Source organism: Lissotriton vulgaris, chromosome 1_1 (assembly GCF_964263255.1).
Source record: "Lissotriton vulgaris chromosome 1_1, aLisVul1.2, whole genome shotgun sequence".
Taxonomy (NCBI): domain Eukaryota; kingdom Metazoa; phylum Chordata; class Amphibia; order Caudata; family Salamandridae; genus Lissotriton; species Lissotriton vulgaris.
The window spans coordinates 1,855,334,742-1,855,406,830 of record NC_141685.1 but is presented as its reverse complement, the minus strand read 5'-3'; positions in this window follow the sequence as shown (position 1 = coordinate 1,855,406,830).

The window sequence follows — 72,089 nt, the reverse complement described above, 5'->3', positions numbered from 1 at the left end:
CTACTGGCGCTCGCCAGTAGGTAGTTATAGTTAGGATTTTTTTCAATGTTAAATCTCAAAATTCTATTTGAAATAACTTTGGCGCCGGTTGACGAATCTGCCTGAAAATTTCCTGAAAATGGCCTCGCGGGGTTCCGGTCCTTCCCTGAAAGTTTGGGGGGGATACGTTAAGCGGGGGCCGAGATAAAAGGGGGGTCCCAAAACGCGTTTTCCCCATGTTAATTTCCATAGGGCGGTCGATTTCACTTTTAGCCCGAACGGCTGAATGGATTTCCACCAAACTTCGCAAAATTGTAGGGACTGGTAGCCCGATGTGCCTTTGCTATGTCTCAAGATATGTGCTTCAGTGGATTTTGAGAAATTAACGTTCAAAAAAATATATATATCTGTAGCCGCGCTCCGGTACGCGCACCAGTGAGCGCTCCAGGCGCGACACGCGACTTGCGCGCAGAAAGCTGATTGGCTCTCAGTTGTCTGTAAACATTCTAAACAGTCCGGAGCGGCCGCCATCTTGTCTATCGGTAAAATCTAGTCATAAGAGGTGGCAAAAACAAAGGGGGGAATTGACCATAAGGGGGTAGGGTAGACCCCCCCTGACCCCCTAGGTTTGATATGGGGGCCATTAAAGGGCCCCGTGGGGCCTTCAAAAAATTTTTTTTTTTTGCGTTTTTCGCGGGGGAAGCGCCCGGTACGCGCACCGGGGGGCGCACCGGGGAGCGCTCCAAGGAGGGTACTTTGGAAAAATAATCACTTTAAAAAATTGTATGTTTATTAATTGTTTTTTTATTTTTTGTAAGTACCTACATGTAGGTACCAATGCAGAGACTTTAATTTAATGTACACCATCTCCTCTGTAGATATCTTGCATGTTGTTATTGTATTTTTTGTGGTATATGGAATTCATAACATAGTCTGTCTGGAAAGGAGAAACAGATCTTATAAGCACTCCCTGCGAATTTCTAGGGGATCATGAGTAGTCTATCCTGCTCCCTTATGAAAAAGAGGTGTAAAATATACATAGGAGATAATATAGTGTGAGAAAGGTAGTAACTATGAGTAAACTTACTATGTAACAGAAAAATAGTTGAACAGTATACTATAAGTCTCACTTTATATTTTAAACATTTTTGGTAATACTTTATGAATTACATATAAAAATGAATATTGTCTCAAACAATTTGAAATTATTAAATATAAATTTATTCCTCTGATTCTTTTTCATAATTTAATAAAATTTCTAACATAATATTGTCCGGAATTTCCTCATAATTATTAGTACATGATTCCATTTGTTCCAAACATTCTATAAACTGTTCATCCAAAGAGTCATCCATGAAATCAACTTCTTTTTTTTGATCTTCTGGTTTTTCCACCTTTACTTTGATAGAAGTATCATTTGCTTGATTTTCTCCTTCCATTTTCTTTCTGAAAATTGCATACAAATTAACTATATTAGTAGAGCTAGGGTACTGTATACCAGAGAAGCCTAACTCAATCCATAACTATTACAGAGAAGTCTATCTCTATCTCTAACTATTAAAGAGGGATAGCATATAACTAACAGAATATTTTTTAAGAAATTAACTTAAAGTGTACAATATACTTCCATAATTAGAACTTACCTTAGAGAAATCAGTAGTTGAAGTTGTCAGTGATATTTGTTTTCAAATGTACTTCTGGAAGCAGTAGTCAAAATGGCTGTGTTTCCCTCTCTTCTTTTATATATATTCTTGTACTTAACCAATCAAACGTCAGGAAATAATCGTAGAAAATGAAATGAAAGATACTTTTTAATTGGTTGTAAATTCTAACATTACAAGTGTGTTTTTGTCATGTAATTTACCTCAGGATATTTAGTCAGGCCTACAGCATAATTTTCAAATTTGGGTAAATGGTAGGGACTGCTATGTAGTAGGGCCTATTCTATATTTGATGAAAGTGTCTCTAGTGGTTTTTTTGTAAATTGCTTTCCCACCTTTTTTTATCGAGCGCTTACTGGTGCGGGCTCCTTTAACTTTATAAAAATATGTATTGTGCTACATTGGGCTTAATATATGTTAGAGCCAAAATGTAGCCCAAATGTAGCCCAAAGTAGCCCAATGTAGCCCAAAGATGGCCACCAGAGACCAAAAATTGTAAATGTAGCCCAAATTTCAACTAGATGTAGCCCAACTGTAGCCCAATGACAGAATGTACCAGAGTGTTAAAAAGAACAACTAGAGTGCTAACAGTCTTATTTATAAAGTGAAACTTATAGTTAGGAATTAGCATTAACAAAACCTATGAAATTCACTGAAAAAACCATAGGTTTCACACCAGTTATAGTTAGGAATTAGCATTTAAAAAACCTATGAAATTCACTGAAAAAACCATAGTTTTCACACCAGTTATAGTTAGGAATTAGAATTTAAAAAACCTATTAAATTCACTGAAAAAACCATAGGTTTCACACCAGTTATAGTTAGCTGGACATTTTACTGACATAAAACCATTGAAATTCCCACGTTATAGTTAGTTGGACTCACTATAACTTGCGCGTGCAATGCACTGCTGATGACATCACATATTACATCACTCATGACATGGTCAGTGACATCACTCATGACATCACTGATGACACCATCCAATGAATATGTGCCTTTCTGAAAAATAAATATGTTTTATATATGTATATGTTAAGGTCGATGGAAGAATAAATGTTTAAATAAGTGTCTGAATGGATGATTTTTTTAAAGAAATTGATTGGTTAACTGGCTTATTTAGTGTATCTTAGTGAATACATATATTAGCGAGTAATGTTTAAATATTTAAATATATGTATCAGTGTTTTACTTTGTGTATAAGTGGCTGCATGGGTTGGTGAGTAGCTACATGTGTGTGTATATGGGTTATTAGATTTTTTTTAGTATCAGTATGAGTGTCTGTATGGTTTGGTGGGGCTGTTACTTAGCACATAGATGCATCAATGACTGACTCACTGTTTGTATGTGTTATGAAGACAGCATTTGTGTAGGATTGTATGGGTGGATGAGTGTGTATATGTGTGTGTTAGAGAGTGAATGCCTCTCTCACTAGTGTCTTTATGAGTAACTACATATGTTTTAATCTTGTATATATTGATGTATATAAGTAAGTATATGTGAGAGTGAGAGATTGAAAGAGTTCCTGTTTAAATAAGTATGTGTTTCTATAAGTGATTGTTTAAGAGAGTAAGTATGTGTAAGTTTCCTTAGAAGTAATGTGCTAATGTGTGTATAGTTGTATATGCAAATAAATGGATGTTTATTAGTTTATTTGTATGTGTGAGTATATGTATGAGTAAGTTTTTGATGACTGTCAGTGTGTAACAGAATAAATATGGGTTATCACTACATATGATGAGTGAGTATATGTATGAGTGAATACATAAAACTGTTGGTGAATGTGTGAATTTGTATATAGATGGTGAAATTACTGAATTGGTTGTTGTAACTGGTATGGGTATATCCACTTTTTTGTTAATGTTAGTTTCTATTTTTGAATATGTGTTTCAAAGGTTACTTTACAGTGAAAGGAGGTCTGTCACTCTGTCACAAGGATGGTGTCATCAGTGATGTCATGAGTGATGTCACTGACCATGTCATGAGTGATGTAATATGTGATGTCATCAGCAGTGCATTGCACGCGCAAGTTATAGTGAGTCCAACTAACTATAACGTGGGAATTTCAATGGTTTTATGTCAGTAAAATGTCCAGCTAACTATAACTGGTGTGAAACCTATGGTTTTTTCAGTGAATATATATATATATATATTACCTACTGGCGGTCGCCAGTAGGTATATATAGTTAGTTAGGAATTTTTTCCTATGGGATTTCTGAAAATTCTATGTCGAATAACTTTGGCGTTTGTGGACGGAATTTTCAGGAAAATGGCACATTTTGTTTCTGAGCAGCCCCTGAAAATTTGGGGGGGTTTCGTCAAGGGGGGGCCGAGAAAAAAGGGGGGTCCCAAAACTTGGCAAAATTGTAGATATGGTTTGCCCGACGTGCCTTTGCTATGTCTCAATATAGGTGCTCCAGTGGATTTTGAGAAATTAACGGTTTAAAAAACAGATATATCTGTGACAGCGCTCCAGTTAGCGCCCCGGTTCGCGTACCTGACGCGTAACGGAACTTCGCGAAGCGAAGCTGATTGGCTCTCCGGTGTCTGTCAACGTTCTAAACAGTCCAGAACGGCCGCCAGGGGGAAATGAAGGAAAGGGGGCAAGGTAGACCCCTCCTGACCCCCTAGGGTTGATGAGGGGGATATTAAAGTGCCCCGCGGGGCAAAAAAAAAATGTTGCAATTTTTCGCCGTAGAGGCGCGTCCCGGTACGCGAACCGGGCAGCTAACCGGGCAGCTAACTGGCAGCATAACGGGAGTCTGAGGAGAAGCTGATTGGCTGTCAACATTGTAAACAGTCCGGATCGGCCGCCATCTTGTCTCTCGGTAGGATCGAGAGACAAGAGGTGGAAAAAAGGTGTAAATGAAAGAAAGGGGGTAAGGTAGACCCCTCCTGACCCCCTAGGATTGATGAGGGGGCTATTAAAGTGCCCCGCGGGGCAAAAAAAAAAATTTCGATTTTTCGCGGTAGAGGCGTAGAGGCTCTTCCCGGTACGCGAACCGGGCAGCTAACCGGCAGCATAACAGGAGTCCGCCATCTTGTGTTTTTGGAGCGTCCAGTTCGCGTACCGGGTAGCGTTCCGGTAAGCGTAACAAGGGGAAAACCAAGAGAAATAGTAAAATAAAATTTAAGGGAATAGATTTCCACCAAACTTGGCAAAATTGTAGGGACTGTTTGTTTGATGTGCCATTGCAAGGCCTCAAAATATGTGCACATGTGGATTTTGTCTAATTAAGGTTAAAAAAAATATATATATCTGTAGGCATGCTCCGGCGCGCTTACGTTACGGGTTTTGTTTGCGCTGCAGAGCCGATACGTCACGGTTATGCGACGCGTCATGAGGCGTGTCACATGGCTACGTGATACGTCACGTAATAAAGAATATATTTTACAGCTATAGATATTAGCTTTTAAAAAACCAATGAAATTCACTGAAAAAACCATAGGTTATAGACCATATATACTTAGGAATTTGATGACATCTCATTTAACATCAATGATCACACCACTGATGATATACTTCATGTGATAATACAATGCACCTCCTTACACTCTAATATAACCTCTGTTACACCTAGTGTAAAATACAGAGTATCATTTTTGAAATCATTGAAACACGAATAACATTTACTACATACGCACTCACTGATTCCTACGTCTACCCACACATTTACTCATTCACCCATACAGTCGTACATACAGTCACTCATCATTACAACACTATCATATGTACTCATACACCTATGCAGATACTCACACACTGCCACTCATCCATGGAGTTACTAACACACCTAGTCAGTCCTGTAAAGAATCAATCACACTTTGATTTCTTCATCTATACAGTTAAACACAGAACACATTAAATTTTTACACATATACTAACACATACTTACTCACTAATACAATCAAATCCTTCATCCATACTCTTATACATCCACTCATTCTTCAATATGTAAAACATATTTAAAATTTAAAAAACACACAGTCACTGGATGATGTCATCAGTGATGTCATTTGAGATGTCATCAGTGATGTCATCAGTGATGTCACTGACCATGTCATGAATGATGTAATATGTGACATCATCAGCATTGGATTGCGGATGCGCGAAATATATAGTTAGTGCAACTAACTATATATGGAATTTCATTAGTTTTATATCAATAAAATGTCCAGCTAACTATATATGGTCTCTAACCTATGGTTTTTTCAGTGAATTTTCAAGGTTTTGTAAATGCAAATTCCTAACTATATATGATCTATAACCTATGGTTTTTTCAGTGAATATATATATATATATATATATATATATATATATATATATATATATATATATATATATATATATATATATATATATATATATAAAAAAAATATATATATATATATATATATATATATATTATTTTTATACAATTTTAACATTAAATAAAGATAATATTTAAATATATATGTATAAAATATTATGTTTCTGGGTTTAATATTTTTTAATTAAGTTTATTTGTAAATTTAATGCATGTGTAATTTATTTAGTTTGTTAAAAATAGTAATACTATTTAATATTTTGACTATATTTTATTTTATTTTATATATATTTATTTATATTTTTTTATTCAATATTTTTTAAATCTATATTTTTGAATTGATATTTTTGTACTTACCTGTTTAAGTAAAGAGAAACAATATTTTTGCATTCTATAAATTTACTTTGTTATTTAGAACATCAATGTTTGTTCCATCGATATTCTATCACTGAACCAAATGCATATCAGTTCTGCCAGACTGTTTGAGTGAATGTTTAGGTGCTTCTGTAAGAGTCTGTATGGGTGTTTTAGTGTCTCTCTGCTTTTCTACTATGGTATATCAGATTAAAGTCTGATATACCATAGTAGAAATGTATAATTGGGCACATGCATATCTAGGAGTGCATATACCTTACTGACACTTCACAGTACATGTGTTACCTTTTAAGCACATAACACCATGCGCTATGGCCTAGCCGCAGCCTACTCAGTGGTGAGTTATACCTTGTAAAATAACAATTTAAGCATTCTCTGGGACTTTTAAATGTGTAGGAGTTTTAAGTAAGAAGACAGTCCTACCTCCAAACCTGCATACATAGTCTCAAGTGTAGCAGGTCAAGACATGATGCAAGGCCTACTTCTCTTCAAGGTAGCCCTAAAAGTGTCAGTTCTTTAGGAGATATCTGAATTGGTATCTGTGTTCATTTCTTGATCTGTGATTGCATCCGTATGTAAGTTTGTTAGTAAATAATTGCCTCTCTTTGTGTCTCTAAACATGTCTGTTAGGGGCTAAATTGATTGCCTCCTGGGTGTGTTAGTGAGTATTAGGTTATTTAAGTGTAGCCCAACATACATTAGGAATATTGAATAAACACTGCCTTTTTATGAACTCTGCATAATTTGTGTTCTTACAATGAGGTCCGGATGGGCACTGTTTGAGTATTAGAAACTTGGAAAATGGGACAGAAATAGGCGTGTGGATTATAACATAAGAAGGAAAATGCAGAAGATGAGTGAAAGCGATGAAATAGGTGGATTACAGTGATTATTTTGGAGGAAAAGGATGATAGTCGAACAAAGGCGCATTAGAGCAGTGCGATTGGTTGGGTCGAAATGAAGCCCCACTTTACATAGTGGTATATATCTCAGTGTCGTTTGGGCATGGCACTACACTGGTCTGCCCGAGTGGGAGTAGTAATGTTTTTCTCTAAGCTATTCAACACTTTCCCTATTGTTTTTCTTACTGGAGCGGGAATAGTAATCTTTAGCCCTCTCCTATCCATCATTTTCCCTCCTGTTGCACTCATTGAAGTGGGATTAGTAATTTTTACCCCTCTGCTATCCAGCACTTTCCCTACAGTTGCACTCACTGGAGTGGGAATAGTAATTTTTACCCCTCCGCTATCCAGCACTTTCCCTACTGTTGCCCTTATTGGAGTGGGGATAGTAATTTTTGCCTCTCCGCTATCCAACTTCTTCACTACTGTTTCTCTTACAGGAGTGGGAATAGTCATTTTCCCCCTCCGCTGTACAGCACTTTTCCTACTGTTGTACTCATTGAAGTGGGATTAGTAATTTTTAACCCTCTGCTATCCAGCAATTTTCCTACTGTTGCACTCACTGGAGAGGGAATAGTAATTTTTACCCCTCCGCTAACCAGCACTTTCCATACTGTTGCACCTATTGAAGTGGAAATAGTATTTTTTTTCTCTCCGCTATTCAACACTTTCCCTACTGTTTCTATTACTGGAGTGGGAATAGTAATTTTTACTCCACCACTATCCAGCACTTTCCCTACTGTTGCACTCATTGGAGTGGGAATAGTTATTTGTTACCTTTTAAGCACATAACACCCTGCGCTATGGCCCAGCTCCAGCCTACTCAGTGGTGAGTTATACCTTGTAAAATACAATTTAAGCATTCTCTGGGACTTTTAAATGTGTAGGAGTTTTAAGTAAGGGGACAGTCCTACCTCCAAACCTGCATGCATAGTCTCAAGTGTAGCAGGTCAAGACATGATGCAAGGCCTACTTCTCTTCAAGGTAGCCCTAAAAGTGTCAGTTATTTAGGAGATATCCGAATTGGTATCTGAGTTCATTTCTGGGTCTGTGATTACATGCGTATATAAGTTTGTTAGTATATAATTGCCTCTCTTTGTGTCTCTAAACGTGTCTGTTAGGGGCTAAATTGATTGCCTCCTGGGTGTGTTAGTGAGTATTAGGTTATTTAAGTGTGTGTGCCACTAGCTCCCTTAGTGCTACATATATATATATCAGTTTGGAATGAGCTGAGGACTGATGGTTTTAAAAACTTGCAGGAGTGACCCCTGACAAAGGGCACCTGTAGCCCAACATACATACTTAAACACTGCCTTTTTATGAACTCTGCATTATTTGTGTCCTTACAATGAGGTCCGCATGGGCACTGTTTGAGTATTAGAAACTTGGAAAATGGGACAGAAATCGTCGTGTGGATTATAACATAAGATAGAAAATGCAGAAGATGAATGAAAGCGATGTAATAAGTGGATTACAGTGATTATTTTGGAGGGAAAGGATGATAGTCGAACAAAGGCGCATTAGAGCAGTGCGATTGGTTGGGGCAAGATGAAGCCCCACTTCACATAGTGGTATATATCTCGGTGTCGTTTGGGCATGGCACTACACCAGTTTGCACGCATTCTGGGAAAAACTGATGGATAAACGTGGTGAAATAAGGACAAAAAGGTGTGCATCCTATCTTTATGACAGAACAAGGAGAGAACTTATAGGCCACGTAACACTGATACCATACAGCCTTCGTGCATGCATCGCTGACATGAAGCTGGTACTTCTATCTGTGGGGAACACCACTTGAACAAATATTCTCACCAGTTCCCTGGCCACAATGGCTGCATTCACTGTTGTCAGGGATATGCTTCAGGGTACTGAGTAGCGTGACTTACCAACACTAAAATAAACCTGTTCCTTGGGCTGGCATTGGGGTGTAGAGGTCACACAAAGTCTACACTTAACTTCTCAAAGAGGGTTCCCACCACAGGAACGTTCTGGAGGGTAGACACCTGGCAAGTCATGCAGGCCTGCAGTATGCATCTGACTTGGTCCACATCAGGGGACAGTAAAACCATGGGAATTTACCAAGCTGCTATTCTAGGCCCCTGACCCTTTTGATGCAGGCTCCAGATACGTCTAACTCCTCTGATATGCTGCTATAGACTGTGTGATTGGGAACACTTACTCAGCAAATTCCCACATTTCAACATTCAAAAATAGTTCTACCTCCTTTCCTCTAGATTATTTGTCTAGGTCATTCCCTGGCAGAGAGTCTACATACAAAGCTGGACTCACAGCTACATTCAGAAACCCAGAGACCTCACCCTACTCAAGGGCAACCATTGCCATGGTGTGGTAGTTCACCTAGTTGTCAGCTCTCACTATTTGGTGGAATACATTAAGGGCAACCTGCTCTGCAGACACCAGATGACACCTGACAGTTGTCATACTAGCTCCTGTGTCTTATAAAGCCTCCTGCCTCTGCCCAATGATGGTAATCTACTGCCTGTACCTTTTAGTGTTAGGTGGTATTTGGCTCACAGTAGCATGTCTTTGTTACCAGGGACAATTGGCTTACTTCTGCACTATTCTCAATGCTAGCTAGGACAATCTCCTTCCCCAGCACTACAAAGGCAATGCCTTCTATATGCCCACAAGTGGGCAAATTCTTCTTGGGAAAGATGGTATCCCTCTCTTGTGTCCTAACTGGAGGCAGTTATAGCACCTAGTCTGGTAAGGCCCAATGGGTCTCCTTGCACACAAACCTCCCCATCCATGGTCCCAAATGGAATGGAACTCCTTTGCCTGAGAATCCTGATAGGAGTCTTTTGAGAACTCCCTATGGTTATTGTTATGATGGTGGGGACTCAATCTTCCTTTATTGTGGTCCCCAAGGAACCTTCATAAACACACTGGTGCTGATCCAGAGGCCAGATTCCTTCCCAAGCTCTCTGGGCAATGTGAGGCTGGTGCCTGCCTGGCAATGGTATAATTCTTCAGAGCATATGCAATGGTATAATTCTTCAGAACATTTACTTATAATGTCCTCCCTCATAATCCAGTTGAACAGCTTACACTATTTCCATGCTATTCTCACACACACATAAACACACATTAACTATATGCTGCATGTGACTGCGGTTCTATCAATAATGTAAACTGTGATGTCATCAGTGATATTTTTTGAGATTTCTTCAGTGATATCATCAAGTATGTGTATGTGTGCAATGTGAGTTATGTTGAGCATTGTGTGTGTTCCATGCCATATTTTCAGTAATCTATTGCCACCTCCCACATCTTTTTGCACAGTGTCAATACTATAGTAATTAGGCAGATCGCTATTACTACTGTGTGATATTTCAAAATATCTTTCCACTGGATAACTGGTGTCTTTATTGACTATTTCTAACTTGTGTTACAAATTCTTTTTTTACTGCACAGCTGGCAATACCTACACATCTATTCAGGCATAAGTGATCCAAATTATATAGAGGAAAGTCCATCTTACAAGAAATGCAACACTTAGGGCCCCATTAGGATGGCTCACGGATCGCCCCCGCCAGCCCGGCGGTAGCCACCGCCAGCCCGGCTGGGGCGATCCACCCTCCATTCTCCCATTAAAGACCCCCGCCATATTACCATGGCGGGGGGTCCGCAGCAGACAGAAAGACTTCTCGACCGGGCGGAAAAGGGTTTATTATGGTGGCGGTGTCTGAAAGACACCGCCAGCCATATTACAATGTGGCTTCATATGCCTTTCCGTGGTGGCATTGCTGCCACGGAAAGGCATGCAGAGTCGGCTTGGGGGGGCCCGTTGCAGGCCCCCATGAACTCTGGAGGTTGGGGGTGCACATGGGGGTTACCTATTGTACCCCCCTGCCTTTCAATGCACAACATGGCAGGCACCTGGGTGCCTGACACGTTGTGCATTGAAAAGCACAACATGCATTTTTAGCATTGCGGCGGGCGGTGCTTTCAGCACTGCCCGCCACAATGTCAAAAATGCAGAATACGCCCACCAGTGTGGCGGGTGCATCCTAATGGGATGTGCAGGACCGCCGCTAGCATTGCGGGCGGTCCCATTTCCCATTGGTATGCGCCCGCCATACTAATGTGCCCCTTAATTTCTAACTCATTGGTAAGATATGCAGCTGCATATGTAGCTCTTTCTCTGTAGGTTTTATCTGCTTTATATTTGTACATGAGAATAACTCCCATTTTTGCTTAAACCAGTTTGTGTTTTTTTTCATAGTGCACAAACCAGTTCATGATTTAGAGCTTCTATTTTTATTGTCAGTAATCTCTCTATTTTACTTCTAATGACTGTCTTAGTTTGCAACATGTTCCAATATTTTCTATAATTATTCAAACAGTAGTTGCTTCTTTACAATAAGTGGTGATCAAAAATATCTGCCCAGAAAATAAGTTTTCATCCCTTCTGGCTTAATTTTCAGAAGGTCAGTTCTGTTTTCATTATCATCTCTATTTTCTAAATTACACAAAACCTTCTCTGGGTAACATTCAGCTCTCAATCTCTCTGGTACCATCAACCTCTAGTTTTGGTGATCTTCTCTGAACTGCAATTGTGTTTAGTTCTAAGTAGTCACCAATATTAAACAATCATCTTGAGCGTATTGGGATGTGAGCTAGGGCCATGCAGTTTAGTCAAGATGAATGTGTTCTACCAATATAACGTTTGTGATGTATCATAGGTAAATATTATTTTCAAATCAAAAAATGTTACATCTTGAATGCTTATAGTACATGTACAGTGCAGATTCACTTTATTCTCACTAAATGTTTAATTAATCCTCTTGTCAAACACTATCTCTATTCCAAAACAAGAAAAGATCATCTATATATTGGTACCAGCCATGACATACTCATTGTGGCTTTCTCTTTCTGTTACCCCCCACATGTTTCTCATTTTCTAATCAATAAATACATTCAATTAATTTGGCCCGAAACATGTACCCATTACTACCCCACAAATTTGGCAGAAGAGAAATTTCTTGAAAATGCAAGTAATGGTACGAAACCTCAATATTATAATAAGTACAATTTTATTATGCTTTAGCGGGCATATAAATCACGTTTTCAAGAAATGTCTCTATGAAAACCATAACCTACATTCACAACATTTAATGTATATGATCTATTGATGTAACAGATGACTTCAAAAATTACATAATTGATCTCATTTGTGACATTACACATTACTTTGTAATGAACATTATAAATTACAGGACTTTGGATACAGCATACTCTCTTTGTCTATGTGCTGTAATTTAGAGATGTGGTATTAAATCCTCCTACTTATTGTCCTATAGTCATGCCAAGGCAAAGTCCATACTATTATCACCACCACTACTTGGAAACTTGACCATATCACAAACACTAATACAGGTAGAAGGTTTGGAACTATGGTTCTCAGATGTTGTAGCACTTTAACATGTACCATGTGAATTGTGCTCCCTACATACACTTTCGGGCAAGAACATTGTAGGACATAAACAACAAAATCACTCCTGCAGTTACATGCGCTTCAAATATGAAGTGGGGGTTAAGTAGGGGTGAAGTGAGTTCTTCAGTATTCTGGCTATATTTGCAAGCTTTGCATCTTTGATACCCTTGGAACCTCGGACTCCCCCTCAACCTGGGTTTTTACTCGGTCATTTCTGGACTGCTGACTACCAATTCTTGTTGCAAAGATTACGCCCATCTGAAAGTAAGTAGAGGGTTCCTTGGAACAGTCTTGTTTAATATTGGGTCACTTCTAATGAGATTCTAGTGTGTGGATAGGATTCCCCTTATTATATGATGGTATACATTATATCCTGTGATCATTATCAATTGCCCAAAGTTGGTTGACTACTTACTTCCTTTTGTAAACATTGTGTCTCTTTGTTTCAGATTGGCTTTCTGCTTGGCTGTATCTAGCACTGCATTTTTATATCCTCTGGCCAAGAATCTGTCATTAAATTCTTACTGTACTTCCTCTAGCTAGATCCCTGCAATTCCTTATCATGCGGAGATTCTCAGCATACAGAATGCTGTTCTTGAGTTTTGTGGGATGAAAGCTACCAGCGTGGAGGATTGAGTTGCCCGCCGTAGGCTTTCTAAATGTTTTGGCATGTATTTGGTTACCTTTCCCAAATATGACCAGGTCTAAAAAACTGCACTATTGTTGTTCTGATATTGGTAGTGAAAGAGAGGTTTAGGTTGTTGTTGTTGAATGTATCTGCAAACAATCTGGCTGACTCAGGCATTACCTTCCATAGTATAACATTGTAATCTATAAAACTCCTCCCACCTGCCCACAGGAAAATTAGCATAACTGGGGGTAAAGCAGGTGCCCATTGCTGTGCATCTGATTTGCTTGAATGTCTCCTTACCAAATAAGAAAAAATATTCTGGAGGCACCACTGTGTAATTTGAAGGAGCATCTGTGTGTCTTGGTGTGGGTGGATATGCCTTTTATTGAAGAAGGGTTTCATCGCTCTTATACCATCCTGATGTGAATTGCTGTTCTACAAAGAGGGAAATATCCATAATCATAAAGACAAAGGAGTGGTCTCATGAAATGTCATAAATTCTTTGTAAGAAATCACCTGTATTCATTAGAAAAGAGGGGATGTTAAGGAGATGCCCCTCCAGAAAATGGTTGATGTAATGGGATGTGTTCTCAAATAAACCCAACTAAAGACTGAGACCTACATAAAAGCCACAACGGACCTACTGGTCCATATCAGAAACATTGAATTCAATAACCAACTAGACATCCTAATGATTTTAGATGTAGAGAGTCTGTACACTAGCCTCCCTCAAGAAGAACAGTAGAAGTTATTAATGGGGTATTTGAGAGTGCAGAATGCTCCTTTTCGACCCCCAGAATGTTTGTGATGTACTGCATGTGACTAGCTCTGACAAGAAAATATTTGAGTTTGAAGGTACCCTTTTTCTAAAACCCATGGTACTTCGATCAGGAGTACCTTTGCCCCTAGTGTCGCAGAGTTATAGGTAGAACACTTCAAAAAGAAAAACATCCTACATGAGACTAACCCATACCAGACTAACATCTCTAATTAGAAACAATATATAGATGGAATTCTGGTGATAGAGAGGGGACATATAGACCGCATTTGACTTCATTACTTGGCTCAACAACCAGGATAGGAACCTTAAATTCATGCATACTGTCAGTAGAAAATCACTTACACTCCTGGATATGGATGGCTTCCCATAGAGAGGGACTCTACAGACAGATACCCATCACACATCCACTGCTAAGACAGTTTATTATGCTTGGACAGCTTTCACCCACGTCTATTGTGAGAAAATCTTTCTTATGGACAATTCCTCCACCTGCGGTGGAACTGCAGCCATATAAATGGCTTTTAACAACAAGCAGACACACTGTCAGACAAACTGAGGGCATGTACTTATCATGGGAAAGTCATTCAGAAAACAAAACAAAAGTGTGATGAATCTCGAGATGCACTACTAGAAACACCAGCAAAGGAAAGAAACAGAACCGCCTCTGGTATGTGTCACCACATATAGCATTGCTGCCTCAGACTGCATCAAAGGGATAATTAAAGGTAATTGGCTCATTCTAAACACAGAACGCAAACAGTGGGACTATCCGCTCTTTTCTAACAAAAGAGCAAAATACTTGTGGGATACACTTGTCCGTACCAGAACCAGAGCCAAATTAAAATCAGAGAATACAATTCACAGTGCACTAGGCCTTCTAAAAGTAACATGCCACTCACTACCCATTTGGTCAATGCAGCATCTGCCACCTGACCTAATCAATGAAAGAAATTGACCTAGGGTTACACACTGCTTGACAATTATGAAGACATACTAACTGTAACACTATACAGGTACCCTGTCCCTGGAAACTCAGATATGTAGGCATGATGACTCAAAAAATAAGCACAAGAATCTGTGAACACAGAAGTAACATGAGATGTAGATGCAATACCCCCACAATGGCAGAACATTACATCACCGCTGGACACTCTGTAAAGGTCCTCAATAGGGGTAATTCTGGATCATGTTATAGCAGAGACAAGGAATATGGAAAGAATTTTATTTCACAAGGAACAGCATTAGATTTATACATTATCCACACAGAAAAAAGGAATAAATGATGACATCCCGGGTGGAATGTGCTACAATAATATTTATTGCAGCTCACCATTCAGTAGATTACACTAATGAATACGGACTGCTGTCTGATACTGGGTCGGTCCAAAGGTGTATATTTCCACGATATTATTCAGATCAATGCATCGTAAAAACATTTTTATCTTTCCCCTTACTATGGTGTTTTCTCCTTTTCTCTTGCCCCTATTTTGCCGTCGACTTGCAGTGTTCTGCATAGATCAACAAGATCACATATACAGGGAAAGGGGACTACATTTCCCATCTCCCCTCCACAAACACACACATGTGACCCCTTCTCCACCGATAGGAGAGCTACTGCTCGAACAGCCAGGTCTTGAGCTGCTTTCTGAAGGAGAGATGGTCCTGGGTTCGCCGAAGGTGGGTGGGGAGGGTGTTCCAGGTCTTGGCTGGCAGGTAGGAGAAGGATCTTCTTCCGGCAGTGGCTTTGCGGATGCGTGGTACGGTGGCCAGGGCGTGGCTGGGCGAACGTAGCTGGCGGGTGGGCATGTAGAAGGTCATGCGGTTGTTGAGGTACTTGGGGCCCAGGTCGTGGAGAGCCTTGTGTGCGTGGGTGAGAAGTCTGAACGTGATTCTCTTGCTGACGGGGAGCCTGTGCAGGTCTTTCAGGTGTCCGGTGATGTGGCTGTGTCGGGGGATGTCCAGGATGAGTCGTGCGGAGGCGTTCTGGATGCGCTTGAGTCTTTTTTGAAGTTTGGCCGTGGTTCCGGTGTAGAGGGTGTTCCCGTAGTCCAGGCGGCTGGTGACGAGTGCCTGGGTGACGGTCTTCCTGGTTTCAGTGGGGATCCATCTGAAGGTCTTGCGGAGCATGCGCAGGGTGTTGAAGCATGAAGATGAGACGACGTTGACTTGTCTGGTCATTGACATGGAGGAGTCCAGGATGAAGCCCAGGTTGCGTGCGTGGTTTGTTGGTTTGGGGGCGGTGCCCAGGGCCGGGGGCCAACAGGAGTCGTCCCAGGCGGAGGGTGATGGTCTCAGGATGAGGACTTCCGTCTTGTCTGAGTTCAGTTTGAGGCGGCTGTTCCTCATCCAGTCGGCGACGTCTCTCATCCTTTTGTGTAGGTTGGCTCTGGCGGTGGTGGGGTCGTTGGTGAGGGAGAGGATCAGCTGGGTGTCGTCGGCGTAGGAGATGATGTTGAGGTTGTGTTGGCGTGCGATGGTTGCGAGGGGGCTCATGTACACGTTGAAGAGGGTTGGACTGAGGGAAGATCCTTGTGGTACGCCGCAGATAACTTCGGTGGCATCGGATCTGAACGGGGGGAGGCGGACTCTCTGGGTTCTTCCAGCGAGAAACGAGATGATCCTATCCAGTGCTTTCTCTCGGATCCCGATGTTGCTGAGGCGCTTCACTAGGGTGCGGTGGCAGACGATGTTGAACGCCGCAGAGACGATAGACGTCCAAGAGGATGAGGGCCGCTGTTTCCCCGTTGTCGATCAGGGTCCTGATGTCGTCGGTGGCTGCGATTAGGGCGGTCTCGGTGCTGTGGTTGGCCCAGAACCGGGACTGCGAGGGGTCAAGGGATCCGTTTGTTTCGAGGAAGGTGGCAAGCTGTCTGTTGACGGTCTTCTCGATGACTTTGGCCGGAAAGGGAAGGAGATGGGACGGTAGTTCTTGAGGTCGGTGGGGTCCGCAGTTGGTTTCTTCAGGAGGGCGGTCAGCCCGGCGTGCTTCCAGCTCTCCGGGAAGGTGGAGGTGTGGAAGGAGGAGTTGATGATGTCCCGGAGATGGGGTGCGATGATGGCGTCGGCTTTGTTGAAGACGTGGTGTGGGCAGGGGTCGGTTGGTGATCCGGAGTGGATGGAGTTCATCGTGCGGGTGGTGTCTTCAGTGCTGGTCGGGGTCCAGTTGCAGAGGGTGGTGGTGACGGGCGTTGGTTCAGTGATAGGGTGCGTGGTCTGTGCGTCGAAGCTGTTGTGTATGTCGGTGATCTTGCGGTGGAAGAACGTGGCGAGTGAGTTGCAGAGGTCTTGCGAGGGAGGGATGTCGTTGTTTTCGGCGCTGGGGTTGGAGAACTCTTTGACGATGTTGAAAAGTTCCTTGCTGTCATGGGCGTTGTTGTCCAGTCGTTCTTTGAGTGCCGACTTCTTGGTGGCGCGGATCAGCTGATGGTGTTTGCGGGTGGCGTGCTTGAAGGCGGTCCTGTTGTCTGTGGTCTGGTCGAGCCGCCAGGCTTTCTCCCGGGTGCGGCAGTTCTTCTTGGATTCCTTGAGTTTGTCAGTGAACCAGGGGGTTTTCTTCCTGCCGGGTCTGGTGGGGGGGTCTTTAGTGGTGCGATGTCGTCGGCGCAGGCGGTCAGCCACTTGGTGAGGTTGCTGGCTGCTTCGTTGGGGTCCGCTGTGTTGGTGGGAGTGTTCTGGCTGAGGGAGGTGGTGAGCTGCTCGGCGGTGATCTTGCTCCAGTTCCGGCGGGGAGCCTGTAGCGGGTGGTGGTGGGCCGTAGTTTTTCTGAAGCTGAAGTGGACGCAGCTGTGGTCGGTCCAGTGGAGTCCGGTGGCGTGGCTGAAGGAGATGTGCTTGCTGGAAGAGAAGACGGGGTCAAGTGTGTGGCCGGCGTAGTGGATGGGAGTGTTCACCAGTTGCTTGAGTCCGAGGTCGGCGAGGTCTTCCAGCAGGGCGGTGGTGTTTCTGTCGTCGTTGTTCTCCAGGTGGAAGTTGAGGTCTCCTAGGAGGATGTAGTCGGTGGAGGGCAAGGCGTGCGGGCTGATGAAGTCTGCGATATCTTCGCTGAATTGTGTGCGTGGTCCCGGGGGTCTGTAAATGAGGGTGCCTCGGAGGGTGGTCTTGGGGTCAGTGTGTATCTGGAAGTGCAGGTGTTCGGCAGCGGTGAAGGTCTCGTCGGAGTTGGTTGAGATGCGGATGGTGTTCCTGTGTACGATGGCAATGCCTCCTCCCGTCTGGTTGACGCGGTCCTTCCGGGTGATCTTGTATCCGTCCGGGATGGCTATGGCGATGTCGGGTGCTGAGGAGGCGTTCGTCCAGGTTTCGGTGAGGAACGCGACGTCCGGTGCTGTTGCGTCGAGCAGGTCCCAGAGTTCCACGGCATGCCTGTGGATGGAGCGGGTGTTCAGCAGGATGCACTTAAGGTGGTTGCTGCCGGTGCTCGTCTTGTCGGGTGCGGTGCAGGTCTGGGTGCAGGAGAATCAACAGGCTTGGCAGGTGAAGGGTCCGTGGGTGCGTCTCGGGGTGGCTTGGTAGCAGGGAGGCTTCCGGTCGGCATTGAGTGCGTTGAGTGTGGCGGCATCGTAGGTCGGTCGGTTGGTCTTGCATCGGTGGGGGCCAGGGGTCCTGGCACTGGGCGCGGTCCAGGCACGGACGGGCGCAGACGGGCTTACCTTTGGCGCGCCTTCGGCGCACAATCGGCGCACTCGCTGCGCGTGACCGCTGCGCGTACGCGCAGCCGCCATTTATGGCGAAGTGGCAGGGAGGGAGGCTCAGCTGGGAGGCAGGAGCGGGGAGGGAACAAACGAAAAGGGGGCGTGGCTGCTTGGCCGGCGGCGGGAAGCGGGGAGCGGGGCGGGCAGGCACAGGGGGACAGAGAGACCAATGCAATGAATAAAGGCAATTGCCTGTATTGCCTGTCGTCTGGGAGCAAACTCACATATCTGTTTGCCCATTTGCCACATGATAATTTGTGTCTGCACAAGCATGTCACAATTACATGATCAGGAGTGTGATTCACCCCTTACCAAAAATGCTTTTGTGTTTTGTATTTCAGAGAACACTAGAAGGAAGCATTAGGGATTGGTATTTAACACAATCCATAGAAAAACTATGGATTTAGTCGATCCTGAAAAAAGCCTGTTGACCCATAGTGGCACTTCTAACAGGCTGATGTCGACCTTACTGAGCTATAAACGTTAGGGATCATTGCACTCATAGAACATCACCCTGTTTTTATCCCAGCTAAAGGACCTTATTAACCTCTTCCGCGCTACCGCGTTTTCCCGCTGTGCGCTGGGTTTTTTAAAATCCCGCGTTACGTGACAAAGCCAGCTCGTCATGCGCGCAGCGCAGGTAACGCCCATGACAAGCTGGCTTTGTCATCCGCGCGGAAGGGGTTAATAAACAAGAATTGGGATCCTGAAGGCTTTTTTTAAGTTGCACTTAGGTTTTAGTAGGAGCTCTGCTTACAAACTGCACTGAGTCCACACACTCACACTAGGTGCAATGAGTGAGGATCCCATGATGAAGCATCCCGCTGGTGGTACAAATGGGTTAGGATCCTTGTAATATATCTATGTGATGCAGGGGTCACACAGATTCACCTGGTTCAGATCCCTTTCCACTTTGAGATGCATTGAGACCAGTTAATATGACCTCTCAAAACATTAGGGGATCATCAGTTGTGAGGCTTCCTCTCCTTGGTTACTGATAACAATGTTTAAGGGAAGCTGAGGATTGCTTCCATTTAGCTTCGCCATGGTGCAAGGGTGCCTGCACTGGCACATAGCAGCCCACTGTGCACCAGAGAAGGGGAAAAGGACAGAAGTGCGCGATATCTCATACATAAAGCACATTCCTGCCCTTTTCTGTTGATGTAGGACAGCACAGGAATATTTCTAAAACCTTGTAAATGAGGCCCTTAGAGTCAATGAGTCTGAGTTTAATAGACAAAAAAGGGTTTTGCTCTCCATAAATGCAGCTTATATGCAAGATTTTTGATGGATTTTGGTAGGCGATTGGTGGAAGAGCCTGTCCTTTAGCCAGGTCCAACATATTATGTACCCAAACTTGCTGTTCTTGCCTCTGGCCATATACAGGGGCATTTGACCACAGGCTGCACATCCAACCTTCTGAGCATCCTACAGCTAATGCACTACTGAAATCCAGTGTGTGGGCTGGTCCTCAATAGTGGGGTCCTAGGGTAATTCCTCATGAACATGAGCCAGCTTCATAGGGCCTTTGCCACTGAACAGCATGCTTTGAGCTTAGGTCCTGGACAGACCTGTGGCAACTTTTGTTCTACCAAACCAGATGCACATAGCCCTCTTACTTCTGTAGATGGCTAAAGGAGTAGAGTCTAACTTGAAGCCAGACTCTGCAGCAGTGCAGCCACACCGTAGGGTTGTTGCTGTGCACAGTTGGCTCTAGACACAGGGCCAGTGTCCAGAATGATTATCATGCATTGCTTTTTTCAGTGTATAGTTGTAATGTGGATTTTTGTTTTTTAACTTTAGTCTAGATTTTTTTTCAAAATTCACAGAACTGCAGACAGACCTACAACTGGATCAAACGAAGAACAGTTGAGCATCTGCTTTACTTTTGGGGAAGTGTCTGCCCTCTGGGACTCCTCCACCTTATCAGTGAGCTCAGGTGATGCTCTTCTACCCAGTTATTCACTCATTCCTCTTAAGCAAGCAGGCTTCGGTGCCTGCACAATGTTGTGGGAAGTGCAAGCATTTTTTTTCACGGCTGGTGGTATTCTGGTTGCCAACATTTCAGAACTATGTATAAAAGAGTGAACATAATCGTCCCAAATTTTTTATTTCACTTATTTACAACCACGAGTAGCTGAAAGTGACATCAATACACATTGGAACAGATAGTATAATGATACTATTTCCTTTCTTCTTCCTCTCAAAACTATCACTAATAAACATTAAACTATGTTCAGGTTCCTAGGGTTCACTTAGGATAACTGTGTGAAGTAACATAAACATTGTGGACAAATATACAGTCTGATTTAAAGGCGGGTAATACCGCCATAAACCAACAGATACGCCCTCTACAGTTTTCCCAGTATCATGACCATATTTAACATTCCAATGGTTACAGACATGACACTGTCAGAGGTTCCTCCTGGTCAGCATCAGCTCTAGCAAGATGCATGGTTGATTTTGGCAGATATTGTAAGGAAAAAACTGCCTGTTGTAGTTACATTACACCCTTTGTTCTTCTGTGTGCGGCGAACCTTCCTGCTGGGCTGCTCTGTGTCCCTTGGAGCTACATCCCTGAACTCTGCAACTCGCGGTACCCACTTCGCGGGTCCTGCATTGAGGAGAAAGACTCGGCGGAACTGCTAAACTTTACCGGGGTGTCCAGGGGCAGTGCAGGGCTGCGAGCAAGCGCGGGGACTCCATCTCCCAGGAGTCCCTGCGGGCCAATTTGGAACACCTGGCCCGCTTTCCCTGCTAGCCCCGCCCCCTGAGAATTGGACGGCAGATAAGCCCACCCCAAACAAACGACCAGCGGGACCCTTCGTTCTTCTGTGTGCGGCAAACCTTCCTGCTGGGCTGCTCTGTGTCCCTTGGAGCTACATCCCTGAACTCTTCAACTCGCGGTACCCGCTTCGCGGGTCCCGCATCGAGGAGAAAGACTCGGCGGAACTGCTAAACTTTACCGGGGTGTCCAGGGGCAGTGCAGGGCTGCGAGTAAGCGTGGGGACTCCATCTCCCAGGAGTCCCTGCTGGCCAATTTGGAACACCTGGCCCGCTCTCCCTGCTAGCCCTGCCCCCTGAGAATTGGACGGCAGATAAGCCCACCCCAAACAAACGACCGGCGGGACCCTTTGTTCTTCTGTGTGCGGCAAACCTTCCTGCTGGGATGCTCTGTGTCCCTTGGAGCTACATCCCTGAACTCTGCAACTCGGGGTACCCACTTCGCGGGTCCCGCATCGAGGAGAAAGACTCGGCGGAACTGCTAAACTTTACCGGGGTGTCCAGGGGCAGTGCAGGGCTGCGAGCAAGCGCAGGGACTCCATCTCCCAGGAGTCCCAGCTGGCCAATTTGGAACACCTGGCCCGCTATCCCTGCTAGCCCCGCCCCCTGAGTGGTCCATACCCAATAAGACTAAAACACACTACCGCTGCGCGGGAGCGCCCGGGGCGAAGGGCGGGCCGTTTGAGGCCGTTCAAGGACGTGAGAGACTGGACTGGGCCACCCCTCTAACTTCCTCCTCCTGCAAACCATCTTTGAAACGTATGTACTGTCATTTTTACTGACTCTGTTCCTGCGACCCTTGATATATTCTGTCTCGCTGATCCTACATTCACATTAGAACCTTTTCCACTGTTTTCTTCTAAAAGGAAAAATGGTGCTAACTAGAGGAAATAAAACCAAGTCCCCTGAGAGTGTGGGTAAGTTGTTAGGCCCCATGGATGATTTTATTACCAAGGCAAACTCATTCATTGATCAAAGTATTTCTTTGATGGAGGAAAGGGTGTCCTTGGACTTGGCATTTGCTAAGAGATCTTCTATGGGTAAATTGGCTGAGGCTAGAACTCCCACACCTGTCAACAATGCAGGGCAGAGGTCCCCTTGCGAGGGCAGGCGTAGCCTGCCAAACAATGTGGACCTATCGGCTTCCCAGCTCTCTGATTCCCAGCTCTCTGATTCCCAGATAAGCTCAGACTTAGAAAGAACACCAGAGCTAATACCTCAAACTTCACCCCAAATTACATCAGATGAAAGAAGGAAAGCAAGAGGGAGGAGGGAGGGCGCAATAAGGAAAAGAAAGACGGTCCGGAAAATTCGATCCTTAATGAGATATGCAATATCTCTAGTATGTTAGAGAATCCACCCCTTAGAGCAGAACAGCTAGTAGTTTCTGCGATTATCCATTACCCTCCACAGGATACCCCTGCCCCCATTAATTTGGAATCCCCTATTCTCCTATCCTGTAGTAAGGAACCAACTGATAGCAATAACTCTCAGCTTCTAAATAAGATCGCTGACCTTTTAAAATCTTTTCTCCAACCAGTAGAAGCAAAGTTAGCACAGCTAGAGATTCAGCTATCCAAGTTTACTAATCTCCCACAATTTAACTAAGTGCCAGGGGCTCAAAAAATGGGGGGAAATAAACAGAATAAACAAACTCTCCCTAAGCCCGCAAATACCCTCCATAAGCCTGCAACTACCCAAAAGAATGCACCTTTACCCCCAGTTCCAACAGCTAAATCAACACTTCCGGAAACACTGAATAACAAGAGCACAGTGAATCCATCTACCAATGTCGCCACAACCCTCCCACAGGGAAATGCCCTGTCAACAATAACACCTGCACCTAAGACAGCGGCATCAAAAAAAGTGGCATCTAAAACCTTGATGTCTCAAACTCCAGTCTCTAAAACCCCGGCCCCAGTACCCAATAGAGATGGCCTTAGGGGACCCACTGAAGTTAGATTTCCTGCTGACATGCCACCGGAAGCATGCCCCTACGTAGTGGTAATGACAGGTGTGCCTGAGCTAGTGGACCACAATGCAGAACCTATGTGGTCTCTGAAAAACAAGGCCCAACACTGGCTAAATACCAATCGCCCAATTCCGCCAACTTGGCAGGGTAGGATTCTGACGGTACGTAGGACCCCATGGGTGGGAAATGGCAGAAAAACGATCCCGGGAGACTGTATTTTGATCACATTCGAAGACCCCCGAGTAGTAGATTATATCTGCTCTTGGGATCACACGAGTGTAAATGGAGGTATAGGTACTAAACCACTTTCCTTTTTCTACCCCTCAAGACAATGTAACGGTCCTTTTTATGACCATGACCCCCCTTGGGTTGTAGCACCCCCCGTCACTTTGAATATCCCAATACAAGGCAAACAGGGGGCCCTTGTCATCATGATTATGATAGTTCCTGGCACACAGTGGGTTCGCGTTATCAGCGAGGAGGATGGGATGACTGGGGTCCACATACGCTGACAACTGCCCATAGAGAACCGCCTCGCTGGGATCGTTGGTTCAGTATCCCGACGAGGAATAGATTTAGCGGCCTCGAAATGGTTGACTGACCATTTACGGAGATCGATCCCACTAATCCCAACTCACCTCAGTTAATCCCTAAAATAAAAACAATTTCTTCAGCAAATGAAGCTATAGTGACTAATTTAGAGCCACAGCCCATACCTATCCTCTTTTGGAACGTTGCGGGTTTACACCCTAAGATTGAGGATGGGACCGCCATGTTTTTCCTGGAGCCTTATAAAATAATCTGCCTTCAAGAGACATGGTCTATGACAGAGCTTCACCTCTTGGGCTATAAAACTTACTTTACCCCAGCCCTGCACAGTATAGTAGGTAGACCTAAGGGAGGGCTAATAACGTACATCGCAAACACCGTGAACCACCTAAAAGTGTCCTTAGTCGACTCCGACCCAAATTTCCAACTACTCTCTCTTTCCTTTACGAACAAGGAGCCTATCCTCTTGATTAATGTTTATAACAACTTAGAGCAGGATCAATTCTTGAATCTTTTGTGTAACATTCAAGAGCGATTAACTCAGCTTCATCAGTTGAAGACAGGACAAGGGGCAATTCATCTTTTATGGGGAGGGGATTTTAATTTCCACCCATGCCCACAGGCTAAAACAAATTGCTGCGGGATAGTGGATGAACACGACGCTCCACTAGTGCATTTTGCCCATACCAAGGTGGGGTTTGCTATGAACAATTTGCTATCTGACTTGGATCTTGTAATAGCCAATAGCCCAAGTTCAGGCCCAAACTCCCTTCAACCGACCTATGTGGGTAGGGGACACCAAACGACAGTTGATTACATCCTCCTGTCATCTGGCCTGTTACATACAGCTAGATCTTTTCAGATTATGGCTAATACACTCAGTGATCACTCCGCCCTGAGGATGGATCTTTACTTGACTGATTCCAAGCCCCGAAATACAGCTATAGTGAAAACTCTTGCCCAGAATAAATTAGAGTTAGGAAAACAAAATGGATATACGTTAAAATGGGGGAAAAATAAATCCAAATGAAATTACAAAAAAACTAGTAAATGCGGCTTATCCAAATATAATTAAATGTCTGGATCTATCGGAATCTGATGAAGAAGTCCTAAACAATTTTACTCATATATTAGAAAAAATCAAGGGACTTCCCACCGCAAAACCAAGGATCGCGAACCCAACTAGTAAAGGGTGGTTTAATCATAGTTGTACCGTGGCCCTAACCAACCTAAAGCTGGCCCTGCATAAAACACCCAGAGACCTGGGACAAATTCAACTCCTTAGGCGGCACTATGGTAGGGAACGTAAACTAAGAATCCACGAATTGAAACAGAAACTTTGGGAAGACCTGCAAACGAGTGCCGTCTCCAAAAACAGTGAGGCTTTCTGGAGAACTGTCAGATCACCATACCTAACAGACAATAATAGTCACAAGATAGAAGTGGCTATAGACGAAGATACATGGGTGTCCCACTTCTCCAAAATTTTTAAAAATGCTGCAACACCAGGTGGGACAGAAAACATACACCCAATAGTCGAATATCCAATACCCCTGCACTTTGATATTCCTGCTCTATTAGTGGCACTGGAAACAAGTAAAAACGGGAAAGCTCCAGGCCCAGACGGGGTCCCAGTGGATCTCTTTAAACACAACTTGGATATCTGGGCCCCCATTCTTTCTAGAGTGTGTACAGCAGCTGCAAACGTGGGACTGTTAAAATCTTGGACCAACTCCATCATGGTCCCCATTTTTTAAAAAGGGGACCGCGAGGACGTGAAATGTTACTACCCCATTTCATTGCTGGACTCTCTGTGTAAGATGGTTGGCAGAGTAATACTTGAGCGACTCCAGCAATGGGCGGAGGAGGAAGGCATTATTTCCGACCTTTAGTTCGGTTTTCGAGAGGGATTTGGAACGGTAGAGCAGGCCCTTAATCTTAGTCTGATATTGGGCAAATACACCCAGGCAAAGAAGGACACGGTTTATATGGTCTATGTAGACCTGTCCGCCGCTTTTGATTGTGTTTCGCACGCAAAACTCTGGACGGTCCTAAGACAAATGGGAGTGGATCTCCCTCTCTTAGATTTTTTGAGGGAGCTCTATTCTAAAGAATCGGCGAGGGTGCGCTTTGGTGTAAATGGTGAGTTGACATCATCTTTTGGAGAAGAGCGTGGAGTTAGGCAGGGGTGTGTCCTGGCCTCCTTTCTCTTCTCACTGTATACTAACGGCTTGGAGCTAGAGATGTTGAGGGGGGGCCAGCATCTCCCACGGGTAAAACAGCTCTCGATTCCCGCTCTGCTTTATGCAGATGATGCTGTCATCCTGGCGCGCACTCCGCGAGAATTACAGAAATCCCTGAATAGATATACAGCCTTCATGGGTGGATTGGACATACACATAAACGTTAAAAAAACGTTCGTTATGATAGCAGGTAGAGGGAAAAAACTAGCAAAGGACATCTATCTCAATAACCTAAAACTCGAGGTAACTGATCGATGAAAGGCTGACTTGGAGGCCAGCAGTAGAGGCAAGGGGCCACCTGTTTGAAAGATCTATAGCGGCCCTGATGAGCTTCTCCCAGAAATTGGGGAGGAGGGCACCAGTGGAGCTACTAAAAATGTATAGCGCCAAGTGTCAGGCTATTGCCTTGTATGGAGCGGGCGTTTGGGGACACGTAGATGTTAGTACCCTTCAGGTAGCAGAAAACACCTTTCTCAGATTCCTTTTAGCTACTCCGAGACGCACTTCAATCTATGCATCCCATTTGGAACTCGGAATCCCCTACCTAGAGGACTTGCTAAAGATCCAACCATTGATGCTATGGCAGCGCATTTGGACTTCTGACAAAAATGCGCTGACACAGGTAATCGTGGTAGACACAATGGCTCTTGATCAAACCTCAAAAGTAAAGTGGCTTTGCTATATCAGAAACTTCCTTAAAGACCTTGGTATTGAGAAATATTATTTCCAACCTGAAGCTATTATTGACCTCCCTAAGGGAGTCCTGAAACACCTGGCCCTCAGACATTTAGAGTCCTTGATATTGACTTCTGAGTCGTCTAAACCCTCGGTCCTTCATGCGAATCTGATTCAGGCTACACACTCTATCCAGCCGTACCTAACACTACAGATTAGCACACATGAGAGAATGTTATTGACTAGATTCATACTGGATCTTTTTTATAGACTAGTAGCATTCCCTGAGAGTAACAGATGGGACTTAATCCCCCCTCCCTGTCCCTGTGATGAGGAATCTAAACAGTCCAAAATACAAACACATTACTGTTCTGTAAATTCCATCATCCACACAGGAAAATGTGGCTATTACCATTACTGAGGCGTTGGGGATTTAGACAGCGTCGTCCTGCAATGCTACGTCTCCAAATGCTAGAATCTGAACTTGTCTGTTATCTTGTCCTCAATTTCCTAAAATGTGTCATGAAGCACAGGAAAAATCTGTAAAAAGTATCTCGGACCTAGCTCCAGTTGAAGAAATGAAATAATTTGACACTTTGTTTTAAAATATATTAACTTGTCTTTGTATGAATTTTACCACATTTTTTAACATGTTCATTTGTCTAAATATCCAATTGTATTTTCAAATGTTGCTTTTATGGTTTTCCTCTGTGCAAAGCCGAATAAACAAATTTATATATACATCATACTATTAAATAAGTTTATATCCTGAATGACTGCCCTGGAGATGATAGCGAACTCTGCGAATGCCCACATATGCCGCTGAAATTCCCACCAGTATTGATTGACATTGGTGAATTTGTCAGTTTTTCCTCCAAAGTCATTGCTTCCATAGTGAAAACAGCTATTTTTTATGACACAAGCTCCCTTTGGTTGCCAACACAAAAAACCAAAAAACAAACAAAAAAAACCAGAAGTTTCTGTCACCGCCACTTTGATAAGGCTGTAATTCACCAACATGGTGGATGGAAAGTCTGCTGCACAAACTCTGATCCAGGTCAATAACGAATACACCTTTTAAATATATTACCAAAATTCAACCAGAAATAAAGTGATGACCATCATTAGGGTGACTCTATCCAAAGAGTAGACTGAAGCTAATCTGATGACTTCAGCAATCAATCTGCCATGGCAGAGGAAGTGCTGTAGCTTTCATACTAATTACTTCAGCTGTAAAGTGGATGTAGCAGTAAGACAAAACAGTATGTGCATTTAGATATGCTTCCAGCTGAGTAGGTAGGACGCCAAGGTGGAAAGCGGAGGGGGCACCAGTCTTCCAGCCCCAGGGGTCTAACTTTAAATTAGAGAACCACTCGGCCAAATGGGTATACTCTGTGAGTGACCAGTTCATTTGAATTTTGACTAGAAAAAAAGAAAAAAACATGCAGGAATTGTTGAAAGCTGCAATTAATTTCTCAATCTCCCAGTTAGGCCCAGACCACAAGAGGCCATAACATTTTGAAACTTGTGATCTTGGGCAGAGATCACACCTCCAATTAATGTGAAGTATATACGTAGGGTAATTCCTGTGTGCAGTAAACTCCACACCACCACAATTTTTCCTTTCATAAGAGCAAACTGCTCAAACCTCCCAAAAAGTATTAGAGGGACAAAGCTCATATATTAAAAGAACATGTCTCATGTCATGCTGTTGGCACTGAATTCCTCATTTTAAACCCTATTCGATTTCTGAGTTTAAATTCTTTTACCAAATCCAGTGAATACCTCATTCAGTGGCGTTAATCTTTACTCAGTCCAGTAAATACTTTGTGATTGGGTCACCACTCAGTTAACTATATTTAAAAAGTAAATGCAGCACCAGAAAATAATTAATTCAAACGAATTATTTGTTGGGCTTAGGCTGAAACATATAGGTCCTCATTAGGAATGGCTTTTTAATTTCAATGGGTCGGGGGTTTCAGTACTTACCGACCCGTTCGGAATTATGAAGTCCAGAACGTTTCTGCAGATCCGTTTATTTTCACATGGGGATTACAGCTGCTGACAGTGACAGCAGTTAATATCCCTGTATGGAAATTGGGAAGGGTTGGCAGGACAACTGGGCCCAGATTTAATGATTCCTTCAGTAAGTCCTTCTGTTTAAGGTAATCCTCGGGGTCCAATGTGTTATAGTCAGAATTTGCAACACCCCTGCACCCCCAGTGTGAGTAACTGCGAGGGTGGGGAAAAACTCGGGCCATTTTCGAGAACACTTGTAATGAAGGCTTTTATGTGGCTATTTCATCCTCACTAGCCAGGTGATCAGGTAATAACAAGAGTAATTAGGTGACGACCTATGAACTATGTATAAGAAAGGCCTCTAAAAATGAGGTAGAGCTGCACCAAACAATGCTTTCTTTGTACTAAAAGACTTAACATCGCTGCCTGACAGAATCCAAGGTATGCTTAAAGCGAAAGAAAATGTAACACAGATTAACAGTGCGAAATATAAACGTTCTTTATAATACTAGCCTCTAAAAACGTCCCACCCCCATGTTGCACAGAGACCTATTTGCTTACATTAATAGCATTCACATGCTATAATATTTGCTATGCAAATAAGAGTAGTTATGGAAATGCGCGTCCTGCCGCTTTAAAAAGGAAATCCCTTTAATTATTAACATGCAAATGAACTCATGCTGGCAGAATAGATTGGGGTTTTGAAACCCCAATTACTACAGTGTGGTTATCTATTTACGAGTACACAGATTATGTTTTTCCTTCATAGTGCAGGATCCCTATTTACATTTGCAACTTAACACTCAATGGTTAATTTTAAAATATTCATGATATCAGGATGTCTAAAGCTCCTAATCTACTTAAAAACACAACAAATATCAGCAGAGAAGTGTGTGCTAATTTCACTCATGAATAGTACACTGCAATGAGCGGTACAAAAACATATTGGTTGTTTTAAATTCTGACGGGTTTCTATATTCGACTATGGTGAAGTCGAGTTCAGTTCTATTCACATGGGCTAAAACTTTCAAGCTAGTGACTGCTTTGTGAGAAGTGCAAGCATTTTTTAAAATAACCTGTACCAAAAAAAACAATTAAATTATTTCCTTTATTTTTTAATAATAACAGGCAATCCAAAACTTTCACTAACAAGCTTTGATTCATGCCAGGTACAAATGGCACATGTAGTAATTTTTGTATTTTCTTTTACCTTTAAAAGGAAATTATAAAGCTTTAATACAAGGAGCTATGGTAATGGAAAAAGGTCACCCTCTCTTCAACGCTTTCTATGTTAACCATTATACATAAAGTCATTTGAGAAAGCAAAGAATTAAAAGGCAGCCTTTGTGCAACCCATTACTGAAATATTATAGAATAATACACTATATCAAATGTAGTGAAATAACTGATTCTTGTGGATCTAAATGAATTGCAGCCATAGAAACACTTTCATACTTATGTATGTGCATGCTGATGCACTTATTAAAAGAACACCTGACAGACTAAAACCGACCTAATTGAATTAATTAAACAGGGTAAATTATCAAAGATTTCTACCCAAAGCACTAAAACGTCTCCTTTGAATTCATAGAATTTGGCATGGTTCTTAAATACATCAAAAGAAGAAGGAATGTTCCAGGAGATTCATACGTTCAAACGCATAAACACCGGGCACACATATTTCAAACGCATAAATACCTGGCACACATATTACAGAGAACAATAATTTTGGACCTATTTGATTAACCTTCAAACAGTAAAAACGTTATATTTACATATAGATATACATCACAATCATGGCAGGGTGCCATCAGCTGTATTACAGGTGCATAATGGTCTATGTATACAGTGAATGGGATATCCACCAATGTTCTGAGAGAGTATCCCATCTGCCAAAATCTAAATTAGCCCCAATATGTGGGGACAGATAATCTGTCCTTTAAGCTGTGCTGTGAGCACAAAAATGTTTCTTTTGGAGGTTGCCCGAGGGAAATATGGGCGTCACAAAAGTGATGAAGTTTAATTACACCAATGAGGATATCACTGATGATATCTCAAATGATAGCATCATTGTCATATACAGCGTAGAGTTACTTAGTGTACAAGTGTACACGTGTAGGTTCACAGCATGGAAGTGGCGTAGGCCCTCGAGGCAAGCAGGATTGTGCCTCTTGTATGTTTTGTGATTATGTAGTGCAGCAATTGTAAATCACTAAAGTTTGTAGTGTATCTACTACACCCTGTTAAACAAGATAAAGGCTCAGTGAGCACACCTATGTGGGCTGCCTCAGGTTTGAGGGATGGTGCTTTAAAGTCAAAGCCTGTTCCAAAAAATCTGTGAGAAAGCCCAAACCTTCTGTTCACAATAGATAATCCACCAGTGGAGATGTAGGCACAGGCCTACATTACATAGTTGCAATGCAGTACTATAGACAAATTCTGTATAACAAATACATTTATAAAGTGTGAATGCTTATTTCCAGAGGTTCGCTGAACATGTAGAGGCATTGCAGATTATTGAATAATGTAGAAAATAGGGCTGGTTTTTCTCATACTAGTGCTGTAAGCATGGCTGTCAGATTGTATGCTATTATGACCTTCTCAGTAGTGTGTAGAACGTATTTTACATCCGACCTGATAGTAAACGTGAAATCTTGGACAGTGTATGGACCATTTCTCAATGCTGCCAACAGGATAGTTTCTTTAACTGTATACGAAAGGAAGTTTACCAATATTTTTCTTGGCTTCTGCCGCTGTGGGTTCCGTCTATCTTTCAGAACCGTCTCTGTTAGCGGTTTAATTATGAAAGCTTTGATATTCGTTCCCTCCTCAACTTCTGGGATCTTTAGAATCCTGAGATTATATCTCCGAGAATGATTTTCTATTTTTTCCAGGTCATCCTTGAGGCCTTAGTTTTCTTTAACTAATGACTCTAAGCCTTCGGTATTTTTAGTGATATCTTTCCTCATTAAGTCTACTTCCTCCTCTAGCAACCCTGTCCGTGATGCAATGTCATCTATTCTTTGTTCAAGTTCTGTGCAGAAAGCTTGGATGTCAGTTTGATTAGCTTCTGATGTATTAAACAGACTTCTTAATTCCTCCTTAAGATCGAGAAGGATGGAGGCCAGTGGGACTTCTGGATGGGACAGCGAAGCAGACGGGGGTTCTAGTTGAGCCAGCAGGTTCGAGGGAGCCAACAGGACTTCTGGTTGTTAATTGTCGGCCCTTGCTTTGTAGCTTTTGTCAGCATGTTGCGGCCCCTCCTCGTTTACCTCTTCTTCTCTGTGTGCCAAAACGCTAAACTTATTCTGCCTTAATATCTTGAAAGGTATCTCGTCTACTCCATAGTTCTTTTCTACTTCCAGACCTCTTTTAGCCTCCTGTACTACATTAATTTCAGCCATGATAGTGTTAACCCCCATTCTCTCAGGCTCTTTCTGTGACTTCTGGGGCTCAGCAGCTATTTTACCACCCATCTTTCCAGATGCCATTGCGTGGGTCAAGACTTTATACTATGATTTGAGAGATGGGGTGACCTTAACTTGAAGGGGTGAAATTTTTCCTCCTTCCATGTGGGCTCAGCCCCGAATGCCTTGCAGATTTCCCCACCCTCACAACCTTTGAAGGAATGGGTCCCCAATTTTATCAGTAGTTATATCTCAGGGGACCACCGTAGTTGAAGGAAATTTAAAGTTCAGACGACTTCACAAGAGTACCGAGGGTCCTAGTGCGCAGGGTGTACCTTGATATCTTATCAGGAACAGCTCCCGCTCCCAGAGGCCACCCGACGCGGTTGCATCCGTGGTGCCGCAGGTGACAACTTTCCAATTCCTTTTTTATGTTTGAGAGCAAGCTGTCATTCTACATGTGGATTGGGAGGGGGTGACAGAGGGGTGGGGTGGACAGGGGAATGCTCAAACCCTCAGCAGCTTGCCTCCCTTACCCCGGTGTTCCCCGACTTTTTACCTTGTGACCGCCATGTTCCCCCTGCAGCCCTCAACAGTTATTTTGGCAGGGTCCACTTTTAAAATGAATAACCAGAGAGCCCCGAATCTAATAAAGTTGGTTCATTTGAAGGCAAATGGGTTGGGATGATAATTAGCTACAAATCTCAACCTGGAATGTAAATGGCTTGAGATAAAAAAAATAAACAGACAGAGACTGGTGATTAAATACTTAGAGAATTCTAAAGTCCAGGTTATCATTTTACAAGAGGCCCATTTAACGCCGAGTGAAAGCAGGGGGCTATATGGAAAACAAAGATGGGCAGAGAGCTACATAGCATCTGATCAATTAGAATATTGCAAGGGATTTGCAATACTTATTAGGAAGGGATCTGGGGTTAAGTTGATTTCATCCAAATCTGATAGCTCAGGTAGGTGGGTTTTAGAAACTCTTAAATGTTCTAGTAAAGAGTTTGTTTGTGCTAGTTTTTATGGACTAAATGTGGGCAACCCCCAGTATATTGTGAATTTGCAACTGACATTAGGCGGGGTAACCACACCTATAATAATAGGAGGCCACTTCAACACTCTTTCAGATCCTACACTAGACAGGCCTACTTGTAGGAGGGGAACCGAAGCTCAAGTGTCAAAGACTACACAGGCCTTCAAGCATATGTGAAATGAGAGTGGTCGACATATGGAGATTTTTAATGAAGGACAAGCGAGACTACACTTTACATAGCAAAACGTACAGTCATTTCTCAAGACTAGATTATTTGCTAGTGGACAGAATATGGGCTTGGAAATTAAAAGAGGTCCATATATCACCAGGACGTATTTCTGATCATGCCGTGGTCAGTATTATATTAATGGGAATCAGTGTAAGCCATAATGTAAGCTGGACATTGAAAAGATTTATCTTATTAGACCCTGATGTCCCCTTCCTTTTGAAAAAAACGACTTTAGAGTACTTCCAGGATAATGCCCATTTGGCCTCAATTGGAGTCATCTGGGATACTTTTAAGGCTTATGGACGAGGAATCCTACAAAGTCAGGTCTCGTACAAGAACAAGTTGGATAGGGCGGAGTTGAGAAAATTGGAGGGGGAAATTGGAATATTAGAAGTCATGACACAGCAAGAGACACAAAATTTGCAAAACAGAGAGGAGGACCTAAAACAGATTGAGGAGGCCAGAATAAATGATAAGATCAAGTTAGAGACAAAATGTAGAGAAAGGTGGACATTGGGACATATGCAACACTTTGAATATGGTGAAAAGGCTGGAGCACAGTTGGCTTGGAAGTCGAGGACCGAGAGGGTGCAAAACCACATTGGGGAGCTGGTCATGAACCCTGAATTTGACATTACTTACAAGGATGAGGAAATACAGGCCAGTCTGGTTTCACTCTTCTTGGATTTATATGCGGAAGAAGAGAGCTGGGATGAGGAGAGCTTAAAGTGTTGGTTAAATAACATAGGCCTCCCCACTCTATCAATAGAGGGTAGGAAGAGTGTAGATGCCCCTATTACAGAGGGGGAGTAGGAGAGCAGCTCCTGTATATAAAGAACATAAAGGTAGCAGGTCCAGACTCTTTACCGGCCGAGGTTTACGAGCTAATAGCTGATGAAATATTGCCGGAAATTAAGTCACTCTTCAATTCAGTTTATAAGGGGGAAGTGCCGATCCTGGATTCTTGAAGAGAGGCTATTATTACCTTGATCTTAAAATCCGGTAAGGACCCGAGGAAGGCTTATTCACATCGGCTAATCTCCCTGCTGAATGTAGATCATAAAATGTATACAGGTATTTTGGCAGGGAGATTGGCAAAGGTGGCGCTCCAACTGATAAATATTGATCAGAAAGGTTTTGTCCCGAAAAGACAAATACAGAAACTTACATTTTCATTATTCGGGACTATGGACCTAGCAGTCTCATGATTGATTCTGTTGGCGGTGAACACTATAGATGCCACCAAGGCTTTCAACCGTGTCAGTTGGGCATTTTTTCGGCAGTTTTGGGCACAATGGGTTTTAATATTGTTTTTGTCTCGGCAATCAGAAGTTTATATGAGTGTTGCATGGCTAAAATTCTCCTAAATGGCTCCCTTACAAAGAGTTTCAATATCCACAGAGGGACGAGGCAGGGTCGTCTCCTGTCTCCCCTCCTTTTCAACAGATATATTGAACCCCTGGAGCACATATTAAGAAATGATGATCAGAGCATCCCATACAGCATCTCCCTTCACGCAGCAAAATCGCTTTGTATGCTGATGACTTGATAATTTACACTTCTGACCCGGCTCAAATGTTAATCAGGGTGGAACAACCGACAAAAAAATATGGGTCATTTTCCGGTTATTCATTGAATCTATCAAAGACAGAAGTTATTTGTTGGAATATGGAGGTGTGAGGTGGCAGAGTGTACACCAAGATGAAATATCTAGGGATTGTTATAGTTGAAAAAAATGGATGGGATTGCCATTCGTAATTTGAAGAGGGTAGCAAAAGTGGTCGATAGTCATTAGCTAGGTGGAAGAACTTACCTTTGACCATCTTAGTAAAAGTATTTGTTCTTCGGAAGCTAACCTACCTGTTCAATACCATTCCACTTAACTTCCCCAAGGATGAAATCAACAAAATACAGGGGAAAATATATAGCTTTATCTGGGCATCCCAATGGGTTTGGCTCTCCTGGAAAAGACTAAGACGTGGTCTTATGAAGGGAGTTTAGCTTCGCTGGACCTTAGGCTCTATTGCATAGCCTTTCATTTGAAAAACATCTGTATGCTTGTGGGTAGCCCATTTGGTCCACCTGGGGTTTAATATTGGGGGAAATGACCAAAGAGTTTGGTCCAGTAGACTTCCTATATAAATTTGGAGCCTAAAAATTCTTTAAAAAATTAAGGTTAAAGGTTTTAAAATCTGCATTGAGCCTCTGGCGTGCAGTAAGGAGGTTACTAAACATTGGCTATTTTTCGGAATTTGCTCCAATTTGGGGACCCCCGGGGATCCTGGAATGCCTGAAAGATGCTCAAAGTTTGCCCTTAAAGCAAGCAGGGATATCTAAATGGGGAGATTTGATATCAACAGGAGGCGTGCCACCCTGGGAGTTATTGAGTGCTAGGACGGGCAACAGGCTTTCTAGGTTTAAGTACTTGCAGCTTACTTCTTGGTTCTTAACTGCCTCACAAGAAGTAGACAGGGCCATGGGATGTTGAGGCTTCACTCCAGGAAGTCAGCCCAAAAGTTAAAGAAGTGGAAAATTGGAATGGGCGATTCCTGGAGGCAGAGGAAGAGAAATTGAAGGCCCTTTTTGAGATCTGGGCAGACACACTCCAGGAAGGAAACATACAATCTCTTTGCACAGACTCATTGAAATTACTATATGCTACAGTAACATCTGCTAAATTTATACATCATCATTTCTTTGTCATCAATAGGCTGTTTTCGACCCCTCAAAGACTGGCCAAGTTTGTGTCACAGCCGGTCCCCAGATGTCAGAGATGTAATCTTCTAAGTGCTAATGATGCTCATGTGTTCTTTACATGCACCCAGTGATAAATAATTTCTGGAAGGCTGTGGAAGCTACCATGAGAGACATTTTAGAAGAATATGCAGTCTTGATGGAAACGCTTGTGCTTTTGGGGGAAGATAATGTTATGCAACACTCCTTAACAGTAAGCAAATGGGCTTAGTACTTTACTTATTGCTTTTAGCCAGGCGGAAGATTTGTAACGCTGGCTAGATCCTGTTGCTCCACACCCCAGGGGGTGGTTAAGTGTAGTTAGGGGGACATGCAATATGGACATCAAATGCAACTCACGGCTGTCAGGAGAAATTTGGGGGGATTTTCCTAAGTGGACAGGTCAGGGCTTAGGATAATTCCCAGTAGGCTGGAAACATCGATATAGATTGTGCTATGATGACACCCGGTCATTGACTCAGGGCAGGTTTTTTGCCCCCCAATATAGGACCAGAGCTGGGGAGGTTCAGGGCATGAAATTGCAATGGACCACAGACGGACCTGGTATTTTTAAAAAGGCCCAGAGTGCAGTCGCCATGAGGACAAAATGAAACTAAAACTAAAAAAAAAAATATATATATATATATATATATATATATATATATATATATATATATATATATATATATATATATATATATATATATATATATATATATATATATATTACCTACTGGCGGTCGCCAGTAGGTATATATAGTTAGGATTTTTTCTCTATGGGATTTTTGAAAATTCTATGTCTAATAACTTTGGCGTTTGTGGACGGAATTGGCTGAAATTTTCAGGAAAATGGAACATTTTGTTTCTGAGCAGCCCCTGACAATTAAAAAGCATTGTAGTTAATAGAGGGTTTTAGGACTTTAGTTACATTATAAATCATTTGTTGATGGTACCATACTCGTTTTAGGAATTGTGGTGGGTTCTAAGGTGATTTTACCATGTGAAAAAACCTTCTGCTGTGATATCATGAATATTGTTTGAAAGAAAACTAATATCTCATGATTTTCCCACAGTGGTTTGGAAGGGGATCTATAAGCTAAACTGAAAGCATATTTTCTGTAAATTCACATTATCTTTCTCAGTCATGTGAAAATGAAGTCTGACATTCTCAGTAAAACATGTACATCCAACAAGGACAGAGACTGTCAGTTGATTCCTTTGTGTTCTACTGCAGCCTCCTAGAGTGTTCTAAAGAACAACTAGAGCGCTAACAGTCCTACTTATTACAAAGGTATGGCACACCTGAAGCCATCTTGATTGGAATAAAGTGGTAACTCTTAAAACATTTAATTTAAAAAGAAACAACATGAGGGGGTATATTTTGCCATAGAAAGTATGATTAGTGCTGCAGAATGAAAAATTACGGCACATTTTGAGTGACTTCTCAAATCCTTTTCTATTTCATTAAAACATTCTGACATGCAGTCTCCCAAAATGGCCACCAGAGACAAAAGAGCCCAAATGTAGCCCAAATATCACCCAGATGTAGCCCAAGTATAGCCCAATGACAGAATGTCCCAGAGTGTTCTAAAGAACAACTAGAGCGCTAACAGTCCTACTTATTACAAAGGTATGGCACACCTGAAGCCATCTTGATTGGAATAAAGTGGTAACTCTTAAAACATTTAATTTAAAAAGAAACAACATGAGGGGGTATATTTTGCCATAGAAAGTATGATTAGTGCTGCAGAATGAAAAATTAGGGCACATTTTGAGTGACTTCTCAAATCCTTTTCGATTTCATTAAAACATTCTGACATGCAGTCTCCCAAAATGGCCACCAGAGACAAAAGAGCCCAAATGTAGCCCAAATATCACCCAGATGTAGCCCAAGGATAGCCCAATGACAGAATGTCCCAGAGTGTTCTAAAGAACAACTAGAGCGCTAACAGTCCTACTTATTACAAAGGTATAGCACACCTGGAGCCATCGTGATGGGAATAAAGTGGTAACTCTTAAAACATTTAATTTAAAAAGGAACAAAATGAGGGGGTATATTATGCAATAGAAGGTATTATTAGTGCTGCAGAAAAAAAAATTGGGGCACATTTTGAGTGACTTTTCAAATCCTCTTCTATTTCATTAAAAAATTCTGACATGCAGTCTCCCAAAATGGTCACCAGAGACAAACGAGCCCAAATGTAGCCCAAATATCACCCAGATGTAGCCCAAGTATAGCCCAATGACAGAATGTCCCAGAGTGTTCTAAAGAACAACTAAAGCGCTTACAGTCCTACTTATTACAAAGGTATGGCACACCTGAAGCCATCTTGATTGGAATAAAGTGGTAACTCTTAAAACATTTAATTTAAAAAGGAACAAAATGAGGGGGTATATTTTGCCATATGAATTATGATTAGTGCTGCAGAAAGAAAAATTAGGGCACATTTTGAGTGACTTCTCAAACCCTCTTCAATTTCATTAAAAAATTCTGACATACAGTCTCCCAAGATGGCCACCAGAGACAAAAGAACCTAAATGTAGCCCAAATATCACCCAGATGTACCCCAAGTATAGCCCAATGACAAAATGTCCCAGAGTGTTTTAAAGAACAACTAGAGCGCTAACAGTCTTACTTATGATAAAAGTATGGCACACCAGAAGCCATCTTGATTGGAATGAAGTGGTAAGTCTGAAAACACTCAATTTAAAAAGGAACAACATGAGGGGGTTAATTTTGCCATAGAAAGTATGATTAGTGCTTCAGAAAGAAAAATTAGGGATCATTTTGAGTGACTTCTCAAATCCTCTTCTATTTCATTAAAAAAATTCTGACATGCAGACTGAAACATGCACTTTGAATACCAGCAGCAGACGTCCCTGGTGAGCAGTAGCTTTACTACAGTGATCTAATGTGCAACTAGAGTGCTAACATTCAGAATTTATGGCAAATGTGTGACACATCTGAATGCCTTCTTGATGGAACCAAAGTAAACAAGCATTGAAAATGCAATAGATCTCGCCCTAAAGCCATTCTGTTTGTAATGAGGTGGCTTTTTAGCTTTGCTTTTATTAGTGTTTTTTCAACTTTCATGTAAATAACATGCATCTGTATGCATATAAGTATATGTATGCATGCATTTATGTTTGTATTTATATAGAGATACAGATGATATATGTTTATATATGTCTGTATATATATATATATATTCACTGAAAAAAACCATAGGCTATAGACCATATATAGTTAGGAATTAGCATTTACAAAACCTTGAAAATTCACTGAAAAAACCATAGGTTATAGACCATATATAGTTAGGAATTAGCATTTACAAAACCTTGAAAATTCACTGAAAAAACCATAGGTTATAGACCATATATAGTTAGGAATTCGCATTTACAAAACCTTATTTTACTCACACAAAACCATTGAAATTCCATATATAGTTAGTTGCACTAACTATAAATCGCGCACCCGCAATCCACTGCTGATGATGTCACATATTACATCATTCATGACATGGTCAGTGACATCACTGATGACATCACTGATGACATCTCAAATGACATCACTGATGACATCACTAATGACATCTCATTTGACATTACTGATCACATCACTGATGACATCATTCATGTGATAATACGATGAACCTCTTCAGACTCTAATATAACCTTAGATACACTCAGTGTAAACAGACACTCACAGACTGTCACTCATCCATGGAGTTATTCACACACCTAGTCAATCATGCAAAGAATCAATCACACCTCCATTTCCTCAACTATACAGTTATACACACCTTACTTATTCAAACATATACTAACACATATTTACTGTCTTATACAATCCCTGAAACAAGCTCACAATGATATATACATTATGCACAGTTATTTATATATGTCAACTCTCACATGTACTGTGTTTTACATATGTACTTACTTTGACATGTGGCACTGAGATATCCATTCACTCACCAATACACTCATGCACACAGTCAACCGCCCATCCAGCTGTTTCCACATGCACTTTTGAACCCATACATCTAGTGAATCAACTGCTCACACATCTATGCACAGAGTCATACACCTCCCAGCCACCCACACACACATCCAGTCTCCCATACAAATACTTGGGCAACCAACCAATAACCCATATAATTACTCAAATAGCTCCTGATCAACACATGCAGCAGTTTACAGAACAACAGACATAATGATGTACAAATTAAGACAGTTTAGTCACTACCTCATGCCCTCAGTGAGACACATTTAATCACTCACTCATACAGTCAGTCATGCACCTACTAAATCCTTCATCCAGACACTTATACATCCACTCATTCTTCAATATGTAAGACATATTTTAACTTTACAGAAACACACAGTCACTGGATGTTGTCATCAGTGATGTCATCAGTGATGTCACTGACCATGTCATGAATGATGTAATATGTGACATCATCAGCAGTGGATTGCGGGTGCGCGATATATAGTTAGTGCAACTAACTATATATGGAACTTCAATGGTTTTGTGTGAGTAAAATAAGGTTTTGTAAATGCGAATTCCTAACTATATATGGTCTATAACCTATGGTTTTTTCAGTGAATATATATATATATATACCAAACATTGCTGCTCTGTGCTTGAGGCATCCACACTAGCGAGGTTTGCACCTTTTAATCTCTTGGATGGCAGAAAGGCGACATCTCTTCGTCAGCAAATATTGTCCAGACGCGTTTCAGACTTCAACAGCCTTTGTTCACTGGGGATCACAGGAGGAAGGAGAGGCAGGTATGAGCGTCGTGATTGCTGCGCTTGGTATTTATTCGCCACAGTGGGCGTGGCTTGTAAGCACTACATAACATAACTAGAATAATCTAATTTCTATACAATAAGTGAAAAGTAAACTTCATGATACACTAAGCTTTAATGTACTTACTGAACTTAATTAATGATTTACTTAACCTGAATAACCAAACTCCTATAACTATACCCTTTTAACTTCACTTACCTTCTGCTATGTCCAACCAACATAGTACTATTAATCCAAATGTGAACAAAGAAATGTAATTATATGACACTCAAAACTATATCCCCAGAACCACCGTTCTAATAAAAAAAAATGAATGGTGACATGGACATTAGCAACACACTTTACTAACACTAAAATGAATGGTATCAATAGATTTATAATTGTTTAAACTATAAAAATATTTTCATGTGGTCCCAGACCTGTGGGTTTCACATTTTAAAAGTCAATTTACAAATAACCCGGGTTCACAGGACACTTTTGTGATGCCATCGTCACCCCCCCCACTTAGTATTTCTAGCAAGGAAGTAGAAGTAGCCTTGCTTAAAGTTCCAAAAGGGAGGGCGCCGGGTCTAGACTGCATTCCTGCAGATCTCTTTCTCCAAGACCCGGCCCCGTGGACTCAATACATCCAACTTCTAATCAATGCCATTGATCAAGGAGGTGCAGTCCCTAGTTTCTGGGCTGGTGCTGTTATTCTCCCAATTTTCAAAAAAGGGGTCCGGTCATTGCCAGGAAACTATAGACCGATTAGCTTGATTGATTGTATTCAAAAAGTGGTAGCTAGAGTGCTACTGGGGCGATTACAGACATGGTTGGATGACTGTCACATCTTATCAGATCTTCAAGCGCGTTTCAGGCAAAGTATTAGTATAGTGGACCAGGTGCTAAGGTTTATTCTTATCTACTGGCGCACTGTTACTCTGGGGAAAGGTGTGCAGCATTTGTGGACCTAAGATCCCCATTTGACCTAGTTCCTCGCCCCAAAATGTGGCATAGTCTGCTAAAGCTGGGTATACCCCTGGAAATTCTGTCATTTATAATTAAACTACATACTGATAACTATGCCCAGGTTAGGTGGGATCCGGTTGGTCATACTACAGATAAATTCCCTGTTGAAAAGGGGGTTAGGCAGGGGTGTGTCCTTGCTCCCACCTTATTCTCCATTTATATGAACAGGGTTTTGAAATATTAAGAAGATTATTCAACAGAAGCCCCAAGTTTAGGTGGGAAAAATATACCACTCCTGATGTTTGTCGACAATACTCTGATAGTATCAAAAACACGACAGGGTCTTCAACGTGCCTTGCATCGCTTTGAGGAGCTCTGTGTGGACCACGACCTGTGGTCAATGTTGACAAAACTAAGTTTATGGTCCTCCAAATCTCTTCAAAACCTATCGGTGCAGTAAGGATGCGGGAAGGACCATTGGAATTGACGGACACATTTACATATCTTGGAGTAACCCCAGATAAAAAGATGAGCTGGAAACCCCAAATCGATTGTTTATTGGTTAAACACGCTCAACTTTCGGGGGCGTTGATTAGGGAATGTAATCATTCCAACACCAAACCGGTGGCCCCAGTTCTCCAGATATATAACTCCAAAGTTAGTGCGGCCATTTTGTATGGTTCTGAGTTGTGGGAGTACGTGAACTTAGATGCATTAGTAGTAAGTCAAAACAAATTCCTAAGATCTGTAACAGGCTTGCCGCAATCTACCCCGCTAATTCCACAATATTTTGATCTGGGTTGCCACTCACTAAGAGATGTCGCCCGACTTAGATCAGTCTTATATTGGAGACGACTTTGGGTGACCCCTGAACTAATCTCCTATGCATTGGCGGCTCAGGAGATTCGTGATCTGGATGTGTATAATAAAATTGAGTGGTTTAGGGGCATTACATACACCCTTACCGAGCTAGGCATGGTTCGCTTGTGGTCCCACCCGGAGAGCAGTGCATTTCCTACAAAAAAGAGCTTAAGATGTTATACTGGAACTCGATCTACACCTGCCAGGTTGCATCTATTAGTAGCCCCACTCTCTCTTGCACCTTCTTATACTTAAAGCCAGAACCCGATTCGAGCAATATTGGGACCTAATTACTTCTACTCGTGACCGCAAGCTTTTTCACCTACCAGCCTACCAACCAAGGCCCTTAGTTCCAAATGGTTTTGGGCTACAAATAGCAATAGTAAATGCCCATACTGTCCAGATAGGGTAGAAACGGTGGCCCACATCTTATTTGCATGCCCTGTTTACTATAATTCGAGACGCTATTGGATTAAACCCATCTGCATCCCGATGGGGACTAATAATCACAGTGAGGCATATAGATTATTTAAATCTGCTGTGGTCGGCCCCTATGTGGTCGCCCTAGCCAAGTTTTTGGGCCGTCTGTGGGTCACACGTTGGGTTGAAGGAAAGTCCCTGTAATTCCTACTATGTGTCTTTTTAGATTTGTACATATATTCAATTGTTGTTTTAACCCTTTGATGTATTTCTAATTATGAACTGCTCTGGTCCACAGTAAAAGAAGGTTTTTTATCAGTGTCTTATAATATTTATAGTTTTAAATGATCATTTTGGGTCTCTCCTCACAGTCTTATGTATTGGAAAAGTACAATGTAATGCTCTTAGATTACTTCCCCTGATTTTGTATTCTGTATTTTTATATATCTATGTTGACTTTTGTGATTTTTAAAACGAAATAAAGTAATGAATGATGATGATAAAAATATTTTACAAAATACAAATATTGTATACACATACGCTAAAAATATAAACAAATATTTACATTATTATACTAATGTATTTATACACAATGCTCAATACATGCAATGAGAATATTGAGGTAATTTTTAATATAATATTAATGCAATATATTAAAAAAAACATTTTAATGTGCTAATTATCTCAAAAAAGAATTTAATTTATTTTAATAAATGTACATTGCAAAAAAAATATGTTGCAACTATTAAATATTTTATTATGAATAATGAACTATTTGAATATGATTATTAATATTTGTATGTTAATTCACAATTTGGTAAAAAATGTACATATAAATAATTTTTTTCTAATTGATTGTATCATTGTTATATGGAATTTGGAGGAGTCGTTTTAACAATATATGTCATTATGATTCAGTATACATCTTAAAATATTAAATATGCCTACATATATTTTAATACTAACATATGTTTCTTACTTGTGTTCTAAGTAATTGACTGAAGTCTAAAAAGGCTTTTTTTAAAAGTAAATAAATATTAATGTTATTTTTATTAATGTAACTCCCTTCCTGAAGTGCTTTAAATAGATATAATTTAAACATCTTTTAACAATTATAAATAACATGTCCTTATTTTAAAGATAATCTAATTGAGATCAGGGAATTCAGTTTGTTGGAAAGTGGTTAATTAGTAGTGATAAGGAGGGACCTACCACTAGCAATACGGCCACAAACACAATACACGGTTCAGTCAAGGTCATAATAAAGTAATTCCTAGCTCAAACCCTGGTAGCTGGCAACAAGCAGGCTGGCTTATCCTAGTAGACAGATGTGTAAAGCATCAATACATTAAATTAGTAAGAATCAATTTATACAAATAGGTTATATGTATATGAACAAATAGACACCAACATGACAAAAAAACAATGTAGGAAACCACAGCTATGAATTCTTAAATTAAAAAAATAAAACTAGTGCTTAGAAACAATTAGCACTCAAAGGGTTAAAAAACGTTGTGCTGGACCAGGACAAAGTGAGGAATACTTTACACTTACTTCGAGAAGGGTTTTTTGTTGCAGCAAAATGGTCAACAGCACCGGCCAAGGGTTCAGATGCTATGGTGTGCCTCCTGGGGTCTGGGACTACAGCTCCCACAATGCACCTGATCAACTTATGGAGATTTTTTACAAATGTTGCTCCAAACATCTGAAACGTCTGAAGTTCCTTTTGTGGGTTTTAAGTGTCCAGAACACCAATCCAAGGGTCTAGAAGCTCTGAGGTGGTCCTTGGGATGTTGGAACTACAATTCTCACAATGCACCTGGTCAAATCCTTAAAAGTCCACTGGATGCACTCCAGGCTAGGGACTACTTGGGGGAGGTGCTGCAGGTGGGCTTTGTTCACCTGTAGCTTTCAGGGAGTCCACTCCTTAATCCTTGTGAAGCCAGGCAAAGTCCTTAGGGTTGTAGCACCAGATTGTGCAGCAGGTGCAGTCCTTAAAAGTGCAGTCCTTTGGATGCAGATCAAGGTTCCAGCAGGGCAGTCCTTCTTATCCTTGTTGTTTCAGGCAGCAGATCTGATTTCCCAAGCAGCTCTCCCATATTTATTCAGTGTTCCTGGGTGTAAAGCAGGGGGGCTTCCCTGCCCATTGGGATGCAAGGTGCAAACTTGGTGAATGAACACTTCTTCCAACTGCAATGATGTGAAGTTTGGATATATTGGTGAAGGATTGAATCTTCTGATTTAGGGGTCAATGTATATGTTGATATATGGAGAACAAACCGGTTCTCCTGCTGTCATACTTAGATGAGTCCAGCAGCCATCTCTGTCCCTTGATTTGAACTGCCATGACAGCGGTCCCCTTCAAGATACAAATGTATTATGGACGGCCGGAATCGATTCTGAGGGCCTTCCACAAATAGTTTAACAGAGATTGGACCCGATTCACAAAAGTAATCTGAAACAAAAGTCTAACATTTACTACTTTTGGTATTCACAGATTACATTTACGAATATATCTTTACGTCCGTAGTCAAGGTGGAATCTCTGCACTCGGGCGGAATTCCTGCACTCGGGTGGAAATATCCATAGTTGGGGAAGGATCTATGCAGTCGGGGTAGAATCTCCAGCTCAGGCTGGATTGATATTGCCAACAACGCTAAAAACCTGTGTGAGTGCTTACCACCTCCCCCCTGCTCCAGCTGAAACATTGCAGTCACATAGCTAATCCCAGCCCTGAAGCAAACATAAAACCACAGCTACTACATACAAACCCTTTCTGACATTTCAACATTTCGCTAAATGTGTTTGTTGCTCTGCTGCTTGCCATGCGACAAGAAGATTTGAGAAGGAGAAGAAGAAAGCAGATAGGAATTTTAGACAAAGGATAAGCCTATTTGGGATGTCCAGCCAAGATGTCAGGGACAGATATCGTTTTCCTCCAGGTGTCATCTTGGAGATGGTTTGAGGGAGGGAGCAGGAACTTGACTCTGTGACCAGTCAATCCCATGCCATCCCAGCCTATGTCAAGATTGTTGCAGTTCTCCATTTATTTGCTATGGTGATGTTCCAAATGGTCTCCAGTGACCTTGTGGGTTTCTCTCAGGAAAGCCAGTCCTGATGCTTGAATCAGGTAATGAGCTGCATCAATTGGAGAGCCCACCTCCGTATACGAATGCCCCATACACTAAGCAGGAGGCAAAGGGTAGCTAGGGATTTCTACCAAATGTCCTGCTTCCCATTCCTGCTGAATGCAATTGATTGTACCCATTGGGCTCCTCCCAACCACCTCACAGTATTGCTCACATCTTTGCAACAGAAACCAATAGCATTCCATCAATGTGCAGGGTGTCCCAATACCAGTGGGAGATTTATTGATGTGAATGCAGTGTTTCCAGGCAGTACCCAGCTTTGTATTTCTCAGGTCACCTCTTGCCAGCGAATGGCAGCATTTGAGCTTGGTAAAATGTATCTGCTGGATAAGTATCAAGAACAAAACAAGTGTGAAATGTATAAATGCAATACCAAAATGCTTTGTCACATAAACAACCATTTTACAACAAAAGTCATCATGCCACATACACAGCCTCAACAGACACTGCATATACCAAAGCATAGATCATGTACTTCACAGATGCTAGAGCGACATGTAAACAAGTTCCCTAATTTCCCTTTTCTGGTGATGCTGGATTAGGCCTGGGCGGTAAATTCCGTTCCGCTCCTGGAATTTGTGGAATTTGGGTAATTTCGTGTTCCGCGGAGAATGTGAAATAGCCCAAAATTCTGCAATCCGCGAGTTTGTGAAATTTTTTGCTTGTTCACGTTTTTAAAATGCGTGTTTGCGAGATATTTCCCCTCGAGCACGCAAAAAGTGATTGCGAACAGGAAAAAAGCATAGCGAACAAGCAATTCCGCGTTTGCAGAATTTCTGCGTGTTCGCTGAGATTTTTTAGCGTTTCGTGGAAATTTGCGTAACGTGATTACGCAAATTCCGCCCACCCATATGCTGGATATGCACTCTCCCCATAAATCATACAGACGTGCAGCCTCTGAACCTGAGTGTAGGTACAATAGGGCACACATACATACTTGAGCCATCATAGAGCGCAGGTTTGGTCTCCAGAAGTTGCAATTTAGAAGTTTTTACGATATGGGGAGAGGGTGCTGCTGTACTCCCTTGAAGTTGTGTGCAAGATCATTGTAGCCTGTCTTGCACAACCTAGCTTTGAGCCATGGCTTACACATAACTGAGCCTGGACCATTAGCTAGGTCTGAATCCTGGTAAATGGGCCATTGACAAGAACTCTGACATCTCTGGGTGCCAAAGTGGTCGTTGTTCCACCAACAAAAAAAAAGCTCAGTGGGGTGGCAGAAGATTTTGTTCATGAGCAGCAAAAGCCTGGAACGACTTGCCATTCCATTTGAGAAATGCCACTAATCATCTAGTTTTCAGGAAAGGGTTGAAAACCTGGCTTTTTGATAAATAAACCCGCATTTTTTTCTAGCTCTGCATTAGGGAGAAGTAACTAGCGCCAGGACACCTCTGGGTAACATAGCATTGCACAGAACAGAGGGCAGGGTATGCGAGTCCTTGATCATCTGGTTGGCACTTTTGTCACCTGAGCAACCTGTTGTGTTATGGACAACAGGTGGTTTTCAGTCTCTTTTCAATGATGATAGTTGGACATTTAACACTCTGTCCATAAATTAATATCCTGAGACTACCTTGCGAGCCACACTAAATGTATGTAAACAACAGTGTCGACAGGAGTCAATAGATTGGTCATGCAATATGTAATGTGCTCATGTCAGCAATTAGTGTTGGCAATGTCGCTAAGGTATCCATTACCTCGGGGGATTACATTTCTGTGCATGTGTGAGAACTTCCAGGACATTTTGACAATGAAGGCCTGCTTCTCAAAGTGACTCCACTATCTCATAGTGGAGGAATTGCCCCCACCTGCAACTAATCCCCTTCAACTGTGGGACATCCACCATGAGTGATAAGACACTTTGTGAATCATGCCATAAGTGTCTTGGGATACACAGCACTGCTTGCTCTCACTATACAACAGTACAATCAACACAGATGGGAGCGCAAAGTGTGGACTGTATGTACCATGATGCATGATGCTGATATGTGCATTGGGTAAGGAATGGCACAAACACTGTCTAATGTGTGGATGCGAGACCTTTGGGTGTTGAATCGTGTACCTTGCATGTCTTTGGTGTGTGTCTTATGTCTCTTTTTACTGAATCTGTGCAAAATGCAGAAGTCATTGAAAGGCCAAGGGCTCATTGTAGCTTATACAATGCGCTGAGAAGAGTGTATTCTGGGACCTGTAGTGTTTGGAAGAGACTGGGGGAAAATACCAGAATACATGCATCTGTATGTAAAACAGCACTGGCAGAAACATCACTGATGAACCAAGGGCCATATAACTGCTGCGTGCATTGGGTAAGGAATGGCACAGACTCTGTCCAGTATGTGGATGCGAGGCCTTTGGGTGCTGGATGTTGTACCTTGCATGTCTTTTGTGTTTAGAATAAGGCAGATAATCATGTGCCACGGAGTAAAGACAGACTTTGATATCCTTGTCTCACTCTAAAGTGATACTAACTTCTCCAAGGGGGTCCACATGCACAAGTTTTCCCAACAGTGGCTTGTTTGGCATTTGTCCAGTAAAAGCAGCTGTAACAACGTGTCACATGTGTGGACCAGGGTATAGCACCAACTAAGCAGTCTTTAAAGGCAAAATGTGGCACTGGAGACTCTGGCCTTGCTAGAGAATACCAAATTATTGGATTCACTTCTTAGTAAAGCTAAAATCCATGCCCTGGTTTGGATATGAACACCCAACTCTGCATGTATGTTGTGCCATAGACTGCTACACAGCAGATGACATTTGTTAGTAAGTGTAGGAGTAAGAGTACTGAGACTATATATCATAGGAGCATCTCAGAATCATCCTGTCTGTCTCCCATCTCCTTTTGCAGACTGATTCTGGAAGATAACTATGCAACAATGACAGGAAACATAGATTACAAGAATGCTCAAGGTGAGGGTTGGTCAGTACAGAGTATGCCATCTAACTTGAAGTAAGATGTCAATGTGAAAGTCAAATCAGGACATCACAGTGAACGTACACATACATTAGGATCCAAGTCACTTCTATTAGATAGTGAGATCAAAGGAGAACAAAGTCTGCACTTGATTCATGTAGTTATGTGGTCATTCTGATGTGTACAACAACTACATAGTGTTTTGTCTTCCATTCCAGTTTTCCCAGCTAGCAAAGACCAATAGGACCAGGACTAGGGGCAGAGCAGGATATCCTTGGGGCATCATCGGACATGACCTCTTTCTAGCACTGAAGGAGGGACCTACAACATCTGAAGGCAGGGGAAAAATGCCCACCCAGACATAGTTTGAACCAACATTGAGCTCTACAGACCGGGAGGAGGTTGAGAACATTGCAGGGGGGAATGAAGAACTGGACACATCAGGCCACAGAGGGGAGGAAATGAACTTTCTCCCTGACAATCAAGACCTTTTGTTTGCCGAGGAGTCCCCAGGGCAGGTCACACCACAACCTGGGCCTGCCACCAACCCCTCCCTGACTCCTGAGGCCCCCATTCCATCAAAGCCTCCAACCTCCTCCCCTGCCACTTGTCCCCTTCCAAGTGGTTGCCAGGAACAATCAAGGGAAGGCTCTGACCCAGGCACACCACACTTATAATGCCAGACCCAAACCACTCCCTCTGTTGTCACTCCTGTGGCTGTATCCCAGGAAGTGATGGGGGTACATGAGGGGCAGCCAGACATGTCCTCTTGAATTATACTGCAGCTCTGTGATGAACTGCACATGTTCCAAGAGGAACATGCAGGATCCTTGGCCAACCTTAATGCCTCTATGGCTTCTTTGGGTGCAGCCATGTTGTTTGCCATGCCAAATTTTCATCCCAAACCACCCTCAGTGTGACACCCTGTATGTTGACCCGCACTGTTCCCCCCATACCCCTGATGTGTCCCAACCATGTGTGGTGTCTGGTCCTGCATCGGCCAGCCACGAGCCTGCATCTGATTCAGAGGATCTGCACATTGTGCAAACAGAGGATGACCAGAAGGACAGTTGACCTATTGAACAATGAATAGATTTTGGACATTTTATTTGCCCCTTATATATAGACTGATTACCCTGATGCTTCCTGGCATATTTTAATTATGTTGACCAACCCCCTCCAAGTCCCCTTGTCCATTCCGTGTGAAGAACATTATTTGATTTCCTTTCTCCCTTCCAAACGGTCTGTTAATTGCATCTTTTCCTAAAATCCATTCTATGATACATAAAGTTTTGTTTTAGATCAAACTACCTCTATCTTGTTCACTTCATTGTAAATGCTGTGTTCAAAGCATGGACATATACATTGGGAGTAGCTAATTGCTTGCACATGACAGCTTGCTACACAGATTGTATAACACTTTTACATGTCTAAGTCACACACATTAATCGCCACATCTCAAGGTCACCACAAGGGTTAACAATTGACCATCAACACTTAACACACAACCTAGTCTTGACTTGTGTAGAAATGTAACTTTTATTTACATATATTGTGGATAACTTATTTTCCAGTGATCATGAGGGATCTTGCCTGTGTCTTTGCAAAATTTGGTGGTGATGATCGCTGTAAGTGCATTTACTGTATTGTTGCAAAGGTGCCGGTTGTTGTGATGCATCTAGCTGAACTGATGGGATTTGTTTATGACAAGGGCTGATGGTGGGTATACAGGTGGGGGAAGTTCCTGGACAGGGCTTATGGTGGCAGTACAGGTGGGAGTAGTGCTTGGACAGGGGATGATGATGCATGTGCAGTGGGTGCAAGGGTGGTGGTGGCTGTGAACTTTTGCAGCGAGCCTGTACAGCTTGTGGTACAGTTAGGTGAGTGTGATGTGTTGCAGATAGATGTGATGGCTCCTCTCCCTGCATTGATCTTGAAAGAAACTTTGGATCAGTTTCACCATACCCTCCATCATCTTCATAGCCAAGGAATGCTGTCTTGCACTCTCTTCCTTATGGATGGATATGATGCCATTTATCTTCTTGGACATGATTTGCCAAGATGTATCCATCTTGTCCAACACCTGGGGCAGTCTTTCAACCACATGAGGGATTTGGCACATCTCCTGAAGTGTCTCTGGCATGTCTGACAGAGTAGTCCGTATGGCACCAAAGTCCTGCCTCACATCAGCCTGCTGTTGAAAGAATCCTCCCACTGGCCACCATGGCCATCTGCTATCCCCCTCTGCATGAGAAGGCTTTGGATATGACTTTCGGGTCCACCAACGGGAAGAGTGGCAGGTGGTAGGCTCTGGTAGGAGATTGGTGCCCAGGAGATACCTGCACCGCGCCAGGGGAGGTTGGTCCCTCAGATGGTGGAGAGAATGCCTTGGATGGACATTATTGGGAAGAGTGTGTAGGGGAAACACCACATATGTCCTAGATGCGAAGGCTGTGAGGGAGTGATGGCTGTGTTGGGTATGTGAGAGCTGTGGCTAGTTAGTGCATGTCTGAGAACAGCCAATCCTGTGGGATGGAATATGAGGCACTTTGCTGGGCAGAGTTGGGGTGGCCTTACATTGTTTGCCCATTGAACCTAATATTATGGTCATGGTATCTGTCTTCTCATTGTCTGTATGAAGGGTCAGATAATCTCCATCTCCTCCAAATCATCCACCTCTTCCTGTACTTCTTTATTCTCCTCCTCTTGCACATTACTGGCAGCTGAAATGGCTACTTGCAAGAGAAGTGGGTACTCCCCTTCAGTTACCCAACGCCCGCCACTGGTGAAAGGTCAATGTCCTCATCGTCCTCAGCACCAGGCAGATGGAGGTTGCAACAGGATAAGTAATTGACCTCGTTTTTATTGTGGTGCAACCCAAAGGTTGAATAAAATGAACTTTGCATCAATGGATGAGGCACATGTGTTTGGGTATACCTACAATTGACAGCTCACACCCTAGAACTGAGGTGTTGAATGCAAATATGCAATGCAAAAGCAAACTCACCAGCTTGAGCCATAGCTCTGTGTTGTTCTGAGATCCTCTGTGATGTCAGCTGCTGAGCCTGGTTTCTCATTGGTGTTGCAGAATATGCTGTAATCGATCCAGCAGCTTGAGAAGGGTGACATCATACTTAATGGCCTGCATAAATAATATGCAATCAGGCACATGTGACACACACATCAGTGCTTGATTATGTATGAATGTTTTTACACACCAAATACAGATGCTATGCAGAAGGGGTTAAATCTGCTAAAGTCCTTCCCCAAGGATTTAGATCTTCTGCATGATTTTGTAATCCATATTTTGGAACACTATATAGCACGCTTACCTGATGGACAGATGCGAGTAGGTTTCACTGCTGCAGCCAGGATGTCTTGCATAACCTGGGATTGTGTTGCCTGCCGCACTCAGGAAATCCTGCCAGCAGCTGCTACGAGACATACATGTCCGTAATCAGGTAAACAGGTTGATAGCAATGATTTAGCATGTATATGTCATTGGTATAGACCAGTGTAAAGCAATTTATGGCTAGTGTGTCACATGTTGCCCTCCTAACCTTTACATGCAAGCCCCTGGTCATCAGCAGCAGTTGGCAGCTGTTACCTTCACATAGCACTGACATCAACAAGATATTACGTTAACAGAAAAATGTGGATTAGAAGGTTACAGATATTTGAAGACGAGGGTAATTAGGGTAAACAGCACCACCTACCTTTGGATACACATTCATTGTTTAACGTAGATAACCACAAAGTTACAATCAAGATTGGGTCTGTTTCTGTCTAAATAGACAATATTTAATATTAAATAGACAAAAAACTTTCAACAAAACAGTATACAATCAGTGAATGAACAGGGTATGAAAGGGTATTGGAAAATCAGCCAATTTCCTTACCACAGGCAGGTGACTTAAAAGTGACTTGCAAAGTGAAATGCAAATTGGTGGAAGTCACAATAACAATAACAACTAGTACTCAACAAATGCATTCATTTCTCGCTATGAGTTTAAGATGTACGTGTCAACTACGTTTCGATTTCCAAACAGGTTATGGGATCATCATCAGGACTTAAGTATAAAGCAAATACCTGCGAGTTGCTCAAAGCACGCTACCAAGGCACAGTCCCAAGGGGTAGCAGAACCAGACAAAACAATGAAGCGAAAATGGTTCGGCAGCCAACCGGTGAAATGAGGATAGTGGTGCCGGGATGAGCCTGGTGGGTATGGTGAAATGGCAGTACTGATGCAGGGTCAAGCCTGGTGAATTGTCCGATGTGATGTCCTTAGGCGTAGAGCCTTGCTACCAGGGTCCTATGACGGGTGTAGACAATTGTGAAACATTGCTCCAGAATGGACAACATGCCCTCACAACCCCTTCCCCACTGATTTTAAGCGCGGGACTTCAACAAGCCCACATTGCCCTTGATCTCCTGGATCCCCCTTTAACTAATGCTGTGTCATCTCGGGCCCACTCGATATTCAATTATTCTGACCTCCATGCCAGTGACCACCGACAGTTTCACAATTGTCTACACACATCATAGGACCCTCGCAACAAGGCGCCGGCAAGCCTGTTTAGGACTGAGGAAAAGGATTTGCCATTTCCATCACAAAAGATTCTGGGACATGTAGTGCAATGTATGAAAGGAGACACATGAGTCTCTAACTTACCATGATTTTTACACATACTTGGGACAACATCCATTGTCTCAATTGTAGCGAAACACAGACAAACATTTCAGATAATTATTATTGTCATCATATTTACCTGGCACCACATTGTGAACATCACTCATAGGCAGCCCATGGTGCATGTGGTGGTGCATGGTGTTGAGGGCATCTTCCTCTAGTGGAGAGAGATGGAGGCAGGGTCCAGATTGTTAACCAGTGAGAACTCTGGCCAGCTCTATCCTGGAGTACTTCTTCTTCACCCGCCTCTTCTCGTCCTGCAACTTAATGGTAATTACAGTGCGGACATCCTACCCCCACGCTGCAAAGGCAGTGGCTAAATGCTGCCGTAAGGCTGCCTTCTGTGTCCCGCTGATGCTGTAGAGAGGTAGACCATGGAGCCCATTTTCATGCCTAACAATGAACTCTAGGATTGTGGTGGTCTCCTCATCAGTATAGTTTTTTTTCTTCCTATGGGCAGCATTTATTGAGGCACGGCACATAGCAGGCATGCACAAACTCTGTGTGGCCAATCCTGGGCCATTTGTATGGTGCTTTTATTTGGTAGGTAGTGCAGGTCTTGCAGGTGGTGTCAATTAACTGCAGGTGTAGATGATTACACTTCATCCGACCTGGAATGTAGATTCCACCCCGACTGTGGAGATTATGCCTTGACTATGGGGATTCTGGCCGGGGTGCGGAGATTCTGCCCTGAGTGCGGAGATTCCACCCCGGCTGTGGATGTAAAGATACTACTCATAAATGACCTCTGTAAATACCAAAAGTTTTAAAGTTAGACTTTTGTCTCAGATTACCTTTGGGAATCAGGGCCTTGTTTTTAAGAAACAAACTCCTAAAGCAGGATGCTGTTTCTCAAAGACTAAAAAGAAATTAACCCCACATGCTGGAAGTGTTCTTAGGTCTTGCTGTTTTTTAGGTCATTCCCAACCAGGCTTTTCCTTCATGAACAGGAAAAAAACATCACACCATCTGCTCTACAGCTAAACTAATGGCTAAACTCCAATGGTCCAAACTCCTTTAGGCCATTAGCATCAGCTATCCATTGAGGAAGTGAACGGGGACTCCTCCGACGGAAAGTTTATGGTGTGCATATCTATAAACAAAGTTGGAAGACTGAGATTTTGTCAGACAAGGTACTCCACCATATTTACAAAGGAATACCCTGTCAGCAAAACTCTAAATTATCCCCTTAGTCTCTTAAATGAAAGTAGAAATCGTCCAATGCGGCAAACTTGTAGTCTGGGGTGTATCTGGTGAAGTGCACTCAAAGTTGGATAGCCATTTGGGGAGGTCCCAATAATGCCATTGGTTTCAGAGAGAAAAGTCCTTAGTAGTAAGATTCAGATTTCACACCCTCCAAATTCCTCTCCTTGGTCGGATACTTTTTGCGCATTCACCCTATAACGATTTCCACCTAAGGACACATTTGTGGAGCTCCAAATTCTCCAGTGGGGCAAACCTAGAAGCTTTATCCAACAAAGTCCTATTGATGGTGGGCACCTTTGCTGTGAATGCCTGCTGAGACTGTGGAGGCCTTTGGAAGTCGATTCATTTTCTCAACTTCAAGATGTTTTTGAAAAATTCCTCTTGATTTCTTCTTAGACTCCCAGGACCACAAAGACAGCATTTAGGGACCAGGACTAACTTGAGCAAAGGCCACCAGAAGGGTCCAGTATATAGGCTCCCCCCTGTGACCTCAATGGCCAACTGACAGAATCATAGTCAGATAGCCCATTACAAAAACCGTCTGTGATATGCTAAATTAAAGTGCAGGGAAAGAGCTGTATGTGAAGAATGTCCATGAGGAAGAGAGTGAAGGCCCTATGCAGTAGACCCCTTAGAGTGGAGGTGGATAGTTGCCAAGAGGACAATAGCTGCATTTCCCTCCCAGCCTACCTATAGATTACATCCATGGCTCTGAGCTACAAAAGATGGGAGGGGAACCAATAAGAGTGTTCTGGTTCTCAACCGTAGATCTATGTAGGGCTGATTCTAGTGGTATAGTGCAGAGAGCCAGGAGAAAAATTAGGTGTTGGAAGTAAGGGGTGGATAGGGAGTGTCATGGCAATTGGGGAATTAGTGGGCCAGGGGCTACCTGCTCTGGCAGAAGCATACGCTAAAACACGCACTGGTGATTCCACTTATATCCTGGAGGTGCTACCTGTACTGTCACAGAGACAAGTTACAGGAGACCTAGAGTAGGCAGACTCCGAATGGCGCAGACAGAGTGTGCTGCCTTTGACTGGCAAGTTTTATGTGTCAGGGTATCTCTCTTGAAATGGCAGGAGTGTGTCTAGAAGGAACAACGCCACAATAGGTTCTGAGAGGCCTCAGTGGGGATGGGTAGCCAGTGGCTGTGGCAAAATAAAGTTTTCCCATCATAAGCAATGTAAAGACTTTGCTCTTTTGTCCTTCTGCAAAACTTTCAATTACCCTCGTGTGGACCTGGTGGCGACAGGCGTAAAGGGAGCCTTAGGACCTTTGCCTTACACTGTACTGAAAGGTTTAAGAGCTTGCCAATGGAGTGTATGGTTTCCCTGAGACTGAAAAGACTTGGACTGTATACAGCTTCAGCAACCTATATGTGTATCCTTGTCATCCCACTGGCTGCAGGTAAGGCCTACCCAAGGCACTGGATTTGAGCATTCACTTGTAAATGGATGGAGAGTAGCCTATCATAGTACCCTAACAGCTGTTAGTTGTCTTTGCTATTTTTTTGTCTTGTGGGTAAAATGACCCGGAGGTTCGGGACAAAGATTTGATGCAGGAGGCAAAGTAGACAACATAACATCATGGTTGGCAATGTTGGTTTTGTTCACATTCTGGGATGCATGTGTGAGTAGATTAAGATTTTTCCTCTCAATGGTGGGGTCTGCATGGATGAGAAAGGTTCTCCAGGGCAGGATAAGTGGCTAGGACTCTGTCTTGTCAGAGGGGGCACTGGTAGGTTTGCAAAGCAATAAAACATTTCAGCACCATAGCAGAGGCTGCAAATTGGTTGTGTTCTATCACTTGAATGGGGAAGTCTATCAAGGGATTGATTAGTCTCCCTTGGCTCTCAAGGAGGAGAGATTTGTGTAGCACCCTCATCTTTTGTGAAGGTTTGCTAGCCATCGGCACAATTTGCATAAGTTTGCTTTAGTAAATTTTAGAAAATGAAAAGTTACACAAAACCCATTGCCGGTGCCTTTCTTCCAAAAACGGATGCCAGGATGCACAGTGTGTTTAAGAAATATTGCATGGTGATATGTGCTACCATTTTGGGCACGGGTGTAGCATTCTCACTTGCTCATGCCAACCCACTCTAATGTTACACTTTACCTCCCTATCTGTCCCATTTAGGTTTATTTTCTCTCCTATTCCTCTTCTAGTTCCTTTTATGTTTGATTTTTTTGCACTGTTTTTATCATCTCATCCCCCTCAGTCATGTCAGTGAAGGAACCATGTCCCACTCCCACTGGTGCATTACGGGCATGACCCACAACAACAGTTTTACTGAGATGTGCTGGACTACCTCGTCAGCATATTGTCAGCAGGTCTGGGAAGGGCTATAGCCTAGCAGGGTGCTAACTCTGCTGGGGACACGAGTGAAGCAGCACCTCCCACTATATCAGCATCTCATGCTCCCAGTGGCAGATTAAGCACCTCTGGGCACACATCTTGGACCAGGAGAAGGACCTGCTCAGAACTGATGTAGAGCGGACATCTTATAATGTTTAACATTGACTTAGTTGATTTAAGGTGATGTCATTAGTGCTATAATCAATCATGTAATTTGAGATGTCATTAGTGATGCCACCAATAATTTCATTTAACATGATATCAGTGATGACATATGTAATTCCACTCCGGAAATGACGGAGGGTAGGTTGGCCACTAATTGCGTTACCAACGATTAGGTCAGACGTGATGCCACTGAGAGTCCCAGACCTCCAGAGAGATTGACTCCACGTACATTGCCTTATGCTGTTTCCTACTCAAAGGATCGCCTTGTGCTCATTCCAACTCAGAGGAATCCAGTCACAGTTGGTGTAATTTGCTGAGGGTACAGTTACCTATTTCAACATTCCTATTTTTACTGCCCCTCAGTGAGTACTTAGTAGGTGTTTCTTAGGTCATGAAGAAATGCCATGATCTTAGAGACACTAGAGGGCATGAAAATGTTGGCCAACATCCTTACTTGAATGCTGGATGAGAATAATAGACCTTTCTCTTGCAAGTATTGCATATTTCATCCATGACATGGAACACGCTAATTAAAGTTGGTTCCGCCGGTTCCCATAGTCATTTTTAATTCACAGTATTCCCACACTCTACTTACCTCTGTATATATACCTCACATTGCACACACCCACTTCATCATCGGCCAAAACCATAGATAAAATATCTCCAGCAAAGAGCCTCCTGCAGGACTCGTTGAGCATTGCAGTTCTGTCCCAATGAGGAGCTGCCCTCTGACGAATCATGACTTCCTCTGGGGTGTGTGAGGGCCCTTGCTCCTTATAGGAGCACTCCCCTCGCTTGGGACCTGAATACCCATCCCCCCCCCTTCGCCAGCAGGAACAGCACATCTTTTTATTTTCACAGCATTTTTCTTGGTGCTCCTGTGCTGAACCATTTTTGGCCCCGGATCCCTCCTTGTTTATTTGTGATGACATATGTAAGGACATAAGTAGTGCAAGATAATGGAGTGAGTTACGGATAGTTTACCTAACCATAACTAGTGAATTTCAGTGGCTTTTAAGATGTTGTATTGTAACCATAGTTGCACTTTAACTTTGGTCAGCCAATTTTTAAGCTTTTATAAAAATGTACATTAAGCTTTTATAACAAAACCCAACCATAACATCAATTTAACTGTTGTTTTTGTCAGTGAAATTGGTACATCCAAATGCTGTAGGCACCTATCCACCTATTTTTGGGCAACTCCAAAAAAAGCTTCACCTTTGGCTATGCAATGCAGGGGTTGACCAGAGAGTTTTATCTTTGGCCTGGCTCTGTATCTGACCCAAGACAAAGAGCCAACCCCTGCTGTGCAGAGACTTCAGCTGCCATAGGGCCTTGCAGAAAGCCACAGAAAAAGATAGGTGTTGTGAATCACTTGATAAAAATAATTTTGTAATATTATTTTAATGTTGGGAGGTTTTTTCAGGTCCCCCTCAACCTAGGTCTATGGGACAAGCAAGGTTTATCCAACTCCTTTATGTCCAGTTTATATTTTCTTTCCCAACACAGAGCTCAGTGCACAGTGTTGGGTAATGGCAGCTGCAAAATAATTTTTTTTGTGATGTCCAACCAAGGAAAGTGCAGTAGATTTGTGAATGTGCAGCCGGTTTTGTTAATTTACAATGGATGATGGGTGAAAAAAGCTCTTTAGTCCTATGGTGATATTCAATTTTTGGGGGGATTCTCAATTCAGCAGAAGTTTTGCAATCTAATGGTATCAATATCTTCACCCAGACAGGAAGACCTTTATATGCTAATTTCATGAAAACAACTGACTTAATTTAAAACTTTTTTGAGTAAAGTTCTACCTACAAGTCGAGTTTAGCGAAATTCTGTTCAGCTTTTTTTGTTCCATAGTAAGGCACAGAAAAGTCCTACGGCAGTTAGAATGGGAAATGTCACACTCAAGGCCCTCCTTCTCTTTTTGGTCTTTGCTTGATGGATCTAGGCCAACCATAAGCCTCAAAAAACAAAATTGGCTGAACTTTTTTTGCAGATCATCTAAAGGACCCAAACAATAAAACCTCTTTTGTATGGAAAGTTTGACCTAACCATTACTAAGCAGGCTCTAACTATCTGACTGGCTGTCTGTCAATAGGTATATTTATGGAGAAAAACAAATGTCAAAGTGTTGTTTTAGTTAAGTAAGGTGATTAGACCTTGTCTTATGGAAAACAAAAACAGAAATTCACTAAAACAAAGGTTAAAATTATAGTAAGGTTACTCTGTCACAAAGGTGACAGATATCCAATCCGCAGAAATATAAATCCCATTATATCCTATGGATTTTTTTATTTTGACAAATGGGATCTCTGTCACCATTGTGATGGTGTAACCCATCCATTGAGCTTTAAATGAGGTCCTAAGTCACTCAAGAACTAACATCTAGACAATGGAAAATCACTGAACTTTGCCATTTATAGTTCAGGGAGCTAACTATAGCTTTCACCCTATTAGTCAGCACTGCTTATGACCTCACATATTACATCACTCATGGCTTGTTAGATGCTATAATTGAGAATATCATTAAGCCAGGAGGGGTTCACAGGAGCTCTAATGCCTGGCCACATATGAACAACACATTTGCATGATCCAGGATCAAATGCATTCCTTCGGTACATTTTGGGGTCATTTACTCAGCCTTCAAGAACCTTGAGCCTCTTTCCTGCATGGGCTCCCACGTCTCCTGCATTATTGGCTGGTGAACCAAAGAATCACCTACAAGACGTGGATGCAGGTTGGAGGGTTTGTGGGGGGGCTCACATCTATAGGATTGTGGGGAACATGCTTTTTATACTCACAGTCCAGGGCTTTGTAGTCCTTGTTGTTGTTTGAGCTGAAGGGCATGGGGCAGGTGCTACATTGCTGTGTATGTGCATGGACAGGTATTGTGAATGATTCAATATCAACAACTAATATTATTGATCAGCTGATAATGCAGCCCTCTACTGTACCAATGTGGATATGTGCTGGTGTATTTGATCATTCTTACTGTAAATGCTGGTTAATTTTGTTCTTCTGGTTCTGTTAATTCCTTTCTTGTGTTCTTTTTTTTGCTTCTGTATTAGTACTGTATGAGGTACTGACGTGATAACTATAAAAATCTCAATGAAGAAATGATCCAAAAAAGAGGACATCACTGAGGATATCTCAAATGGCGTCCACTTAGTGCAACCCAGGTTTGGTCCCAGGGCCAGTTGTCCAACCAAGCCCTGCGCCCACCCCGCCAAGGCTAACTAGCTTCCCCATTGCACACAGCCTTAAACCAGCCCCTGTGCCCAATTCCCACGCATGCAGTTAGCTAGGCCTGCGCCCAACCCATTGTGGCACTCAATCTCTACTGTGCACAGTGGATAGGCTACACAATGGTCCTATAAATATGGTCTCTATTGTTATGTGCATGTTTTTTACTATTTAGTTGCACAGATTTAAATTTAGCAATTGCAAAAAGCAGGATATAAACAAAGTCCTGAGGAAAGCCTACCGAAGTCTCATGGGCTAAATAAAGGCTGAAACATGTCGACCTATTGGATGTCTGGGAACTTTAATTCCTAAAAGCATCACACAGATCTATTTTAACTAGTCCTAGATCCCAGAATTATACATTTGTTACAAAGGATTTAAAGGCTATTTTATCGCACTCACTCAACTGTGCCTTCTCTCACTGCGACCATTCATATAGCTCCACTTACAAATATGTTGAGCCCACCCCTTCACGTTCAGTGTCTGGGGGAGGGTCCAATGTTAAAACATGCCACAGGTGGTACCTGTGGGTGAGGACCCTATATATATATATATATATATATATATATATATATATATATATATATATATATATATATATATATATATATATATATATATATATATATATATATATATTACTCTTTTCTCTCTCTCTCACATGATGCCACCCGATACATATGGTCACTGGACCATGAACCATTAGGAAATGTTAATATCATAATTTCTTTGAGGTGACTTTTGCTCTGGGCGATAGATGGGACAATGTAGTGAATTTTTTTCATGTGCACTTGCAATTCCCTTCTTACTATATATTTTTTCACAATTTTTCACTGTGTCTATACATTTTGTTTATATATTTTTCTGTTAGGGAGAGGCATCCTCTTATCTAATTTTTTAAAAAAGTTTTTTTACCTGTATAGTCTTTTTTCTTTGTGACTGATGAGTTAGCATTTTTCTGGTAATGGCCAAAGTCTTTAACCCATGTTTATTTTTCCCTCCACTGTGTCTCACTGTATGCTGTTAATACAATGCCAAAATGTATGATCCCAGCTTTGACAAAGACCTCGTGGCCGGCTGCGTTGGCAAGGACATTCAAGTATATAAATATATATATATATATATATATATATATATATATATATATATATATATATATATATATATATATATATATATATATATATATATATATATATATATATATATATATATATGTATATATATATATATATATGTGTATATATGTATATATATATATATATATATATGTGTATATATGTATATATATATATATATATATATATATATATATATATATATATATATATATATATATATATATATATGTATATATATATATATATATGTGTATGTATATATATATATATATATATATATATATATATATATATATATATGTATATATATATATATATATGTGTATGTATATATATATATATATATATATATATATATATATATATATATATATATATATATATATATATATATATATATATATATATATATATATATATATATATATTACCTACTGGCGGTCCCCAGTAGGTATATATAGTTAGGATTTTTTCTCTATAGGATTTTTGAAAATTCTATGTCTAATAACTTTGGCGTTTGTGGACGGAATTGGCTGAAATTTTCAGGAAAATGGCACATTTTGTTTCTGAGCAGCCCCTGAAAATCTGGGGGGGGGTTCGTCAAGGGGGGGCCAAGAAAAAAGGGGGGTCCCAAAACGCGTTTTTCCCATGTTAATTTCCATAGGGCGGTTGGCCTCACTTTTAGCTCGAACGGCTGAATGGATTTGCATGAAACTTGGCAAAATTGTAGGGACTGTTAGCCCGATGTGCCTTTGCTAGGTCTCAATATATGTGCTCCAGTGGATTTTGATAAATTAACGTTCAAAAAAATATATATATCTGTGACAGTGCTCCGGGTAGCGCTCCGGTTCGCGTACTTGACGCGAAACGGAACTTCACGAAGCGAAGCTGATTGGCTCTCCGGTGTCTGTCAACATTCTAAAAAGTCCGGAGCAGCCCCCATCTTGTCTCTCGGTAGGATCGAGAGACAAGAGGAGGCCAAAACGAAGGGGGAAATGACCGTAAGGGGCATAGTAGATCCTCCCTGACCCCCTAGGTTTGATGTGGAGGTTTTAAAAGGGCCCCGCGGGGCAAAAAAAAAAAATAAAAAATTCCGTGGGGAGCGCCCGGTACGTTTTTGTGCAATGGGCAGTGGTAATCTAAATGATGAGGAGGGGGGGGGGCATCGTTCAAAGCACATCAGCGTGCATAAACACGAAAATGTTTTTATCTATCACGTATTTGACTTATCTCTCTGAGATGCATTCCCTTGTGTTTCGGCAATGGTAGTCTGTTCATTACATAGATCGCCCGAGGGCGGTAGTAAAGACCGCGCGTAGGAAAGGGTCAAAAGCCAGGGGTATAGGAGTATGTAACAAGCGAGCCATTTAATTGAAAAATCTAAACGTGACAAACGGTTGCAGGATCAGTGAAGGTTGATTTTATAATTGAAAGTATAACAGGATCAGTTACAATAAAATCGTCCATACGCACACCATGGGCGAGTATCATGGGTTACATTACTTCGAAGCTTTATCAATACAATAATCAATAATGAAAAATTGACATCAATAGGGTTGTCCGTATTCCCAGTCAGTACCCTTCCCCGCCCGCCATGTGCACAAAGACCGCATACATCCCCCATAACGTCAAGGCTAAGTAACTAGAGCGTCATAAGGAGATGCAAGTCGCTCCCATACTGGCGCCGTTTTGGTTGAGGCCAGGCAGGTCCAGAGTATAGTTTAATGTCTCCAATAAGTAGCAGCAGGACCAGAATCCCTTTCGGCAGTTCTGGCTTCGTTATTACGAGCACTAGAAAACAAGACATTCTGGGCAATACCACCCTTGACGCAGCCCTTTATTCTACAAGATGGTGTCTTTCAAAAGCCAGGGGTATAGGAGTATGTAACAAGCGAGTCATTTAATTGAAAAAACTAAATGTGACAAACGGTTGCAGGATCAGTGAATGTTGTTTTTTTAATTGAAAGTATAACAGGATCAGTTACAATTAAATTGTCCATACGCACACCATGGGCGAGTATCATGGGTAACATTACTTCGAAGCTTTATTAATACAATAATCAATAATGAAAAAACTAAACGTGATAAACGGTTATAGGATCAGTGAAGGTTGATTTTTTAATTGAAAGTATAACAGGATCAGTTACAATAAAATTGTCCATACGCACACCATGGGCGAGTATCATGGGTTACATTACTTCGAAGCTTTATTAATACAATAATCAATAATGAAAAATTGACATCAATAGGGTTGTCCGTATTCCCAGTCAGTACCCTTCCCCGCCTGCCATGTGCACAAAGACCGCATACATCCCCCATAACGTCAAGGCTAATTAACTAGAACGTCATAAGGAGTTGCAAGTCGCTCCCATACTGGCGCCATTTTGGTCGAGACCAGGCAGGTCCAGAGTATAGTTTAATGTCTCCAATAAGTAGCGGCAGGACCAGAATTACATTTATGAAGAATGTTGAAGAGTAGTATGTTGAAAATCTGAAGCCATCGTTCTACAAACTCTCAACCAGCCTTGGATGGAAAAATCCTGAAGAATATACAAACTGAAAACCAGTTTTAGTCTGCATAGCATCAGCAGCAACACTTGAGTCAGCTTTGTGTGAAGCCGCCATCTTGATCCAATCAATACCGTCCCCTTGCACACATTCAGGGACCAGGCCACAGGACGTGTCTTCAGATCAAACGGATTGTGGGACAAGGTCCAGAATGGAAGAGTCACCAAAAGGCAAAAAGTTCCGCCGGACCCCGGGAGCCGGCCGCCTATGTCGGTGGGTCGATCTCAGGCCACACCAGGGCATCAAGACTTGGGGAGGGGGCAGGAGCCAAGCGCCCCCTCCCAGTCCGCGCTACCACACCGCCCCTCGGGGGCCTCCGTCAAGCGGTTCAGGGAGGCACCGCAGGCAGCGGTTCTTCAGATCAGTGGCTCTCACCGGCAAGGCTCCCCTTCGTTAGCAGCGATCGTTGGCGCTGTGGTTGCGGCCGGAGGCCCCGCCTAGTCAACGCCCCGGCCTCTCCATGTCATAGGCCGCAAGAGTGGGCGCAACTCTGCTGGCCGAGCGAGAAATACCGTCCCCCTGCACACATTCAGGGACCAGGCCGCATTGCGAGGGCACAGCAGGACGTGTCTTCAGGTCAAACGGATTGTGGGACAAGGTCCAGAATGGAAGAGTCGCTGTACCGCAAGAGTGGGTGAAATTTAGCCGGATGGCGGGTGAGACGCTGTAATAGCAAGAGCAGGCGCAACTCAGCTGGCCGAGAGAGACTTGGGGAGGGGGCAGGAGCTAAGCGCCCCCTCCCAGTCCGCGCCACCACACCGCCCCTGGGGGGCCTCCGTCAAGCTGTTCAGGGAGGTACCGCAGGCAGCCGTTCTTCAGATCAGTGGCTCTCACCGGCAAGGCTCCCCTCCGTCAGCAGCAATCGTTGGCGCTGTGGTTGCCGCCGGAGGCCCCGCCTAGTCAACGCCCCGGCCTCTCCATGTCGTAGGCTGCAAGAGTGGGCGAAACTCAGCTGGCCGAGCGAGACTTGGGGAGGGGGCAGGAGCCAAGCGCCCCTTCCCAGTCCGCGCCACCACACCGCCCCTCGGGGGCCTCCGTCAAGCGTCCCAGGGAGGCACCGCAGGCAGCGGTTCTTCAGATAACAACAGAGCCTCATGCTCGATCGATTGAGTTGGCCAAATCAGGCAACAAGAAGGTGTGGGAGGGGGGCACCTCTTGCTCAACCACCACCTGAGGAGGTGGTACTCTCTTCCTAGGAGGTGGTGGTTGTGGTGGGGATGCACCAGCTGAAGATACAACACTTGCAATTGCTAGGTGATGAAAAAAGGTCTTCCTCTCACAAAGATGAAAGTCAGAGTGAGGAAACAAGGAGGGGTTTTCATCATTTGGGAGAAAAAATAGTTCTAAACCAATGAAAAGTGTTATTTTTAGGTCACATGACCTGTTTTGCTTATGTTACGTGCTCCGCGCCGCGGATCGCTTCCGGGAAGCTGCGCTTCGCGCCTCGCGCGCAGTGAAATGAACCAATGAAAAGTTTTATTAACAAGTCACATGACCTGTTTTGCTTACGTTCCGCGCTCCGCGCCGCGGATCGGTTCCGGGAAGCTGCGCTTCGCGCCTCGCGCACCGGAGCACTTCCGGGTGCGCTAACGCAGTGTGTCATATGACAGAAGGGACAGGCAACAAGAACCATCAGTCAAAGAGGGGAGGGCAAGTTCTTCTCTACCGGGTCACGTTGGGGCTCCACCGGAACTGATCGAATTGGTAGTCTACAGTGTTTCTGGATGTTTCAGACTGAAGCTGGCGTCAGCATGAGAGCATTCCGTGGCTACGTGTCATCAGTGATGTCACTGACCATGTCATGAATGATGTAATATGTGACATCATCAGCAGTGGATTGCGGTTGCGCGATATATAGTTAGTGCAACTAACTATATATGGAATTTCAATGGTTTTGTGTGAGTAAAATAAGGTTTTGTAAATGCTAATTCCTAACTATATATGGTCTATAACCCATGTTTTTTTCAGTGAATTTTCAAGGTTTTGTAAATGCTAATTCCTAACTATATATGGTCTATAACCTATGGTTTTTTCAGTGAATATATATATATATATATATATATATATATATATATATATATATATATATATATATATATATATATATATATATATATATATATATATATATATATATATATATTCACAGAAAAAACCATAGGTTATAGTGGATATATAGTTAGGAATTTGCATTTACAAAACCTTGAAAATTCAATGAAAAAACCATTGGTTTTAGGCCATATATAGTTAGGAATTAGCATTTACAAAACCTTATTTTACTCGCATAAAACCATTGAAATTCCATATATAGTTAGAAGCGCTAACTATATATCGTGCACCCGCAATCCACTGCTGATGATGTCACATATTACATCATTCATGACATGGTCAGTGACATCACTGATGACATCACTGATGACATCTCAAATGACATCACTGATGACATCACTGATCACAACATCCAGTGATTGTATGTGTCTGTAAAGTTTAAATATGTTTTACATATTGAAGAATGAGTGGATGTATAAGTGTCTGGATGAAGAATTTAGTAGGTGCATGACTGACTGTATGAAAGAGTGATTAAATGTGTCTCACTGAGTGCATGGGTTAGTGACTAAACTGTCTTAATTTGTGCATCAGTATGTTTGTTGTTGTGTAAGCTGCTGCATGTGTTGATCAGTAGCTATAAGAGTGGCCATATGGGTTATTGATTGGTTGCCCAAGTATTTGAATGGGAGGCTGAGTGTGTGTGTGGGTGGCTGGGAGGTGCGTGACTCTGTGCATAGATGTGTAAGCAGTTGATTCACTAGGAGTATGAGTTCAAGAGTGCATGTGGAAACAGCTATATGGGCGGTTGACTGTGCATGGGTGTGTTGGTGAGTGAATGGATTTCTCATTGCTACATGTGCAAGTAAGTACGTATGTAAAACACAATACATGTGAGAGTTGAGATATATAAATAACTGAACATAAGAGCCAGTGAATGTGTGAGTGGCTGTATCGATCACTGTGAGCTTGTATTAGGGATTATATAAGAGAGTAAATATGTGTTATTATATGTTTGAATAAGTAAGATGTGTATAACTGTATAGTTGAGGAAATGGAGGTGTGATTGATTCTTTGCATGACTGACTAGGTGTGTGAGTAACTCCATGGATGAGTGACAGTCTGTGAGTGTCTGTTTATACTGAGTGTATGTAAGGTTATATTAGAGTCTGAAGAGGTTCATTGTATTATCACATGAGTGATGTGATCAGTGATGACAAATGAGATGTCATCAGTGATGTCATTTGAGTTGTCATCAGTGATGTCATCAGTGATGACATTTGAGATGTCATCAGTGATGTCATTTGAGTTGTCATCAGTGATGTCATCAGTGATGTCATTTGAGATGTCATCAGTGATGTCATCAGTGATGTCACTGACCATGCCATGAATGATGTAATATGTGACATCATCAGCAGTGGATTGCGGGTGCGCGATATATAGTTAGCGCTTCTAACTATATATGGAATTTCAATGGTTTTATGCGAGTAAAATAAGGTTTTGTAAATGCTAATTCCTAACTATATATGGCCTAAAACCAATGGTTTTTTCATTGAATTTTCAAGGTTTTGTAAATGCAAATTCCTAACTATATATCCACTATAACCTATGGTTTTTTCTGTGAATTTCATTGGTTTTTAATAGCAAATATGAAAAGCTTTAAAATGTCAAGTACGTGATAGATAAAAACATTTTCGTATTTATGCACGCTGATGTGCTTTGAACGCTGCACCCCCCCCCCCCCCCTCCCCTCTTTTGTCTTAGTAGTACTCTCTCTTTGCAGATACTGAAGGGTAGTTAACGCAGGCCTTTACCCCCGTTGTAATCCGTCGTGCCTCCTTGTCTCTCCATTTGATTGATTGTTGTCCAAGCATTTACTGTTTTAGAATTGGTTCTCTTTGGATCATTCTCTATTTACAAACAAGCACAAAGTCGCAATACTCTGTTTAGTCTTTGCAGATAGTGAAAAATCGTGTAAAAAAATAAAAGTAATCGAGCAAAATCAGTAGGCCACTAATTGGATCTCTTTTTGACCTCGCTAAAATAGAAATATTAGGAACAACCCTTCATGAGAAATACGAAAATAGTGAGATGAACTGAGCTCCACACCATGAGGGCTGCAAGACAGCTCGGCTCCATCACCCATCCCGCACAAAATAACGACAAACCCTATGCAAATATTAAAAATATAGACAACACACCAGCAAAGAAACAGGGTAAAACATTTTATTAAAAAACTATTTATATAACGTTGGTTTATAAGATGATGTCAGTAGTGGACCGATGTGTGAATAGATCGAAAGCAGCACAAGGCTCCAAGATCCGGATGGCAAGCTCCTGGATGTTGGGTGCCATAGTTTAGAGTTCTGAATTTCAGCCTTTTTCAATGCCTGTGCTTTGTTGAATCAAAATGGCGGCTTGACACAAAGCTGACTCAAGCGTTGCTACTGATGCTATGCAGACCAAAACTGGTTTTCAGTTTGTACATTTTTCTAGATTTTTCAATCCAAGTTTGGTTGACTTTGTAGAACGATGGCTTCAGATTTTCAACATACGGTGTGGTGGCGCTGACTGGGAGGGGGCGCTTCGCTCCTGCCCCCTCCCCAAGTAAGATTTTCATACGTGAAAGTATGTTAATGGTTTTGGTCCCTGAGATGCTTCGATGTCACTGCCATTCTCAAATAGCATAAGTTCTGGATGTTGGGTGCCATAGTTAAGAGTTCTGAGCAGTGCTTGTAACACTGTCTGAAGCTTATTTCCACCTACTGCAGCTTCACTATTCTCAAAGTAAGTGAGTGTCGTTTGTGGACCTGACTGCATTAGAAAACAATGTGATATGTTACCTTCCTAAACAGCTTGACGGAGGCCCCTGAGGGGCGGTGTGATGGCCATGGACTCGGAGAAGACGCTTGGCTCCGACACCCTCCCCAAGTCTTATAGCACTGGTGTAGCCTGAGATCGCCCCCGACATAGGCGGCCGGCTCCCGGGGTCCGGCGGAACTTTTTGCCTTTTGATGACTCTTCAATTCTGGACCTTGTCCCACAATCCGTTTGACCTGAAGACAAGCTGTAGTGGGGCGCCCCTTTATCGTTTTAGTTGCCATTCCGCCCGCTTTTGCTACACTGTGCCTCTTCCGCCATTCAGCTGTTTACCGCCCGCTCTTGCGACTACAGCGTCTCGCTCACCATGTAGTTGAGTTGCGCCCGCTCTTGCGGTGCAGCGATAGGCGGCTGCCACAGGACTCTCAAAATGGCGGCCGGCTCTTCGGTTTTGGGCCTGGTCCACTAAAATGGCCCTGGGACACCTTGGAACTCGGACGCTTCCCTGATAGGGCTTGGGTCCCATTCTCGAAAAGCGTCCCCTCAGCCGTGAAGATTCTACAAAAGTCTTGGGGGCCTCCGACTCCCGCAGGCTTCTGGTGGGGAGCGGCTGCCATGATTGCTCGTGGAATGGCCACGACGGAGCTACGAGATGGTAGTGGTCTCATGCTGCGCCAGCTTTAGTCTGAAACATCCAGAAACACTGTAGACTACCAATTCGATCAGTTCCGGTAGCGCCCCAACATGACCCGGAAGAGAAGAACTTGCCCTCCCCTCTTTGACTGATGGTTCTTGTTGCCTGTCCCCTCTGTTGTCATTTAACAGAACTTTTTGGACTGCTGAAAGGGGTTGTGTTCCGAACGCTGGTTGGTGGAGACATTTTGACTATATTCTTGACCTACGTTGTCGCGTAATGCGTTATATGACACGCCGCGTTAGCGCACCCGGAAGTGATCCGAGGCGCGGTGCGCAGCGCGTAACGTAAGCATAACAGGTCATGTGACTTGTTAATAAAACTTTTCATTGGTTCATTTTACTTTTGTTAATTTAATGATGAAAAGCTTGGTCATATGACCTAAAAATTACGCTTTTTATTATTTTCGAACAATATTTTTTTTTCAAACATATGTTATAATATTCCAGGCTAATGTACTTTCCCGGAAAATTTACAACTGTCTTGCAAGTAAAATATATTCCTTTTTCGAGAAAAAGGGCGTTTCTTCCTTCCATGACGGAGCCGTTGAGTAAAAGAGATTCGGCCTGCTGTCTTAGTCGCCGATACGCCTGATTATCAGATTCTTATCGATCACTTTATGTTGCAGACATGAAAAACACAACTGCCCTTGACCATTTATCTTTACTGCGTTCCTACATATTATACCTTTTATCCGTCATGTAATTGGACTGCTTTATTTCACTTGCCTTTTACTGATTCGAAAACAGTGACTAAAAGTTAAAACTTTACCAATGTAAATACTACTACCGTGTTTTGTTTTAAAAACCTTTATTGTGAAAATGTCAGTATACAAATACGGGCCTATAACCACGTGGGCCGGCCACGGAGCAAACTGAAATCGTATATGATGAGGAGACATTTACACTGTAGAGGAACGTAACGAGCGGGCCATTAGGTTGCAAGAACTAAGGTGTCTAACAGTTGCGGAATCGGTGGACATACATTTTGTAATTAAAATAGAACAGGGCCACTTACAATAACATTTTCTAGATATACATTTGCGGGCAAGGAGTTACGAGTCCCATTTATACCGGCGCCAATTTGGGCGAGGCCGGGCAGGTCCAAGATATAGTCAAAATGTCTCCACCAACCATCGGCCAGACCAGAACCCCTTTCGGCCCTTTATGCTACAAGATGGTGTCTTCCATTCAGAAAATATTGTTGGCAGCATTTTGAAAGGAAACAGAAACAGCCGTTCTCCTAGTGAGTTTCACATTGTTACATTTAGGAAGAATGTTGAAGAGTAGTATGTGGAAAATCTGAAGCCATGTTTCTACAAACTCTCAATCAGACTTGGATGGAAAAAAAAAACCTGAAGAATGTACAAACTGAAAACCAATTTTTGTCTGTATAGCACCAACAGTAACGCTTGAGTCAGCTTTGTGTCAAGCCGCCATTTTCATTCAATCAATAGCGTCCCCCTGCACACATTCAGGGACCTGATCGTGTCTTCAGATTAAATGGATTGTAGGAAAAGAAGCAGAAAGGAAAAGGAAAAAAGTTCCGCCGGACCTAGTGAAGCTGCAGCAGGTGCAAATAAGCTTCAGACAGTCTTACAAGCACTGCTCAGAACTCTCAACTGAGGCACTCAACATCC